The 70685-nt window shown below is 46.7% G+C and overlaps 4 protein-coding genes across 4 annotated transcripts in view; 1 reads left to right on the forward strand and 3 right to left on the reverse strand.

Moving 5' to 3' along the window:
• Positions 1 to 13073: 13073 nt before the first annotated feature.
• On the forward strand, positions 13074 to 25786 carry LOC134491931 (vomeronasal type-2 receptor 26-like). The gene is made up of 5 exons (XM_063296015.1): positions 13074 to 13759; positions 15309 to 16121; positions 22980 to 23204; positions 23967 to 24093; positions 24849 to 25786. The coding sequence occupies exons 1-5, from the start codon at positions 13598 to 13600 to the stop codon at positions 25772 to 25774; spliced, it is 2253 nt and encodes a 750-aa protein (XP_063152085.1). The 5' UTR covers positions 13074 to 13597; the 3' UTR covers positions 25775 to 25786.
• A 3946-nt stretch (positions 25787 to 29732) lies between these two features.
• Positions 29733 to 36215, reverse strand: LOC134488820 (vomeronasal type-2 receptor 26-like). Its single transcript, XM_063291157.1, has 7 exons — positions 35983 to 36215; positions 35380 to 35671; positions 34330 to 34707; positions 33901 to 34143; positions 33432 to 33662; positions 32020 to 32146; positions 29733 to 30748 (listed from the first exon to the last, which is right to left on the reverse strand). The coding sequence occupies exons 1-7, from the start codon at positions 36213 to 36215 to the stop codon at positions 29733 to 29735; spliced, it is 2520 nt and encodes an 839-aa protein (XP_063147227.1).
• A 13593-nt stretch (positions 36216 to 49808) lies between these two features.
• On the reverse strand, positions 49809 to 55966 carry LOC134488821 (vomeronasal type-2 receptor 26-like). Its single transcript, XM_063291158.1, has 7 exons — positions 55734 to 55966; positions 55134 to 55425; positions 53976 to 54450; positions 53644 to 53843; positions 53216 to 53446; positions 52063 to 52189; positions 49809 to 50791 (listed from the first exon to the last, which is right to left on the reverse strand). Exons 1-7 carry the CDS (start codon positions 55964 to 55966, stop codon positions 49809 to 49811), a joined length of 2541 nt encoding a protein of 846 aa, XP_063147228.1.
• A 12306-nt stretch (positions 55967 to 68272) lies between these two features.
• LOC134488822 (vomeronasal type-2 receptor 26-like) overlaps positions 68273 to 70685 on the reverse strand; it is a 10937-nt gene continuing 8524 nt past the window's right edge. The window contains exons 6-7 of the mRNA XM_063291159.1: positions 70354 to 70480; positions 68273 to 69288 (exon numbers count right to left, since the gene is read on the reverse strand). Coding sequence (XP_063147229.1) covers positions 68273 to 69288; positions 70354 to 70480 — 1143 coding nt within the window. The remainder of the gene's footprint in view (positions 69289 to 70353; positions 70481 to 70685) is intronic.

Here is a 70685-nt window from a genome sequence, read left to right on the forward strand (position 1 = left end):
CTCTTATGGGCAGAATATCTGGGATTAAGATGAATGTTTTGCCTAGGATGTTGTTTCTCTTTCAGACTATTCCGATTTTGACAACAGATTTACCGTTTAAACAGTGGGAGAAGATATCTCTAAGTTCATTTGGCAGAGCAGGAAACCAAGAATTAAATATAAATTGTTACAAGATGCCAAGGAATGAGGAGGTTTGGGGTTGCCTGATTTTAAATTGTATTGTGATGCCTATTGCTTGCTTTGGTTGAAGTAATGGAGAACTTTGGAGAACAAGGAAGACAGGAATCGAGATTTGGGTGGCATTCCTAGTTGTGGTATGATAAGGTTAAAATTAATAAGGATTTAAAAAACCATTTTGTTAGGAATGCCAGTTGAGGGTTTGGAATAAATATAAGGTAAGATTGTTTTCTAACATTCCAGTACAGTTGTCTCCCCATGAAGCATTTAGTAGAAGGGAAAATATGGAAGGAAAACGTTGGCTACAGTATAAAGATTCATTAAATTTTGAAGAGGGTGATCTGAAGCTTGAAACAAGGGAAATGATAGAGTTGGACGGTTTCACATGTCACGGGTTTACTGATATGCAACTGTCCGAATGTTTTAAACGGGATAAAAAGAGTTTTAAATTTGCTAATGAAACCACTCAGTTTGAAATGGAACTTTGTGTTAATGATGCTCATATTATTACTAAGATGTATAAATTGTTGTTGCAGATGAATCTAGAAGATGGCTAGAAGTTTGGATATCATATCATGTTGGAACAATGGGAAAACATGTGCAAAAAAGGCTGGAAGTTCACTCTGAATTATAATTTAAAAGAGAATTTGTATAAAATGATGTCTCATTGGTTTGTAACTCCTGGTAAACTGTCAAAAATGTTCCCTGGACTAATGAGTATTTGTTGGAAATGTTTACAGGGTGAAGGAACTTTCTATCATTTCTTGTGGACATGTGAGAAAGCAAAAAAAAAAAAAAATGGGATCAAATATGTATTCAAAAGATTCCTAAAGTGGATTTACAGAAAAAACCAGAATTGTTTCTTCTAGGCTTGATGGAGAAGGATCTTGAGAAGCGATATGGGACTTTGCGTTCGTATATGATGACAGCAACGAGACTCTTACATGTCCAATGACGGAAGGATCCACCAATCCCTACAGTGGAAGATTGGATTGTTAAATTAATGGATTTGGCCAAATGGCTAAGTTAATGGCATTAATAAGAGAAAATACTTTATCTGGATTTATTTTCACTTGGCAACCGCTTTTAGACTACTTGCTTGTGTTAGAAAAAGATGAAGGATTGATTTTAGGTTTATATTGATAGAAATAATGTTATTAAGGTTTAATTAATGGAAAGAGATTATATATGAAATTTATATATATATATCTGTACTGGAGATAGTTGGAAGCTACTTTCTGTTTCGGTTTTCTAACTATATGCACCTTTATACTTTTTCCTTTTTTCTGTAGTTCTGTATTCTAACTTTTCTATATTCTCTGTTTTGTATTTTATCTATACTTTGAAAATCAATAAAGCTGAATAATGAAAAAACATGGTATCCTTCTGGACTTGCTTCGGGAGTTGGGACTGGGGAGCACTGAGTTAACTCAACCTAGCAAGACAGAGTGGCTTTGGCGTTTGGCTCCGCTGGATCCAGAGTGGTGTCATGGTGGACCCTTGACAGGTAGCACAGTCACTCATGGCTTGGTCCCTTCCCAGTTGGATTCCTGCCATGCGCCTTACATGGGGCTGCCCGTAAAGACCATCTGGAAGTAGAACTGGTTCAGAATACCACAGTGAATTAATATATGTGGTGCTTGTATTACCCCACTGCTGCACAAGCTGCACTGGCTTCTAATATTTTTTCTGTGCAAATCAAGGGGCCAGTTATCACTTTTAAGCCCCAGAATGGCACGGGGCCAGGTTATTCATGAAACCACTTCTCTTTGAGGGTATCTGCCCATTCCACCAGGTCATATAGTCCTCTGGGGGGATCTAGGAAGCACGCCTTCTCCCCAGCAGCCCCTGCCCTGTGGAAGGTCCTTCCCCTTGAGACCCAGCAGGCCCCTCCCTGCCTAACCTTCTGGAAATTCTGGAAGAGCTGGCTTTTCCCAAAAGCGGTGGGGAGGGGAGAGACAGGGGCCCAGAAGATGAATGGGGGAGACTTGTTTTGGGGAACCATGAGCTGTAGATTTTGTTGTTAGCATCGTTTGTTTTTCTATTTTATTTTATTGTCATGCTGTGAAATGCCCAGGGCTATTGTATCTAAGATGGGAGGCCATATAAGCCTTTAATTATAATTACATACCTAATTATATAATAATTATTTATAATTTATATTTATAATATTAATATGATTAATAATTAATTATAATTATATAATTAATTATAAATATAAATTATCTATAACCAGCTTATGGATTCGGACATGGAAGATTCACACAGTTTCATTAAGCATGTTTAATGCCAAGGAATAAATAGGTAGGACAAACAATCTTGGAGACTGAATGAGCAAATCTCCTGCCCTTTATGAGTAAATTCATTAAGGCAGAACCTTAAAGAGTTGTTTGAACCTCTTTTCCAAAGAAAGTGAAACTGAAGGGCCAATGGCCTGTTCCCCAAATAAGCCTGCATTGAAACATCCATCTGCTCTTCATAAGTGATGTTTTGAAGCAAGCACCATTCTTTTCCAGCCTTGGTGATTTCTCCTGCTCTTTTGTTTTCAGCTCTAGCCAGATTGCCTGCAAAATCAGCTCTGTCTTGGCTGTGGAGGATCTTCTCCAAATAGGACAGGCTTTGCTGAGTTTGGGCAGAGCTACCACAAAGCTGGAAGGGTAACTTTGCTATGGTCACCCTGCACCCTCAGCGGGGAACAAAGGGGAGCAGCTAAAATGGCTTGCAGACAGTGAAGCAGAAATCAAATCGATTTTTCCAATCCCACCAGTACACAAATGCTTATCTAGCAGAAATTAAACTGATCAAGCAGAAAGCCCTCTATGATTATTTTGCATTCACTTTCAAGGCATCTTTTGTTTTGGCTGTTATCTGCTCCTTTGTATTCAGATCTGGCCTGAGAAGAATGATGTAGCTCTTGGGGAATAAACCACACTGGGTTTAATATCTTCTTATTAGATGCTTTTCTGCATTCACACACAGCCCTCAATGCCATGCCTGCAAACCCAATGTTCTCTTGGCTGCATTGTCTGCATGTGCACCCAGGACATTCTCCAAAGGGGGAAAATGCTTGGTGAGTTTGGGCTGAGCTACTTCTGTGAGACTTCCGCCTGCAAAGCTGGGAAGGAAAGTGAAAGCAGCCTCCTGGGAAGGGGGAAAGGGGTGAGTCTGAGAAAAGCAGGGGGCTCCTTTGCATGCCTGTGCAAAAGGAGTGGATCTTGCAATGCAGGGGTGCCATGCTGCTTCTGTCATTTGGATGAAACAGCAGGAGCCTGGGGATGTCTATGCAAGGGTCACCCTGCATTTTACTCAAATGGCAGCAGCACAAAGAGCTTTGTGTTGATTAAAGCAGGACGCAGTAGCTTCCCTTTAGCTGTCATGAGTGCCGTTGAGCTAAAGTCATCAGCACAATGGCACACATGACAATGGCAAGGAAATAGGTGAAGGGGTACAAGATAAGTAGCCATCAACCCACAACGACTAACGGCCAACAAACAATAACTAAACAGATCACGGAGCACACCCAAGCCATCAGCGCCAATACAACGGGGATCGCCCAGCTGAAAGCAATCAGCAGAGGAATGGAAAACCTGATATGGGCGATCCCGGAAACCCTCACCCACCGGCAGGGCAACGTATTGGACAAAGGGGGGTGACGTGACCGCGAGCGAGGGGGCGCTGACCGGCGCGGGGTATTTAAACCCCGCACCGGCGCGCTCCTGTCACTCTCAGCTTTTTTCTACCAACGCTGTACCTGCCCTGCAAATAAATCAGAGCCTGATCCACGAACCAGTGTCTGAGTGTTATTCAGAGGCAGGCAGCGCATGACATAAAGCTGAGAGTCATAAACTCAGCCTCGCCGAGCCCCACCGGACGACAACGAGCCGCGGGAGGAGTAGACGGCGAGAAGACCAGCAAGATGAGGCCGGAGCGGCGCGGGCAAGGAGGGCGAGCTGCGCGGCAAGAGACAGAGGAGGACCGACCAAGGCCAGAGGCACTGCGGACTCCCGGAGCCATGGACGCCCACCCCACCCGACCCGAGCCTCAGCTCCAACCCCAAGGGGAGATGGCGACGGAGGCAACCCGACCGCGGGAGGGAGCAGCACGACTTCCGAAACCAGCGGAGGACCCCGCGCCCCACATCGCACCCCAGCAACGGGCGTGGAGTGACACCCATCAGACGGCGGAGGAAGCGGACCCGCGGCAGAGGGACGATGAACCCCGCCGGCAACCCACCCCCGAGGACGCGCCAACGGAACCGGCCCCAGCGGCGGCGCGGGCTGTGGACGAGGAGGCACGAGCTGAACTCGCGGCCATGCGGGCTCAACTGACGGAACTCCGGACCATGCTCCAGTCGCTTATGCCCCCCGCGCCACCCAACGACGTCCCCGCATAGGCCCACACACCGAGCGAAGCACCGAACCCACACGGGCCAGCGGAGGGCCAGCAGACGGCACAGGCGGCCGACACCACACCCCGGGAAGCGAGAGGCAGGGCCGCACAAAACGCCCGGGCCCCAAAGGACTTCCCCATCTTCTTCGATGGGATCCCCACAAAACTCTCGTTTTTCGTGACGAACGCTAGGGAGTTCATGGGGAGGCACGGACACTCCTATGACTCCGAGGCCGACAAGATCGCCGCCGTGGCGATCAAACTCCAAGACAGGGCGGCGGACTGGTACGTCCAACTGTACGAGTCCAGCTCCCCCGCCCTCGCCACCTTCCCTGCTTTCATCAATGAGATGAAAAACTACTTCGAAGACCCCCTAGCCAAAGTAAGGGCGAAAAGCGCACTCCAAAGACTTAAACAGGGCACACGCACGGTCCCTGACTACGCCCTGGAGTTCAAAGCCCTCGCGGGGAAGGTCAGCGACTGGTCCGAGACCACCCTGCTGGAAATGTTCAAAAGGGGGCTCAACCGCGACGTTCTCCAATGGGCCCTCTACCGCGACGACCCAGAAACGCTACACGGGTGGATCCACCTCGCGGGGAAAGCCGAACACGCGCACCGCACCTTCCTCATGACAACCACGGAAGACACAAACTATGCCGGGAAAAAGGTACCCGCACCACACGGGGGGATGGCCGGCCCCATATACCCAAAAAAGAAGTTCAACCGGGAGCCCTGCGGGAGGTGTGGCAAATTAGGGCACAAGACGGTGGATTGCTTCGCCAACCGACCGCCGACCAGCGCGCCCAAACCCACCCCGAAAATTAGCCCCAAACCACCCAACCTGGGGCCGCCCCCTCACCGCCGAATGACCGTGGCCACAGCGACACCAGAGGAGGGCTGGGACGCTTACTGGGGGGAAGAGGACAACGCAGACCCCGACCAGCCGGCGGGAAATGCTCCCCGCTTGCCCTGAAATGCGTGGCGAGGCAGGCGGTGGGACAGCAGCGCGGACCACCTCAACGAAACGACGAAAGCCCCGTAATAATGGCAGCAATTAAACTCTCTGCCGGCAGCGGAGCCACCACGGCCGCGGCACTAGTGGACTCTGGGTGCTCAAAAAACCTCATCCACCCCGACCTGGTCGCCAAACTCGACCTCCGCTGCTTCCCCCTCCCCACGCCGCTGGCATTCCACCAGCTGGACGGCTCTACAGCGGGAGGGAAACCAGCCACGCTGCAAACCGAGCCGGTCACCCTGCAAATGGGCACTCACACCGAGCGCACATCGTTCGTAGTCACGCACATCGGACGGCCCATTGCAGTCCTGGGGATGCCATGGCTCGCGACAAACAACCCGCGGATCAACTGGGAGACCCGCACCTTCACATTCGGCGACGGCGAGTATCGAGCACCAGTTCCAGCGGGCAGAACCAACCCCACGGTAGGACGAGCGGAGGCGACCACACAAGACAACGCCGCTACCACAGCAGACCTACCAGAACAATACGCCGACTTCTCCGAGGTCTTCGGAGAGGCAGAAGCTGACCAACTACCCCCCCACTGCAAGACGGATTGCCGGATCGACCTACTGCCCGACGTCCCCTTACCTAGACCAAAGATCTATTCGATGACCCCGAAGGAGATGGCAACCCTCCGGGAGTTCATCGATAAAAACCTAGACAGGGGATTCATAGAGCCAGCATGCTCACTGGTCGGAGCCCCCGTCTTATTCCGGGAGAAGAAAGACGGGACCCTACGGCTCTGCACCGACTACCGGGGCCTAAACGCGGCTTCCCTGTCCAACAAATACCCCTTACCCCTGGTGAAGGACATGCTCGCCCACCTGTCCACGGGCAAAGTCTTTTCCAAACTGGACCTTCGCGAGGCGTACTATCGCATCCGAATCAGGGAGGGGGACGAATGGAAGACGGCGTTCAACTGCCCCCTAGGCGCCTTCCAGTACAAAGTACTGCCCTTCGGACTCGCGGGGGCCCCTGGGGTGTTCATGCAGCTCATCAATGAGGTACTGCATGAACATCTGTTCAAAGGGGTCCTGGTCTACATCGACGACGTCCTTATTTACACAAAAACGCACGAGGAACATGTGACCCTCGTCAGGCAAGTCCTCGACAAGCTCAGAAGGGCGCAGCTCTATGCCAAGCCTACAAAGTGCGAGTTTCACAAAGAGCGCCTAGACTATCTGGGGTACCGAATCTCCGGGGACGGCATCGAAATGGACCCCGCAAAAGTCGAAGCGGTGCTAAACTGGGAGCGGCCCCGCAACAGACGCCAACTACAGAGCTTCCTCGGATTCGCGAATTTTTACAGGTCATTCGCCCGGGGGTTCGCTGAGATAGCCCTCCCCTTAACGGACCTCCTCAAAACCAAAGGGGTGGGGGACACCCGACGCGCCAAGAACCCAGGCACAGTGCTGAATTGGACTCCTACGTGCCAGACCGCATTCAACAAGCTGAAAGCGCTGTTCACTACGGAGCCAATCCTCGCGCACCCGGACCCAGAACGGCCGTTCGTGGTCCAAGCCGACGCCTCAGACTTCTCCCTGGGAGCCATCCTGCTACAGAAAGACCCCACGGGACTCCTGAAACCATGCGCCTACCTGTCAAGGAAGTTCTCCGAGACAGAGAGGCGATGGCACGTCTGGGAGAAAGAAGCCTTCGCGGTGAAATCGGCACTAGAGACATGGCGACACCTACTCGAGGGAGCCACCCAACCATTCGAGGTCTGGACTGACCACCGGAACCTCGAGGCCCTACGAACGCCTAGACGCCTTAGCCCAAAACAGGTCCGATGGGCCCAATTCTTCAGCCGCTTTAATTTCCAGCTGAAGTTCATGCCGGGCAAAAAGAACTTCCTGGCCGACGCCCTCTCCCGACTGCCCCAAGACGAAGAGCCCGCCCCAGACACCATTGGGACGGTCCTATCCGCCTCGCAACTGGGGATGGCCGTGACCACCCGAAGCAGCGCACGGAGGCAGCTCGACTCTACGGCGCAGCCGACGGCGGGACAACCGGCGACTGGAAGAAGCCAACCGCAACTACCAGGGGGAATGCGCACGGACCTCGCCGCCGCCCTCAAAACCGACCCCTGGTTCCTGGCAAACCCCGACAAGGTAACGATGGCACAAGACCTGGCATGGGGGGAAGGCAGAATCTACGTCCCGGACTCGCAACGCCAGGCGATCTTGCATAGGTCACACGACGCCAAGCAAGCGGGACACTTTGGGTTCCTCAAGACCCTACACCTAACACGGCGTCAATTCTGGTGGCCCGCGCTCAGGCGCGACGTAAAAACCTACGTGGCGTCCTGCCCAACGTGCGCTAGGGCCAAACGGGCACCAGGCAAACCCGCGGGGCTATTGCAACGGGTGGCAGAACCCTCCCGCCCATGGGAGGAAATCTCTATGGATTTTATAGTGGACCTCCCACCCAGCCAGAAGAAAACGGCCATTTGGGTGGTGAAGGACTACTTCTCAAAGCAGGCCCACTTCATCCCCTGCACGTCGGTCCCATCCTCACAACAGCTAGCCAAACTCTTCCTCATCCACGTGTACAGGCTACACGGATGTCCCGCACGTGTGGTGACCGACAGGGGCACACAGTTCACCTCCAAATTCTGGCGGGCCTTCTTGAAGCTGACGGGGACCCAACAGGCCCTATCTACGGCTTGGCACCCTCAGACGGACGGAGCCACAGAGGTTCTTAATGCCACCTTAGAGCAATTCATACGATCATATACTAACTACCACCAAGACGACTGGGCTGAACTGCTCCCGTTCGCCGAAGTCGCATACAATAACGCCGTCCACACGAGCACGGGGAAAACTCCGTTCGAAGTAGTCTCGGGGCGCGACTTCGTCCCCATACCGGAGCTACCTCAACCCCCGGAACCCCAGGTGGACGCTAGCGACTGGGGACGGAAGATCGCGGAAGCATGGCCAGTAATCACGGCGGCGCTGAAGGACGCACAGGCAGCCTACAAAGAGCAGGCCGACAAGCACCGGCGCCAACAACCGACGTTCCAGGCGGGGGATATGGCCTATCTATCCACCAAGTTCCTAAAGTCAACCCAACCCTCGAAAAAACTGGGGCCTAAGTACATCGGGCCGTTCCGAGTCACGCAAATAGTGAACCCGGTAGCAATACGCTTGGACCTGCCACACAACCTCCGGAGACTCCACCCGGTATTCCACACCAGCCTCCTGAAACCGGCAACCACCTCCCGATGGCACCCAAGCACGCCACAGCCCGCACCGGTGATGATCGACGGGCAACACCACTTCGAGATAAGGGACATTCTCGACTCCCGCAAGCAACGAGGAACTCTACACTATCTGGTCAGGTGGAAACACTTCCCCCACCCGGAATGGGTGGCGGCGCACAACGTTAACGCGCCTGACCTGACCAGAGCATTTCACCGGGCATACCCCGACAAACCACAACCAAGGTCAGCAAACCAAACCCCCCCCCCCCGCAGGCCCCCCCCGCCTCCCGTGCCCCAAGGGAAAGGGCCCCCCCAAGCCCGCGACTTGGGTGGACCTCCCCCCCCCGGGACTCACTCCCCCCGCCCCGGGCCCACGGGGTGGTGACAAACGGTCGCCAGCACCCTCCCCCCGCCCCCCCGGCCGCGGGGGAGTGGCAAGCAAGTCAACAGGGCAACCTGGGGGCAACGCCCAGGAGACACAACAAAGGCAACGCACTTTAAATAAGAAAAAAGAAGGGCCCTACCTGGAGCTGAGAAGCACCCGACCAGCCACGCCTCTCTCCTCGCCGAACTGAGCCAAACAAACAGGGTGTGGCTGGAGCATGCGCACGCCAGGTCAGGACCCGAGCATGCGCACCATGGACACACCCTGGGAAGGCACGTGGTAGAGGGAGGAGCAAAGGGAGGGGCGACAGCTACTCCGGCGGGAACTTTGGAAAAAAAAAAAAATGTGGCGTTTTGACAGCTCCACGGAAAAAACCCAGAAAACCGGGGGGGAACACTATTCGGAAAGGGGGCAGTATGTCATGAGTGCCGTTGAGCTAAAGTCATCAGCACAATGGCACACATGACAATGGCAAGGAAATAGGTGAAGGGGTACAAGATAAGTAGCCATCAACCCACAACGACTAACGGCCAACAAACAATAACTAAACAGATCACGGAGCACACCCAAGCCATCAGCGCCAATACAACGGGGATCGCCCAGCTGAAAGCAATCAGCAGAGGAATGGAAAACCTGATATGGGCGATCCCGGAAACCCTCACCCACCGGCAGGGCAACGTATTGGACAAAGGGGGGTGACGTGACCGCGAGCGAGGGGGCGCTGACCGGCGCGGGGTATTTAAACCCCGCACCGGCGCGCTCCTGTCACTCTCAGCTTTTTTCTACCAACGCTGTACCTGCCCTGCAAATAAATCAGAGCCCGATCCACGAACCAGTGTCTGAGTGTTATTCAGAGGCAGGCAGCGCATGACATTAGCTCATATTCAGGCCTCCACCCCTAAAAAAGGGTGATGCCTATCTTGTGGAAGTCATGTTCTGGTTAATCCACGCATGTCAAACACTAACATTATTTAGCCCTCACTTTCAAGCCATCATTAGATTTGGCTGTTAGCTGCTCCTTTCTATTTAGATCTGGTCTCAGAATGATAATGTAGCACTTGGGGATGAAGATGCAGCCCAGCAGGCCAGCACTGGAGGCCAAGATGGAGAAGACCTGCACGGCCACCATATACTTACCCTTGGTGCTCAGGTAGGTGGGCACAAAGGAGACCCAGACACTGCAGAAGATACTCCTTTCCCAATCTTAAACCAGTCCATTGTTCCGTGGTCTGTCCTTACTGTTGCTACTTGGTCATTACACAGATTCCTCAGGAGGCAGACAAGATGACTTGGTATCCCCATACCACTAAGAACTTGCCACAATTTGTTATGGTCCACACAGTCAAAGGCTTTAGAATAGTCAATAAAACAGAAATAGATGTTTTTCTGAAACTCCCTGGCTTTTTCCATTATCCAGCGGATATTGGCAATTTGGTCCCTAGTTCCTCTGCCTTTTCTAAACCCAGCTTGTACATCTGGCAATTCTCGCCCCATGAATTGCTGAAGTCTCCCTTGCAGGATCTTGAGCATTACCTTACTGGCATGTGAAATGAGTGCCACTGTTCGATAGTTTGAACATTCTTTAGTGTTCCCCTTTTTTGGTATGGGGATATAAGTTGATTTTTTCCAGTCTGATGGCCATTCTTGTGTTTTCCAAATTTCCTGGCATACACCATGCATTATCTGGCCTTAAAGCTGTAATAAATGTGTTGTTGTTGTTGTTGTTGGACGTTCACAGGTATATTACAAGCAATTGTATAAGTCTGGGGATGGCCCCAAAGTCATGAGCATGTTGACTATCTTGCTGGAAGAACCCGGATGGAGAGAAAGACCACATTTCCCTCATCTATTCAGCCTTCCCTTGACCCACAGAATACATTTGTTCTCCTTCAGATATAAGAGACCACACCATGTTGCTCCACAGGAATGGGCCAAAGGCCTTGGAGTGAGGGAGGCTAAGTTCAGGACTGGGAAAAACTTCACAACACCATCCCTGGGAATCCACAGGATTTGTCTTCCTAGAACAGTGATGGAAAGAATGTGGAAAACATTCCTGTGAAATGGAAAGTCCTGCTTGACTCCAGAGGGTAGGACTAGTAGAGCTCTGCGTGCCCTGTCATGCTCTGTAATGCTAGGTGGGAATGACCTTGGGAGACAGGAGGAAGAGCTGCAGCCTAGACAATGGTCTGAGAAATGAAATCCGAATCTGAAGGGTGGGTGAAGGTGGAGAAAGTGTCTGAAAAAGTACCCTCCCTAGTTTTGGGGAGAGTAAAAGTAAGGGAGTGGAGAGGTACTTTCAGACTTGCAAGATTCTGTTACTGTAAGCTTACAATCAAGGTTGTGTTAGTATTCATGGTTGGTGCTTCTTGTCTGGACTGCCTCAAAAGGCTGACAAGTTCTGAATTCCTGGTCATCTTGTTTCTGAGCAACAGAAAGATAGACCAACTTGCCCAGCTTAGTTCAGTAATGGATGCCTGAAGGAGAGTCTCCCAACTGTAGGTGGCAATGGAAGACCTCTAGGGTGCCATGAAGACCCTGGCATTTGGCCACAGCAGCTAGTTAACATCCCCAGCCCTGGATTTTGTCAGCCATCCAGAGTCTACTGGAATGGGCAGACATAACGTATTTAAATCTCCCCCCACCCTCCTCCTGGAGCAAGAAGGCAATGTTTAGCTGAGCAAAGTTTAGAGGTTATCAAGCTATATCATCTGATGAAGAAAAAGCACCAAAAATTAATGTTTTGCCCTTGGATATCATTAAAGATCATAGCAAACCTACACACACAAATGCACACACACACACTCACACAGACATCCTGTCTGACTTGACATTTCAGAAATATGTTTTTTCCAGTCGTGCACCTGCTTGGAGCCATGAGAAAACCAGTGCTTCTCTCCCGTATAATTATCCAGAACATGGTCTGCTCTCTCCTCCAAACCTCAAGGGCATTTGCTCCAAATCACGCCTGAGCATGGAAAGCCACCTGCGGCAACACAGTGCTGAATCTTGCTCGGGAAGGCAGATGCCCAAATAAATGCTTCCTTTCAGGCCACTGAGAGTCCAGACAGAGATCCAGAGCAGGCAGAGAGACACCCTCTGGCCCCAGATGGGGTGTCCCCTCCCCGCTTTGCCTGTGAAGCTCTGGGTGGATGGTGATCTCTGCTTCCTGGAATGCCACCGACTGCTACCACAAGGAAAGAGCTGCTGCTGCTGCTGCTGCTTCTGCTGCCTGGGGCAGTCCGGGGGAAGAAATGCCCCCTGAATTTCATCAGGGATAGGAATGGGTTGTACAATTATTACCGGCCGGGAGATCTTCACGTGGGTGGGATTGTGCCTGCCAGCCCTACTGTGTTCAAGCCGGCAGTCTTCCATGAGCCCCCCATCACCAGGCTTCTTGTGTGAGTCCTCCCCTTTGGTTCCCTTGCAGAGATGCTGAACCTCCCGGTTCTTCAAGGATGGTCCCATGTCCTGGTGTTCAGCTAGGGAAATTGCTGCCACCATAATCCTCCTGCCAGACCAATTTACGGTCTGGGACCATAAATGAACAATTAAATTCAATAGATCCCCCTGTTGTGCCTTTGGGGAAGAATCTGAACTTTGGCATTCAGTATTGGTCTGTTGTATAACCTGCCATATTAGATCCTGGATGGTTTGTTAGTTTGTTTGTTTGTTTAAGTTATTTCTCAAATTTATACTACCGCCCATCTTCCCCTGCAGAGGGACTCTGAGCAGTTTGTTTTTAGGATCTGTGGATTTGTTCCACAGTGCAGCAAAAGACTCAACGCTCTAAGATTTCTATGAGTTATTTTTTCACATGATTACTGGAAGTCTCTTTCAAATCTTGGTGACTTCATGGACACGGCCATGTTGTTTTCTTTATAACAGTAGAGAAAACATTTGCCATTCCTTTTCCCCAGGTATTTTGACTTTTGGGTTTAGCTTACAGTCTTTGAATTCTCCTTTTAATTCTTCATCCCAGTAGGAACATGCCTGACCCTGCTTATCATCCACAGCCAGAAAACTACAGCCAGGTTCTGACACCTCTCTTTTGCCACGGGCCTTTCTCTCCCCAGCCCTTTCCCAACAGTAACATCCCTGAAGCTCTGCTTCTCTTGCAGACACGCTCAGCCATACAGATTCAGGATCTGTCACTCAAGTTGCAGGATCTGAGATCCAAGATGAATTTCCCTAAGGCTGAAATGCCCAGAAAGCCTCCTGAAGCTGAATCACCAGAATGGTATGTATACATTTGCAGTGAAGGGAGAATGACCAGATGACACATTTGTTTTAATTCAGGAGATGGCAATTCCTCTACTGGCACGTTCTATCTTTCCTGTTTGCCACTGAGGAGGTCAACCGAAATCCCAAACTTCTCTCCAATCTCACTCTTGGGTACGACGTATATGATACAAATCATGATATAAGGATGACCTATGAGGCCACAACAGACCTTCTCTCAATTGGGCAAGCAAATATTCCCAACTACAGCTGTGGGGGAAGGAGAAATCTGTTGGCAGTGATTGAAGGGGTGGATTCTGATACTTCTAAGCAAATCTCAATCCTGTCAAGCATCTACAAGATCCCACAGGTATGACTCAAGGAAGGCTGAGATGGGGAAGATTCTTAGATCGGTCCAAGTCAAAGGGGGCATGGAAAAGATGAGCGTTCCTTTCTGCTTAAGGAGGGATGGATGTGGAACCAGTCAAAGATAGGAGTGGAATGGGAAGTACATGTGTCCCTTGTCTTTCTGGATCTTCCCCAAGTCCAAGGTCCTCGTATGCTCATTGCTACCAGTGGTTCTTGAGGTACTACCAAAGAATGCCCTTCTTGTTCACTTCTCATGCCCTGTTCTCAGGAAGTCATCATCTTCTGCCATGAGGCAGTCTCCCATCTTCATGGACTCCTAGAATTGTTGGGGCCATTGAGCCCATGGAGTGCATCTCTTGCTCAGGGGGGGAATCCAAACTTCCCCAAAGAATGCTCTCTTGTTTCTGCTTGAACTCATTCAGACAGGGAAAGCCCACCACCTGGTCAGTCAACTAGTCAATTCTTCAAACGCTTTTCACATTCAATGTTTTGGGGACATAGTCTACCTGTAACTGGTCCCTCATTCCATGACCTGAACTCAGGGCCATTATTCCCTTGGCCAATCTTGTTTTCATGTTACTTCTTTCATAGCTACAGAATGGTTCATTAACAGCATTAAGCCATAATATGGATGGTTTGCTAAGTTTGGGTTTTGGACCAGCCCTTCAGTTGCTCTTCCATTTTTTTCTCTGAGATTTTCTAGGGGAAAAAAGGAAGCCAAAGAAAACAGGAAGCCCTGCCGTGCCCTTAAGTGCTTCATTTGAATTGATTAGACCCAAAAAGAGGCAGAGGGGGAGGAAAACAGAAAGGAGTGAGATCCATTCTTCAAAGGGGTGAGCAAGAAGCTGGTCCCTCCTTCCCGTTCAAACCAGGTGCATCATCCCCTCCCAGAGACCTTTCTGGAACCCCCATTGGTGACTCGGGTTCCAGCGATGGAAAATTGGGGACACAAAGCCCACCCTGCCCTTTCCTCTTTCTCAGGGCCATGATCCAGAGGGGAGGAGCCATCCATCCAGCAGGCTGGGGGCAAAGGGAGCAAGGAATAGTTTTAGCTTTCTTGTCAAGGTAAACTCACAGGTTTGAACCAACCCGTGAATCAAACTCAGTTGACCTTCGATAGCATGACTTTTTTATTTTTGTGAACGAACAAACACATGGAAAGAGACCCACGGATGCATGTAGGTGGCAATGTGCATAAAAATGCATGGAAATAAAAATAGAAAAGAAGGGCAAATAAGAGGAACTCTTGGCAGTAGTCTAGTAAAAAGTATATTGGAGCAGCAGCACTCTTTCAGCGGAAAGCTCCTTTTTAAATAATCACAGACAAGAATGGGGATGAGATGCCCTGATCGTGTGTAAGGGAAAGGAAGAGCTTTCTTTTCCCTTCCTGTGCTCCTCCTGCTTCCCCTCTTCCCATACCTGAAGGGGAGGGGACTTAACCTGCAGAGCCTCCAAGCTGCCAAAAGACATATCTCATCGGGATGCATCTTCCCGTCTCTCCTACCTTCCTGCTCATCTCTCTGGGAATCCCCTCCTCCTTGCTTCCTTAGGTCAGTTACGGGTTTGTTTCTGGGGTTCTGAACGATAAAACCCGGTTCCCATTCGTCTACCGGATGGTCCCCAGGGAAGAACATCTGTACCAGGTGATCGCCAAATTGCTCCTGCATTTTGGATGGACCTGGGTTGGCCTCATTGCTCCAGATACCGACAACGGGGGAAGCTTCATGAGGACGTTGACTCCAATCCTGAACAGGAACGCAGTTTGCGCCGCCTTCTCGCTGATGATCTCAGGGCTGACGATGGAGGCTGACATATTGCCCCTTGACGTATTTAATATGTGGAACAATGTCAGTGTCTTAATTTATTATGGGGAGGTACGTTTCTTCTACAGTACGCTTAAAAGGTTACAGGATAGAGTGGTAAAATGTAGCGTCCCCACCGGGGGAAAGATCTGGATCACAACAGCTTTGTGGGACCTCAGACTGTACTTGCCTTATGAGGTTCTGTCTTCCGCGCAAATCCATGGCTTTTTTTCTTTCGTCCTTGATCAGCAGAAAATGGCAAGAAATGTTAATTTTCGAGCAGTCTTCCATCGTATGAAACAGTTCTATCTAAAGGCCTTTAAATGTTCGCATTCAAAGCACAGATTGTCTGTCAAAGGGAGGATAAGATGCAAGGAGAGCATTCTGGAGACTCCACCGGAAGAGTTTGTTGAAACCACTCTGTCCCTGGACAGTGGCAGTATTTACAGTCTTGTCCAGGCTGTAGCACGTGCTGTCGATGCTGGAAGTTCCAGCAGATCCCCAAGGATGAGAACTGGCAGTGAGAAGAGACTGAGCCCATCAAGGATTCAACCATGGCAGGTATGGCTTTTCCATGAGAGAACACTCGGCTAACCATGGCAGCCAATTCTTGAGGTCTAATCAAAATGTTGCAGTAAGTCTTGATATCTGGGTGTGGTTAAGCTTTCAAACTTTCAAATGATCTCCATTTTGGAATCTTCCTAGAGGAAGATCAAGTGTGGGTGCTTCTTGAGCTGGATCTATAGAACATTGTTGTTGTTTATTCATTTAGTCACTTCCGACTCTTCGTGACTTCATGGACCAGCCCACGCCAGAGCCTTCTGTCGGTCGTCAACACCCCCAGCTCCCCCAGGGATGAGTCCGTCACCTCTAGAATATCATCCATCCACCTTGCCCTTGGTCGGCCCCTCTTCCTTTTGCCCTCCACTCTCCCTAGCATCAGCATCTTCTCCAGGGTGTCCTGTCTTCTCATGATGTGGCCAAAGTATTTCAGTTTTGCCTTTAATATCATTCCCTCAAGTGAGCAGTCTGGCTCTATTTCCTGGAGGATGGACTGGTTTGATCTTCTGGCAGTCCAAGGCACTCTCAGAATTTTCCTCCAACACCACAGTTCAAAAGCATCGATCTTCCTTCTCTCAGCCTTCCTTATGGTCCAGCTCTCGCAGCCATATGTTACTACGGGGAACACCATTGCTTTAACTATGCGGGACTTTGTTGTCAGTGTGATGTCTCTGCTCTTAAGTATTTTATCGAGATTTGTCATTGCTCTTCTCCCAAGGATTAAGCGTCTTCTGATTTCCTGACTGCAGTCAGCATCTGCAGTAATCTTTGCACCTAGAAATACAAAGTCTGTCACTGCTTCTACATTTTCTCCCTCTATTTGCCAGTTATCAATCAAGCTGGTTGCCATAATCTTGGTTTTTTTGAGGTTTAGCTGCAAGCCAGCTTTTGCACTTTCTTCTTTCACCTTCATCATAAGGCTCCTCAGTTCCTCTTTGCTTTCAGCCATCAGAGTGGTATCATCTGCATATCTGAGATTGTTAATGTTTCTTCCAGCGATTTTAACTCCCGCCTTGGATTCCTCAAGCCCAGCACGTCGCATGATGTGTTCTGCGTACAAGTTGAATAGGTAGGGTGAGAGTATACAGCCCTGCCGTACTCCTTTCCCAATCTTAAATGAGTCCGTTGTTCCATGGTCTGTTCTTACTGTTGCTACTTGGTCATTATACAGATTCTTCAGGAGGCAGACAAGATGACTTGGTATCCCCATATCGCTAAGAACTTGCCACAATTTGTTATGGTCCACACAGTCAAAGGCTTTAGAATAGTCAATAAAACAGAAATAGGTGTTTTTCTGAAACTCCCTGGCTCTTTCCATTATCCAGCGGATATTGACAATTTGGTCCCTAGTTCCTCTGCCTTTTCTAAACCCAGCTTGTACATCTGGCAATTCTCGCTCCATGAATGGCTGAAGTCTACCTTGCAGGATCTTGAGCATTACCTTACTGGCATGTGAAATGAGTGCCACTGTTCGATAGTTTGAACATTCTTTAGTGTTTCCCTTTTTTGGTATGGGGATATAAGTTGATTTTTTCCAGTCTGATGGCCATTCCTGTGTTTTCCAAATTTGCTGGCATATAGCATGCATTACCTTGACAGCATCATCTTGCAAGATTTTGAACAGTTCAGCTGGGATGCCGTCATGTCCTGCTGCCTTGTTATTAGCAATGCTTCTTAAGGCCCATTCAACCTCACTCTTCAGGATGTCTGGCTCTAGCTCACTGACCACACCATCAAAGCTATCTCCGATATTGTTATCCTTCCTATACAGGTCTTCCGAATATTCTTGCCACCTTTTCTTGACCTCTTCTTCTTCTGTTAGGTCCTTGCCATCTTTGTTTTTGATCATACCCATTTTGGCCTGGAATTTACCTCCAATGTTTCTAATTTTCTGGAAGAGGTCTCTTGTCCTTCCTATTCTATTGTCTTCTTCCACTTCCGTGCATTGCTTGTTTAAAAATAATTCCTTACCTCTTCTGGCTAACCTCTGGAATTTTGCATTTAATTGGGCATATCTCCCCCTATCACTGTTGCCTTTTGCTTTCCTTCTTTCTTGGGCTACTTCTAGTGTCTCAGCAGACAGCCATTTTGCCTTCTTGGTTTTCTCTTTCTTTGGGATGTATTTTGTTGCCACCTCCTGAACAATGCTGCCAACTTCTGTCCATAATTCTTCTGGGACCCTATCTACTAAGTCCAGTCCCTTAAATCGATTCCTCACCTCCACTGCATATTCCTTAGGAATATTAGTGAGCTCATATCTAGCTGATCTGTGGGTCTTCCCTAATCTCTTTAGTCTGATCCTAAATTGTGCAAGAAGAAGTTCGTGATCTGAACTACAGTCATCTCCAGGCCTTGTTTTTACCGACTGTACAGATGTCCGCCACCTTTGGCTGCAAAGGATGTAATCAATCTGATTTCGGTGTTGTCCATCTGGTGAAGTCCATGTATAAAGCCGTCTCTTAGGTTGTTGGAAGAGAGTGTTTGTTATGCAGAGTGAGTTGTCTTGGCAAAATTCTATCAGCCTATGCCCTGCTTCGTTTTGTTCTCCCAGGCCATGCTTACCTGTAATTCGAGGTGTCATTTGACTGCCCACCTTAGCATTCCAGTCTCCTGTGATGAAAATAACATCTCTTTTAGGCGTGTTGTCCAGTAGGTGCTACAGATCCTCATAGAACTGCTCTACCTCAGCTTCTTCAGCATTTGTGGTTGGGGCGTATATTTGGATCACTGTGATGTTAGATGGCTTGCCCTGAATTCGAATTGAGATCATTCTGTCGTTTTTTGGGTTGTATCCAAGCACTGCTTTAGCCACTTGACTATTAATTATGAGGGCTACTCCATTTCTTCTGTGGTCCTCTTGTCCACAGTAGTAGATCTGGTGGTCATTTGATGTGAAGTGGCCCATTCCAGTCCATTTCAGTTCACTGACGCCCAGAATGTCTATCTTTAATCTTGACATCTCACCAATAACCACATCCAATTTGCCCTGGCTCATAGATCTTACATTCCAGGTTCCGATGGTGTGTTGATCCTTAGAACATCGGATTCGCCGTTCACCACCAGCACCGTCGGCCGCTAGCCGTCCTTTCGGCTTTGAGCTAGCTGCGTCATCACGTCTGGGGCTAGTTGAGCTCATCCTCTGTTCCTCCCCAGTAGCATTTTGACCATCTTCTGACCTGGGGGTCTCATCTTCCGATGGTATACCGACATATCTCTGGTTGTACTGATCCATTGAGTTTTCACGGCAAGAATACTGGGGTGGGTTGCCATTACCTTCCCCAGGGATCGCATTTGGTCTGACCTCTCTGTCATGACCTTCCCGTCTTGGGTGGCCCTTCACGGTTTAGCTCATGGCATCATTGAGGTGCTCAAGCTCCAGCACCACGACAAGGTAACGATCCTTTGCTGAAGTATAGAACATTAAGACAAATGATTCATAATGTGATGGTTCTGATCGTTTTTGCTGTTAATTCAGAGACTCCCAGTACAAGCCATCAAAGGATATCATAGGGTCCTTTATTAATACAAGTGATCATCACCAATGCAAAGACTAGACTGGGGGAAAGCCTGCGCAAAATGGCAGTTGTATCTTCCACTTCCACACCAGGCCCTCCCTATGCTCTCTCAGCTTCTTTTCCTCTGTTAGAAATCCTTCAGTCCCAAGCTGATAGAGCCATTTGAGCTGGCCTTGGTGTCAAGCTGTTCAACTAAATGATCCTAATCAACAGGCCTGACCGCTACTTCAAAGCATTCCTAACCTAACAACCCCGCAGGCATCCTAAACCAATTACTACATTTCCCATTACACACTGGCAGGATATCCCCTCCTGACACATAACTGCAATGCACAACTGTCCGATACCAGGCCAAGAACTGATGAGCCGATGTCTCCAACTCTAGTTCTTTATTGTTCTCACCCTATAGACAGAGTCTTGCCAGACTAAAGCTACTCAACTAGCCTAAGGGGAAATAACCTAGGAAGGCTCTAGGGTGGAGCTTCCTTAAACCTCTTAACTTCCCAGCAACAGTGTCCAGGCTGTGAAGCCTCTTACCTGTCTGGAATGAGTTCCTTCCCTGGGAACAGCGGCATCACCGGAATCCACAACAACAACACATGCTCAAACTCATTCTCCTGAGGCTTCTTCCCCCTCTGATGCTCCTTCCCAGAGAGTGTTTACATTCCTACCTTCAGGTATCTGGGACTGTTGCCAAGTATGATAAATGTCAAAGTTATACAGATCTCTTTTTCACTTCCTAGATGCTGGACATCTTATAGGCATTGTGATACTGTCTTAAAAGGACCGAAAAATATCCAAACAGAATAACATTGGATGGTTGATAAGACTGCCTTGTGACATGAACTAGAGCAGCTGTTTGCAACCTTTTTTGGTATGTGAACCATTACATCATCACTTAAACGGAGACCCACCACAGATGCCAGAGCTTTAATGCCTCTGATGTCTCCTCTTAGATGGAGACAGAGGGATCCCAAAGTCAACTAAGTTATATAAATAAATTAAATGGCGGAAGTCTTGGGATTTCAGCAGGAATGTCAAAATCACATAAGATTCTCAGTGAAATCATTTTATGCACTTTGAATTTTAGATTTTAGACTTTGGACTGGATGGTCTTACAACCAGCCCTGACGTGGCATCTAAGTCTGTACAACGAGACTGAAAACCATGCGGTTCCTTGTAACTTTTCTCTTCTATTGGAACATGAATGTAGTGTCAGATGGCTCCAACGTAACCTAGGATGTACCAATATTCACTTTGAAGATGAAATTCATAATTGATCCAATGTTTGAACCAGACTTCCAAATTGAATTCAATGGCTCTGGATTGATGTGGTCAGTTGATGATTCTGGGCACATATAGAATTTTTTTTCTCTCTGAATTTGATCCATTAGATTGGGCAATTTGACTTGGATGGCAAAGTCCAATCTGGTCGATATTCCAAATTAAGTCAGCAATGTGAATCCAACTGAAATGAAACTCATATTGAATTACTGTTTCAAGTTAGATTTATTTATTTATTTATTTATAAATTTATTCACCGCCCATCTTCCCCTCATGGGGGACTCTGGGTGGTTTACAATAAAATGCAGTTAAAACTTAAAACCATTTCAGTATAACGATACAATAAAATAAGAATATAGTAAAATATCAGTGGCAAGAGATTTTAATCAGTCCACGAGTGTAGGATGCCCCTCAAAATCACTTAGGGCGCTAGCCATCCCCAGGTATAACTACGCCCCCTCCCATTCCAAGCCTGCTGACAGAACCAGGTCTTTAGTCTTTTTCAGAAGTCCAGGAGCGAGGAGGCCTGTCTCGTCTCTGGGGGGAGGATGTTCCAAAGGGTGGGCGCTACAGCAGAGAAGACCCCACTGGATGAAATTCGTTTATAGATGGGGCTTGTAACATGCCCTCTCTGCATGACCAGATGGGGCAGGTCGATGTTGTGGGGATGAGACAGTCCCTCAGTTATCCTGGCCCCATGCCATGTAGGGCTTTAAAAGTGATGACCAACACCTTGAATTGGACCCGGAAGCAAACTGGGACCCAGTGCAGCTCACACAACAAAGGTGTTACGTGTGCAAATCTTGGAACACCCAAGATTGTCCACGCGGCTGCATTCTGAATCAACTGAAGCTTCCGGATACTCTTCAAGGGTAGCCCCATGTAGAGCGCATTACAGTAGTCTATCTGGGAGATGACCAGGGTCTGAGTGACTGTTTGAAGGGCCTCTTGGTCCAGGAAGGGGCGTAACTGGCACACAACATGAAGTTGAGCAAAGGACCTCCTGGCCACAACTGCCACCTGCTCTTTGAGCAGGAGTCGTGAGTCCAAGAGGATCCCCAAGTTACACACTGGGTCTGTCTGGGGTAGTGCAACCCCATCCAACACTAAAGATGACAAAGTCCTGGCACGTGAGGTGCCATTAATCCACAGCCACTCCGTCTTACTAGGGTTCAGTCGAAGCCTGTTGTTCCCCATCCAGGCCCCCACCGCACCCAGACACTCGGAAAGGGTGGCCATAGCATCACTTACTTCACCAGGGATGGAAGTGTACAATTGAGTATCATCAGCAGACCTCATCCCATGGTGACAAATGATCTCGCCCAGCGGTTTCATGTAGATGTTAAAAAGGAGAGGGGAGAGTACTGATCCCTGCGGCACCCCACAAAGAAGGGGCCGTGGGGCCGACCTCTCCTCCCCTATTACCACCAACTGGGACTGGCCCTGGAGGAAGGAGGTGAACCAGCGCAGAACTACGCCGCCCACCCCCAGCTCCCTGAGCCAACCCAAAAGGATACTGATAGGGATTATCTGATTTGCACTGCTCCAAACAATATTCATAAATATATTCCCTTTATTCCCCTCCCAAAAAAGAGATGCCCCGATACTGATGTAAGGCTGATAACTATTACTATTATTGAATTATTGTTTTTTTCCCAAAATTTCCCTGAAACCTCCCATGTAATTGTTTTTAATAGTACAATTCCATGATCCTCATAAAATTGCTCTTTCTGTGCCAAATTAAGATAGACATTTCATGGCTCTCATCTTCCCTCAGATTCTGAAAGGGAAAGAGTGGATACAGCCACTAAGCCATTGAGTGATCTGCTTAACCCCAGGAGAGGGGACCAAGCATATCACTGCCAGCATCTTGGCACTGCCACCATTCGGAAGACCTCTGGCCCATGTTCCCTCTCGTCACCTGGAAGTTGGTCTGCTCTTGATCTGATACAATCGGCTAATTGGTGCTCGACAAGATGTTCTCTATTGTAACTTGGATAAAAGATCTCCATGTTGCTTTCCTGTTTTCTGGAAATGGTTGTTTTCTCTGTTGTTTTAGCTCCACTCGTTCCTGGGAAACACCCACTTCTACAATACTTCAATGGATGGAATATCTTTGGATGAGAAAGGGGAGCTGAAAGGCAAATTTGATCTTGTGAAGTGGATAGCATTTCCCAATGAGTCCATACATGGCACGACATTTGGAAAAGTAAACCAATATTGGGGGTCCTCAGAGATGGATTTCACCCTCAACCAGGATGCATGGTCCAGGCAGTTTAAGCAGGTGGGTGCTATCGGTCCTTCTCACTTGACTTCAAGCTGAATCAATTCTAATCCCTTCCTGCTTCAGAAGATGTCAATATGGGAGGGATGTCTCCTACATTTCTGAAAATCAAATTGTGGCCCTTCTGAACCTGAAGTCTCTGTTTGTAGCCTTGCAGTTTAAACAGGGATCAGAAAAGGACACTAGAAATGGAACAGCCTTCCCAACACCCACTGCCAGTCCTTCCACCATGTTCTTTGATTCAGAGCGTAAGACTTCTCTCTGGCTTCACACATGGCACTAAGCCATGATGTCTTTCTTTACTTTTGGCTTTGTGCTCCTGGGGCATTGTGCTTCAGTTACAGGACTTGGCCTTCCATAGGACTCAACTCCATCCTCCTTTCTAAATTTGTCCCATCTCTCAGAAAACCATCTAAGCTGGTAACTCCTGCAATGATCAAGTAAATAAAGAAGAAGAGGTGCCATTCTGTATAGTTCTGAATGGATCCATTTCTAATCTTGAGAATCAGAGACAGAGAAGGGATGGGAAACAAAGCCAAGATGGAAAGAGTGCAAAAAGTATCATTGCTTATACCAAGGGGAGGAGGGAACAAATTATTCCCAGGATCCTGGAGTTCAAAGGGGCCTTTGGAGATGCTGATACTTCTTACTTCTGGTTTTTATGCCCAGCCACCAGGTTTGCTTCTCTGTTTCACACTCTTCCTGATGGAAAGTTGCCTCGAATATGTAAGACACTTTGCTTCATTTTCTTCTTTTTGCTAGGCCCTCCCTCAGTCCAGGTGTACCGGAAGGTGCCAGCCTGGACAGGCCAAGGTGGTTCTGGAAGGAAAGCCCCTTTGCTGCTACAGCTGTTCCTGGTGTGCAGAAGGGACCATCTCCACTCAGGAAGGTAGGTCTCTCCAGAAGAAGGAACAGGACGTTGTGAACTGCACTGAGATTCACTAAGGATATTCTGACATTTTGCACATCCTGGCCACAGGGGCTTAACTGAAGTAGCTGATTTCAAGTATGAACTGAATGTGATCTCCATCCAGCACATCTCTAGTCCTTCCCTCACTGAACAATTTTCCAGATCTCCTTATCTACCAAGATCCTTCTTACAGAGATCCAAGCAAGGTTCCGTTTCTTCCATAACTTCTCTTCCTACAAATTCCCATCTGCAATGCCCCTGAAATAGGAATGCCAAGGATTGAGTTTAACATCTTCTCCAGGTCTTCCATGATTCATTATTATGAAATGCAGGGTGTGCAAAGACTACCTAGAGAAGAAAAAGGCCCATACAAGAGATCCCATTAAAATCCAGTTGGCAAGTCAATAATGAACACAGCCAAGCAACGGGACTAAAATCATCCAGAATCAATAATCTCCTATCTCCTAAAAGATTATGGAGAATCAAGACATTTGGGCTGGGTCTCTTCAGAAGGACTGGAGAAGTGAGATGTGATCCTCTGCTCAACTGGAAATAGCCTTCTTATCTCTGTTCCTTCCAAAGCTGGCCCTAAACTGTATCAATCTCCTAAGGTCTCCTAAGCTACTGTCCAAATGCACGTTCTGAGGACCAGTCAATGCAATCAGTGTGTAAAACAATGCTTACTACAGAAAGATGGTAAAAATATCCTAAACTCTCATCTGCTTTCTTTTCAGATTCAGACTACTGCAACAAATGTCCTGATGATCAGCATCCAAATAAGGCACAAGATCAATGTCTCCCCAAGATTATAACCTTCCTGTCCTACAAGGAATATCTGGGGATCATTCTGGCTTCCCTTGCCATCTTCTTCTGCTTAATCACAGCCTTTGTGTTAGTCATCTTCATTAAATTCCTGGAAACTCCTTTAGTCAAAGCCAACAATCAAGATCTCTCCTTTGTCCTCCTCATCTCCCTCCTGTTTTCTTTCTTGTCCTCCTTCTTGTTCATTGGTCAGCCAAGGACTACCACTTGCCTTCTCCGACAAACTGTCTTTAGCATCATCTTCTCAGTTGCCGTCTCTTCTGTCCTGGCCAAAACAGTCACGGTGGTGCTGGCCTTCTTGGCAACAAAGCCAGGGAGCAAGGTGAGGAGATGGCTGGGGAAGAGATTGGCCAACTCCATTATTATTTCTTCTTCTGGTATGGAAGTTGTCATCTGCACATTCTGGCTGGGAACCTCTCCTCCATTTCCTGAATCTGACATGCAGTCCCAGCCTGGAGAGATCATCCTGCAATGCAACGAAGGCTCAGTTGCCATGTTTTATGCTGCCCTTGGCTACATGGGCTTCCTAGCTGCCATCTGCTTCGTGGTGGCTTTCCTGGCCAGGAACCTGCCCGGGGCCTTCAATGAAGCCAAGCTGATCACCTTCAGCATGCTGGTCTTCTGCAGTGTCTGGGTTTCCTTTGTGCCCACCTACCTGAGCACCAAGGGGAAGTACATGGTGGCTGTGCAGGTCTTCTCCATCTTGGCCTCCAGTGCTGGCCTGCTGGGCTGCATCTTCATCCCCAAGTGCTACATTATCATTCTGAGGCCAGATCTAAATACAAAGGAGCAGCTAACAGCCAAATCTAATGATGGCTTGAAAGTGAGGGCTAAATAATGTTCGTGTTTGACATGCGTGGTTAACCAGAACATGACTTCCACAAGATAGGCATCACCCTTTTTTAGGGGTGGAGGCCTGAATATGAGCTAAAGGGAAGCTACTGCGTCCTGCTTTAATCAACACAAAGCTCTTTGTGCTGCTGCCATTTGAGTAAAATGCAGGGCGACCCTTGCATAGGCATCCCCAGGCTCCTGCTGTTTCATCCAAATGACAGAAGCAGCATGGCACCCCTGCATTGCAAGATCCACTCCTTTTGCACAGGCATGCAAAGGAGCCCCCTGCTTTTCTCAGACTCACCCCTTTCCCCCTTCCCAGGAGGCTGCTTACACTTTCCTTCCCAGCTTTGCAGGCGGAAGTCTCACAGAAGTAGCTCAGCCCAAACTCACCAAGCATTTTCCCCCTTTGGAGAATGTCCTGGGTGCACATGCAGACAATGCAGCCAAGCGAACATTGGGTTTGCAGGCATGGCATTGAGGGCTGTGTGTGAATGCAGAAAAGCATCTAATAAGAAGATATTAAACCCAGTGTGGTTTATTCCCCAAGAGCTACATCATTCTTCTCAGGCCAGATCTGAATACAAAGGAGCAGATAACAGCCAAAACAAAAGATGCCTTGAAAGTGAATGCAAAATAATCGTAGAGGGCTTTCTGCTTGATCAGTTTAATTTCTGCTAGATAAGCATTTGTGTACTGGTGGGATTGGAAAACTCGATTTGATTTCTGCTTCACTGTCTGCAAGCCATTTTAGCTGCCCCCCTTTGTTCCCTGCTGAGGGTGCAGGGTGACCATAGCAAAGTTACCCTTCCAGCTTTGTGGTAGCTCTGCCCAAACTCAGCAAAGCCTGTCCTATTTGGAGAAGATCCTCCACAGCCAAGACAGAGCTGATTTTGCAGGCAATCTGGCTAGAGCTGAAAACAAAAGAGCAGGAGAAATCACCAAGGCTGGAAAAGAATGGTGCTTGCTTCAAAACATCACTTATGAAGAGCAGATGGATGTTTCAATGCAGGCTTATTTGGGGAACAGGCCATTGGCCCTTCAGTTTCACTTTCTTTGGAAAAGAGGTTCAAACAACTCTTTAAGGTTCTGCCTTAATGAATTTACTCATAAAGGGCAGGAGATTTGCTCATTCAGTCTCCAAGATTGTTTGTCCTACCTATTTATTCCTTGGCATTAAACATGCTTAATGAAACTGTGTGAATCTTCCATGTCCGAATCCATAAGCTGGTTATAGATAATTTATATTTATAATTAATTATATAATTATAATTAATTATTAATCATATTAATATTATAAATATAAATTATAAATAATTATTATATAATTAGGTATGTAATTATAATTAAAGGCTTATATGGCCTCCCATCTTAGATACAATAGCCCTGGGCATTTCACAGCATGACAATAAAATAAAATAGAAAAACAAACGATGCTAACAACAAAATCTACAGCTCATGGTTCCCCAAAACAAGTCTCCCCCATTCACTTTCTGGGCCCCTGTCTCTCCCCTCCCCACCGCTTTTGGGAAAAGCCAGCTCTTCCAGAATTTCCAGAAGGTTAGGCAGGGAGGGGCCTGCTGGGTCTCAAGGGGAAGGACCTTCCACAGGGCAGGGGCTGCTGGGGAGAAGGCGTGCTTCCTAGATCCCCCCAGAGGACTATATGACCTGGTGGAATGGGCAGATACCCTCAAAGAGAAGTGGTTTCATGAATAACCTGGCCCCGTGCCATTCTGGGGCTTAAAAGTGATAACTGGCCCCTTGATTTGCACAGAAAAAATATTAGAAGCCAGTGCAGCTTGTGCAGCAGTGGGGTAATACAAGCACCACATATATTAATTCACTGTGGTATTCTGAACCAGTTCTACTTCCAGATGGTCTTTACGGGCAGCCCCATGTAAGGCGCATGGCAGGAATCCAACTGGGAAGGGACCAAGCCATGAGTGACTGTGCTACCTGTCAAGGGTCCACCATGACACCACTCTGGACCCAGGGGAGCCAAACGCCAAAGCCACTCTGTCTTGCTAGGTTGAGTTAACTCAGTGCTCCCCAGTCCCAACTCCCGAAGCAAGTCCAGAAGGATACCATGTTTTTTCATTATTCAGCTTTATTGATTTTCAAAGTATAGAAAAAATACCAAACAGAGAATGTAGAAAAGTTAGAATACAGAACTACAGAAAAAAGGAAAAAGTATAATGGTGCATATAGTTAGAAAAGTGAAACAGAAAGTAGCTTCCAACTATCTCCAGTACAGATATATATATATATATATTTCATATATAATCTCTTTCCATTAATTAAACCTTAATAACATTATTTCTATCAATATAAACCTAAAATCAATCCTTCATCTTTTTCTAACACAAGCAAGTAGTCTAAAAGCGGTTGCCAAGTGAAAATAAATCCAGATAAAGTATTTTCTCTTATTAATGCCGTTAACTTAGCCATTTGGCCAAATCCATTAATTTAACAATCCAATCTCCCACTGTAGGGATTGGTGGATCCTTCCGTCATTGGACATGTAAGAGTCTCGTTGCTGTCATCATATACGAACGCAAAGTCTCATATCGCTTCTCAAGATCCTTCTCCATCAAGCCTAGAAGAAACAATTCTGATTTTTTCTGTAAATCCACTTTAGGAATCTTTTGAATACATATTTGATCCCATTTTTTTTTTTTTTTTGCTTTCTCACATGTCCACAAGAAATGATAGAAAGTTCCTTCACCCTGTAAACATTTCCAACAAATACTCATTAGTCCAGGGAACATTTTTGACAGTTTACCAGGAGTTACAAACCAATGAGACATCATTTTATACAAATTCTCTTTTAAATTATAATTCAGAGTGAACTTCCAGCCTTTATCGCACATGTTTTCCCATTGTTCCAACATGATATGATATCCAAACTTCTAGCCATCTTCTAGATTCATCTGCAACAACAATTTATACATCTTAGTAATAATATGAGCATCATTAACACAAAGTTCCATTTCAAACTGAGTGGTTTCATTAGCAAATTTAAAACTCTTTTTATCCCGTTTAAAACATTCGGACAGTTGCATATCAGTAAACCCGTGACATGTGAAACCGTCCAACTCTATCATTTCCCTTGTTTCAAGCTTCAGATCACCCTCTTCAAAATTTAATGAATCTTTATACTGTAGCCAACGTTTTCCTTCCATATTTTCCCTTCTACTAAATGCTTCATGGGGAGACAACTGTACTGGAATGTTAGAAAACAATCTTACCTTATATTTATTCCAAACCCTCAACTGGCATTCCTAACAAAATGGTTTTTAAAATCCTTATTAATTTTAACCTTATCATACCACAACTAGGAATGCCACCCAAATCTCGATTCCTGTCTTCCTTGTTCTCCAAAGTTCTCCATTACTTCAACCAAAGCAAGCAATAGGCATCACAATACAATTTAAAATCAGGCAACCCCAAACCTCCTCATTCCTTGGCATCTTGTAACAATTTATATTTAATTCTTGGTTTCCTGCCCTGCCAAATGAACTTAGAGATATCTTCTCCCACTGTTTAAACGGTAAATCTGTTGTCAGAATCGGAATAGTCTGAAAGAGAAACAACATCCTAGGCAAAACATTCATCTTAATCCCAGATATTCTGCCCATAAGAGACAAAGGCAGTTTCTCCCATCTTATCCAATCGTTTTTGATTTCAGCCCAGATATTAACATAATGATTCTGCACCAGCATATTATTTTTGTTTCACAAGATCACCCCCAAGTCTTGTTGTTTATTCGTTCAGTCGCTTCCGACTCTTTGTGACTTCATGGACCATAATCAGATCATTCCTCAGTGGTGGGTCAGGAAACACAGCTCCGGCAACTGTAACTTTTCCCCAAAGAGGGCAAAACTGGGCAGAGCTGCCTTTGCAGAGTTCTAGATACGTTTGGTCATATGCACTTTCCTCAGTGGTGGATGGCATGGAGCACTTCAGACAGATCCACCAAAGTTAACTCTCCCAGAAGATCTAGAGGGAATCCGACTGTGACAACTTTTCAGAGGGTTATGAGAAGGATAGGAGTCTTTTGCATTCCTGTTCAAACTATCTCTAGTTTGTGTCGTTAAGTGCTCCTTTGTATTCAGATCAGGTCGTAACAATATTATGTAGCACTTGGGGATGAAGATGCAGCCCAGCAGGCCAGCACTGGAGGCCAAGATGGAGAAGACCTGCACGGCCACCATGTACTTCCCCTTGGTGCTCAGGTAGGTGGGCACAAAGGAGACCCAGACGCTGCAGAAGACCAGCATGCTGAAGGTGATCAGCTTGGCTTCGTTGAAGGCCCCGGGCAGGTTCCTGGCCAGGAAAGCCACCATGAAGCAGATGGCAGCTAGGAAGCCCATGTAGCCAAGGACACCATAAAACATGGCCACAGAGCCTTCATTGCACTGCCAGACAATCTTCTCTGGCTGGGAGTGCAGGTCAGATTCAGGGAATGGGGGGGAAACTCCCAGCCAGATGATACAGATGACAACTTGGAGACCGGAGCAAGAAAGGACAATGGAGTTGGCCAGAGTTTTTCCCAGCCATCTCCTCATGGTGTTCCCAGGATTCGTGGCCAGGAAAGCCAGCACCACTGTGATTGTTTTGGCCAAGACAGAAGAGACGGCAATGGAGAAGATGATGCCGAAGGCCGTTTGTCGGAGCAGGCAGGTGGCCGGTCTTGGACAGCCAATAAAGAGAAGGGAGCTCAAGAAGGAAAGCAGCAGAGAGACCAGGAGGATGTAGGAGAGGTCCCGGTTGTTGGCCTTGACTATGGGAGTTTCTAAGAATCTGATGAAGATTGCTAAGACCAAGGCTGTGACCAAAGACATGATGAGGGCAAAGGAAGCCAGGATCATCCCCAAGTCTTCTTGGTATGACAGGAAGGTGACCTCCTTGGGGAGGCATTTGTCTTGCTCCTTATTTGGACGGTGATCTGCTGGACACCTTCTGCACTGCTCGGCATCTGGGGAGGAGACAGTGAGTTACTTCGTGACCACTGGTATTAATTGTACATAATTATAATACCGTGCTCAGTTTGAATATGCAAATAGTTGGTTTGAGCTTGGGATATTGTGCCTCAAAATCCAGGTATGTCAAGCAAGAAGGATGAGTTGTAAACTCTCTAGAAGGAATGAGGAAGGAGAACAGTCTGGATCAACAAAAAGAATGGGTTTTTGCAGCCAAGAATAGAAGCAGGCTGGCTGGAGTTGAGAGGAAGTTCCCAAGCTGGGGAAGAACCACCAAGGAACTACTGTATGTCACGCAACAGGTTAATCCCAAGACATTATATCACCCCAGATCCTAGTCAGTGAGAACAGCATTGCTTCAATCTATACTGTCCTTCTTTCTCAGATGAGATTTGGTCAACAACGTTGCAAGGCTATGTTCTGGAGGTGCTGCAGATGGTGCCACAGACATCTGGCAAAAGGGGGCATCCAAAGAGTCAGGAGGACCGCTGTGACCATACAGAGCCCTACCTCTTTTTTACATGCGTTGTGGATTGCCTATAAAAAAGAATCACTTTGGGGGGAGCTGGATGGTGATGAAATGTGATAAGTAACAAAGAGGTGGTTCTTCAGCTCTTGGCTTCCCTCCCCCCTCCCCAAAAGCCCTGATTCTGACCATTTTCAGTAGGATTTCAGCACAATTCAGCCTACTATCAGTGACCTGCAAAGTCCTGTTGAGGCCACGCAGGTTTCATGGGGGGAGGACCGGGTGACAGGCCTCCTCAGTGGTAGCTTCATTTTTATGGAGTGCTTCCTCTCCATTGGCATGAATGGCCCCTCCTCCACACGTCTTTGGAAAGCAAGGCAAAGCTGCAGTTTTCTGGAGGGTGCTAAGCTCTTCAGTTAAGTGAACGGTGCCTTTGATGTCTTTGCGTTGCTGATGACTATTATTTAAAAGGCTATTTAGTATATTCTTTTCAATATATTAAACCCTATTTCAAAGGTTACCAGATTTCGGCGGAATAAATATCGACAACCACTCAATATTAGAAAGAGCTACAAACACTAACCCCTGCTTCCATCTCATGTCCCTCTAGAGGTCTGCAACCAAGATCGCTTGGCTTTCCTGCATTTACCTAATAACTGGCTTTCTGTCCATCCTCCATGAGACCTTTGTCCAACGCTTGCAAGCCTGTTTCTGAACAACCCTGAATGGAAATGCTTCAGGGACTCTTCTCCCCATCCTTCCAGTCCTCCCCATCCATCCAGTCCCCCTGGCATCTCCTACCTTCCTGAGTGGAGATGGAGCCTTCTGCACACAAGACACACCCGTAGCAGCAGAGAGGCCTTCCTTCTAGGACCACCTTGGCTTGGCCGGGGCGACAGCTTTCAGTACACCTGGAGCGAGGGAGGGACTGAGGCCAAAGAGAAGGAACGTCAATTGTAGATGATTAGGTGTTGCCAAAGTCATCAGACATTAATCTACTGCATGGGTCTGCTTATCCCTGGGCTGTTTCTCTTTCTGTCAGGGAAGAGTACTTGTCAGGGGTAGTGGGTTTTTTTTTAAGATTATACCCAGCTAAGTGGAAAAGGTTCGTACGTTGTCCAGATGTAACATGAAGTGGCACGTTCCCTTTTGCTTCAAGGAGAGCCTGCGTAGTCCCCTGTCAACGAAGATTCGAAGAGTCCTGCCCTGAGGAGGGCTTTGGAACAGATGACTTCTCAAGTCCACATCCAGCTCTTGGGTTCAATGATTAAGGAAGAGGCAGGGCTGGGTGGGGCAGGACAAAGGTGTGAAAGCAATGCCTGATATGGGGAAGGATGGTCAGCCATCCTAGGAGAACCAGTGGGGCTTCCTGAGAGGAGGCAGGAAGAAGATCCAGGAAAAAACATACTCTGGCCTCTTCAGCTGGACCATCGTAAATTGCTGGAAGTTTCTCTCACAAGATGTGCCGCTGGGCAAGCGTTAGGTGGTTTTCATTGGGAATAGACATTAATGAGAGAGTTTTCAGTAGCTATGGCTATGCTTAGATTCGCTCATTATATGAAACCAGGGAGTGTTTGATCATGGTGGTTGAATTAACCACCACTGGCAAGGTTTGTCCCTGTGGTTAATCCGTTTGCTAGGCCAAGTGACAGAGAGGTTCAAGTCTACCCCAATGGGAGGAACTTCTGGAATAAAGGTGGACTAAAAACCAAATGATGAGTACATTAGTTTATAAACCACAGTAACGGGTTTACCAATAAGCTAATCCAAATCAAATCAACCATTTTAAGGCTGTGAAGTGTGGATTCAGCATATCTCTCTTCTGGAATTAATTGTCAGTAGAATTCTCCACTCTAATTCCTGAACTTTGGACTCACCTAACCTGGTTTTACTGTTTGGACTGCAAGTCTACCAAAAAGGGAAGTTTTCTTCATAAGCTGTAGACAGCAATCATCCAATCGCAGCTTGCTTTATAAAGTAAGAGCAGAAATAAGGAAAAAGAACCAACTAGTACCTGAACCTGGCTAATCCACAGTAGACCTCTTGACCATGAGTCCCATTCAGTGATCCAAGGAGCCCAGTAATGTTGTTAGAAAAGATGGTGATCCCAAGCAATCCTTCATCCCACCTCCACCCACTGTCCCTCCATTTCACAACTGGTTGGAAGAACAGAAGAGAGATCGGAGGGCATTAGATGAACAGTCTCAGCTCACCTGGTTAAACTGCTGGGACCAATTTGTGGCCTCCTGGTCAAGGATGAATTCCAGATCTTGCGACCCCCATGGTCTATCTATCCTCCCAAACTTCACTGCCCCAAAAGACTGATTGGGAAAGGGCACCCAATTCACACTATCAACTTTGGCAGCGAGATCCCCTTTCTCATCTAGATACACTCCATCCATGCCAGTATTGTAGAAGTGGGCATCTCCCAGGAAAGAATGAAGCTACAATGGCAGAGAAATGAACAACATGAGAAAAGAGGAAACCAAAGGATGTTCGACAAGTACACTTGACACCATGCCCTTTAAACTCTTGTCCAGGAGTCACCAAATAGGATGTGGAGTGGGGGATTCCCTGCCCTAGAAGCCTCACAAAGTGGAAGAGCAATGTTGAAAGCCTAACCTCACCACTCCATCTAAAACATCTTCCCAACCTTCAGGATTTCTGATGGACACCAAATACCTGCCACGCCTGAAGGACCAGCCTGTGATCCCTTTCCTTCTTGGCTTTCCACTTGGACCTGGATAAGTAGGCAGCGTGTGAAGCCCGAGCAACTGCCCAGGCAAGGTTGTAAATACCGTAGCCGTCCAGAGAGAGGGTTTTTTCCAGCACCTCTTCTGGCAGGGTCTCCAGATCCTCTTTCTCCCGGCACCTCATCCGCCCTTTCACAGAGGAAAAGAGTTTAGAATACAAGCAATCAAAGGCCTTCAAGCCAAAAAGTTGCATAGGAACAAAAAATGTTTCATAAACATACTGTGGTCTTTTTTCAGCATGGATTAAGAAAGAGAAAAAACCCTGGAGATGCTGGGGAGACAGGAGTTTGTAGGATAAGTTCAGGGTGAGGTCCCACATTGCTGTGCTGACCCAAATTTTCCCCACAAGGGACCTCACATGAGCTTCAGTATAACGTTGCACTGTCCTTATTGAACTGTAGAAGTAGCGAGATTCCCCATAGTAAATGAAAACACTGACGTGATTCCACATGGTAGATGGTTCCTTGGACAGCAGTCCCATTTTCCAGGGCAACGTTGGGATGCTCACGGAGAAGGCCACGCAAATTGTGCTCCTGGTTAATATGGGGTTCAAAATCCATAGGAATCTTTCTCCATTTTCAGTGTCTGGTGCAAGGAGACCGACCCAGTTCCACCCAAAATGGTGGAGCAATTTGGCAATGCCCCAATACAAGTAATCTTCTTTGGGGACCAACCGGTAGATGAAGGGGAACCGAGTCTTATCATTCAGAGTCTCAGACACAAAACCGTAACTGACCTAGTAAGAAAGAGAACGGAAATATTTTGAGGCCGCAGTCTGGAGGGTTTGATCTTTGATGGAAGATCATTAATACACAGACACAGACACAGATCCGTAGAGATGTTTAACCAGAGCCTCAGTGGGCCATCTCTCCCAGATGCTGGAGTAATTGATTTCTGCACTAGGAAGGGCGATGGAGCAGATGATGTCAAGGTCCAATTCACCTCTGGCAATGCATGAACCGGAAGAGCTCCCTCATGGGAAAAGGAGGTCCACAGTGGAAGAGACTGCCTCGTGGGTTGGTGGACCTTCCTTTGCTGGAGCTATTTCTGCAGCAGCTAGATGGTAATCTTTTGGGGATGCTGTTAGAGTGGATTCCTGTATTGGGCAGAGCTTGGACTACGTGATCTGCCAGACCCCTCCCAAACCTTCCATTCTGTGCTTCTGAGATTCTAAGGGATTGTCGGGATAACTTCCCTAGATGTGCCCAAGGAATGAAGATTAGGAGATGATCATCCTTCACTTTTCAAGGGCAATCAAAAGGCAGGGGAGACATTGAGCTCCAGTGCCCTCTCTGACATGAGTGCCCTAATGTTTTAATGGCCGGGACAACTCCCTGGTGAGGACACATGCATGGTCGTGGCATCTTCCTGGGCCAGGCTTGGCTTGTGTCCCCATCCCAATTCATACCTGTGGCATTTTGTAGAGGCTGGACAAGGTGGAAATCTGCTCAGAAATGTCAGACTCAGCCCCTTCAATCACAGCCAGCAACCTCTTTTCTCTCCCACACCTGTAGTTTGGAACATTTGCCTCTCCGGTGGAGAGCAAGTCTGCCAGGGCATCAGAGGTCATTCGTGCGTCATAATAGTTCTCATAGATGTCATAACCCAGGGTGACATTGGGCAAAACCCAGGGATTCTGGTTGATCTCACGAATGGCAAAAAGAAAGGACAGAAGATACCAGTATGCATTGTCGCCTTTCCTGCATAAAACAACAAAAGGACAACATACCTTTAATATTCATTCCGTGTTTCAGCAGATCTTGCACTTCAGCAGGATATTCGACTAGATAACTTTGGAGACCCATTTGAACTGTATCCTTACTGCTAATATTAATACTAATACTAATACTAGTAATAATATGGTCTCTGTTTTTTTCTCCCAGAAGCAAAAGAGACAAAATAGATGAAGAAATTTCCCTGAGGATTGTTCAGTGTGCAGAGGAACATTGGGTGCCCTTGAATGCCGGTTCCATGCAAAATAGTACAAAAGGCACCCCAGGGATCTACTTACCAAGCCGGTTGGTTAAAGAGAGGCTCCCGGAAGGTCGCTGGCCGAATCTGACCTGGTCGTGGAGGGACAATCCCACCAAGGAAGAGATCGCCTGGGTGGTAATAATTGTACACCCCATCCCGATCCTTGGTGAAATCGAGGGGACATTTTCTCCCATTGGCTATGCTGGGCAGCAGCAGCAGCAGCAACAGCAGGAGAAGCAGCTTTGTTCTCATGGCAAAACTTGGCAGCATGTCAGGAAACGGAGCTCCCTCCAGAAAAGGTGGAGTGCTTTACAGGCAAGCCATGATCTGACAACTCTGTGTCCCCTCCAAGTCTCCGTCTGAACACTTTGGCTCCAGAGGAAGCATTTATCCAGGCATCTGCCTTGCCAGGCAAGATTCAAGAAGCAGTTGCAGCTGGCAGCTCTCCACGTTCAGGGATTCAGGGATGACGATTGGGTCAAATCCCTTGAGGTGTGGAGGAGAGCAAGGACCATGATTTTCATAATTATGAGGCAGAGAAGTAGCCGTGGCTCCAGGAGCAGGTGCAGGGGTGGAGGAAACCTGGTCTGAACTGCCCACCAATGCAACAAAGATTGGGAAGCTCTGAAACTTTTTGGAGATGATTTTCAATGCTTTCCTTTTCCCCTACATTCATTGTCTTTCCTCTCGTGTCATGAAAACACCCCACGAACCACCTGTAGAGGTCATGTCCCCATCTCCTTGGCTCCATCTCATCACATGGATGTTCGTTACCACATGATTAGAGATGCACAGGAGAGAGGACTAATAAATTTGGAGTATTGTCCCGCAGAGAACATGATCACTGACATCCTGACAAAGCCACTTGCACGGGGTGTCTATCAAGGCCTACGAAGTGAGTTAAGTCTTGTGTAGGCATGATTCATGCAGGATTTGAGAAGGGGTGTTGGAAGTCCTGGCAAATCCAGCATGCCTCATTAACATGTAAATTGAGTTGTCCCACAATGCCACTCTGAGGAAGCTGTTTGTTGTCACTCCCACTTCCTTTTTCCCCTCTTCCTCTTCTCCAGCAGAAGCAAGCACATGGATGTTTGCTGCTTTCCTCCCTTTTGGGCACCATGTGGTGGGCCTGGAATCCCCCTTTCTTGCATGCAGCTCTTGGCAGCTGTAGGGCTGAGAGTTTAGGGCAAAACTAAGTGATTAGAAAGGAAAGAAGAACAAAGGAACTTCATCTTTTCCACCAAGATGGATGTAACAAAAGCAACAATAAAGTCAGTAAGAAATTCTTTTTCTTCTTAACCTAATATGTCTGAGCATGTGATTCTTTATGCTTGGGAGGGCTGAATGTGCAAGAGCAATAATCTGTGTTTCTCTGGCATGCTCACTGAAGCTATTTAAGATAATTCTTTTTCTGTGCCAGCTTCTAAACTGTGTTAAGCTCTGCTCCATTTTGGTGGTTCTAGCAGGCCACTGAATTGGCTTCCCTTCCCTTCTTATACTCCCGTGATTTAGGGAGACATGCGTCTGACCTGTTTCCAAATGTTATCTTGTTGCTCTGGACTTAAAAAATGCTTCAGCCCCTTTTGCCTTGGCAACAGTTTGTTTGCTTATTTATTTATTTATTAAATTCATATGGCTGCCCATCTCATTTGCATGGGACTCTGGGTTGAGTGCATACAGTAGCTAAAACATAACTAACAAACACAGCCTACCATTCTTAAAACCAGTTAACCACCAGTTAAACCTACAGTTAAACAATACCATCACCAAAAGACAAGGAGGAGTGCAGTCCAAACCTATGCACAGTGCAAGCACTAGCAGGCTCCTCCCTTCCTGGGGAGCCCAAGGGGCACATGGCACATCTGTTTGGAGGGCCATCCAGAAGGCCAGCAGGGTTGGGTCCAATCTCACCTCGAGGGAATGGTTTTCCAGAGGGCGGGTGCCATGGCAGTAAAGATAGATGCTTTGGAGCTGTGGTGGAGGAAAATTCTGAGAGTGCCTTGGACTGCAGGAAGATCAAACCAGTCCATCCTCCAGGAAATAAAGGTAGACTGCTCACTTGAGGGAACGATATTAAAGGCCAAACTGAAATACTTTGGCCATATAATGAGAAGACAGGACACCCTGGAGAAGATGCTGATGCTGGGGAGAGTGGAGGGCAAAAGGAAGAGAGGCCGACCAAGGGCAAGGTGGATGGATGACATTCTAGAGGTGACAGACTCGTCCCTGGGGGAGCTGGGGGTGTTGACGACCGACAGGAAGCCCTGGCGTGGGCTGGTCCATGAAGTCACGAAGAGTCGGAAGCGACTAAACGAATAAACAACACAGCAATAATCTTACATAGACAGTTTGTGTGTGTGTATATGTGTGTGTGTGTATAACAAAAAAACCAATTAGTATAATACAATCTAAAATTAATTAAGAATGAAAATACTAAAATAAATTGAAATAAAATACTATGTTAAGGAATTCTAAAACTAAGTGATGGTGCGGCGTATTGTGCAGAGGGTAGCACAGAACTGGGCAACCTGGGAGGATATTTTAGGGTCCTTGTCCAGAAGAAGTAGCATTAAGAAGACATTCTTTCAGGACATTACATCATCATCACAGAAGAAGGATTTCTAACCATTCTGCACTTAAAGCCCTGCCTTATGAACCTTTGCTAATCTGTTTAGGCAGATTAGTAAGGTAATGCTCAAGATCCTGCAAGGTAGACTTCAGCAATTCATGGAGCGAGAATTGCCAGATGTACAAGCTGGGTTTAGAAAAGGCAGAGGAACTAGGGACCAAATTGCCAATATCCGATGGATAATGGAAAAGCCAGGGAGTTTCAGAAAAACATCTATTTCTGTTTTATTGACTATTCTAAAGCCTTTGACTGTGTGGACCATAACAAATTGTGGCAAGTTCTTAGTGGTATGGGGATACCAAGTCATCTTGTCTGCCTCCTGAGGAATCTGTGTAATGACCAAGTAGCAACAGTAAGAACAGACCACGGAACAACGGACTGGTTTAAGATTGGGAAAGGAGTATCTTCTGCAGTGTCTCGGTCTCCTTTGTGCCCACCTACCTGAGCACCAAGGGTAAGTATATGGTGGCCGTGCAAGTCTTCTCCATCTTGGCCTCTAGTGCTGGCCTGCTGGGCTGCATCTTCATCCCCAAGTGCTACATTATCATTCTGAGACCAGATCTAAATAGAAAGGAGCAGCTAACAGCCAAATCTAATGGTGGCTTGAAAGTGAGGGCTAAATAATGTTCGTGTTTGACATGCGTGGATTAACCAGAATATGACTTCCACAAGATAGGCATCACCCTTTTTTAGGGGTGGAGGCCTGAATATGAGCTAAAGGGAAGCTACTGCATCCTGCTTTAATCAACACAAAGCTCTTTGTGCTGCTGCCATTTGAGTAAAATGCAGGGCGACCCTTGCATAGGCATCCCCAGGCTCCTGCTGTTTCATCCAAATGACAGAAGCAGCATGGCACCCCTGCATTGCAAAATCCACTCCTTTTGCACAGGCATGCAAAGGAGCCCCCTGCTTTTCTCAGACTCACCCCTTTCCCCCTTCCCAGGAGGCTGCTTACACTTTCCTTCCCAGCTTTGCAGGCGGAAGTCTCACAGAAGTAGCTCAGCCCAAACTCACCAAGCATTTTCCCCCTTTGGAGAATGTCCTGGGTGCACATGCAGACAATGCAGCCAAGCGAGCGTTGGGTTTGCAGGCATGGCATTGAGGGCTGTGTGTGAATGCAGAAAAGCATCTAATAAGAAGATATTAAACCCAGTGTGGTTTATTCCCCAAGAGCTACATCATTCTTCTCAGGCCAGATCTGAATACAAAGGAGCAGATAACAGCCAAAACAAAAGATGCCTTGAAAGTGAATGCAAAATAATCATAGAGGGCTTTCTGCTTGATCAGTTTAATTTCTGCTAGATAAGCATTTGTGTACTGGTGGGATTGGAAAAATCGATTTGATTTCTGCTTCACTCTCTGCAAGCCATTTTAGCTGCTCCCCTTTGTTCCCTGCTGAGGGTGCAGGGTGACCATAGCAAAGTTACCCTTCCAGCTTTGTGGTAGCTCTGCCCAAACTCAGCAAAGCCTGCCCTATTTGGAGAAGATCCTCCACAGCCAAGACAGAGCTGATTTTGCAGGCAATCTGGCTAGAGCTGAAAACAAAAGAGCAGGAGAAATCACCAAGGCTGGAAAAGAATGGTGCTTGCTTCAAAACATCACTTATGAAGAGCAGATGGATGTTTCAATGCAGGCTTATTTGGGGAACAGGCCATTGGCCCTTCAGTTTCACTTTCCTTGGAAAAGAGGTTCAAACAACTCTTTAAGGTTCTGCCTTAATGAATTTACTCATAAAGGGCAGGAGATTTGCTCATTCAGTCTCCAAGATTGTTTGTCCTACCTATTTATTCCTTGGCATTAAACATGCTTAATGAAACTGTGTGAATCTTGCTTCTCTGGTCATGTGCTGTTGTTAGAGACTTGTGATATAAACATGAAATACAACACTTGTTCACATATTATAAATACAAATTATAAATAATTATTATATAATTCTTCAGCAAAGGATCATTACCTTGTCGTGGTGCTGGAGCTTGAGCACCTCAATGATGCCATGAGCTAAACCGTGAAGGGCCACCCAAGACGGGAAGGTCATGACAGAGAGGTCAGACTAAATGCGATCCCTGGGGAAGGTAATGGCAACCCACCCCAGTATTCTTGCCGTGAAAACTAAATGGATCAGTACAACCAGAGATATGTCGGTATACCATCGGAAGATGAGACCCCCAGGTCGGAAGATGGTCAAAATGCTACTGGGGAGGAACAGAGGATGAGCTCAACTAGCCCCAGACGTGATGACGCAGCTAGCTCAAAGCCGAAAGGACGGCTAGCGGCCGACGGTGCTGGTGGTGAACGGCGAATCCGATGTTCTAAGGATCAACACACCATCGGAACCTGGAATGTAAGATCTATGAGCCAGGGCAAATTGGATGTGGTTATTGGTGAGATGTCAAGATTAAAGATAGACATTCTGGGCGTCAGTGAACTGAAATGGACTGGAATGGGCCACTTCACATCAAATGACCACCAGATCTACTACTGCGGACAAGAGGACCACAGAAGAAATGGAGTAGCCTTCATAATTAATATTAAAGTGGCTAAAGCAGTGCTTGGATACAACCCAAAAAATGACAGGATGATCTCAATTCGAATTCAGGGCAAGCCATCTAACATCACAGTGATCCAAATATACGCCCCAACCACAAATGCTGAAGAAGCTGAAGTAGAGCAGTTCTATGAGGATCTGCAGCACCTACTGGACAACAGGCCTAAAAGAGATGTTATTTTCATCACAGGAGACTGGAATGCTAAGGTGGGCAGTCAAATGACACCTGGAATTACAGGTAAGTATGGCCTGGGAGAACAAAATGAAGCAGGACACAGGCTGATAGAATTTTGCCAAGACAATTCACTCTGCATAACAAACACTCTCTTCCAACAACCTAAGAGACGGCTTTATACATGGACTTCACCAGATGGACAACACCGAAATCAGATTGATTACATCCTTTGCAGCCAAAGGTGGCGGACATCTGTACAGTCGGTAAAAACAAGACCTGGAGCTGACTGTAGTTCAGATCACGAACTTCTTCTTGCACAATTTAGGATCAGACTAAAGAGATTAGGGAAGACCCACAGATCAGCTAGATATGAGCTCACTAATATTCCTAAGGAATATGCAGTGGAGGTGAAGAATAGATTTAAGGGACTGGACTTAGTAGATAGGGTCCCAGAAGAACTCTGGACAGAAGTTGGCAGCATTGTTCAGGAGGCAGCAACAAAATACATCCCAAAGAAAGAGAAAACCAAGAAGGCAAAATGGCTGTCTGCTGAGACACTAGAAGTAGCCCAAGAAAGAAGGAAAGCAAAAGGCAACAGTGATAGGGGGAGATATGCTCAATTAAATGCAAAATTCCAGAGGTTAGCCAGAAGAGATAAGGAATTATTTTTAAACCAGCAATGTGCGGAAGTGGAAGAAGACAATAGAATAGGAAGGACAAGAGACCTCTTCCAGAAAATTAGAAACATCGGAGGTAAATTCCAGGCAAAAATGGGTATGATCAAAAACAAAGATGGCAAGGACCTAACAGAAGAAGAAGAGATCAAGAAAAGGTGGCAAGAATATACAGAAGACCTGTATAGGAAGGATAACAATATCGGGGATAGCTTTGATGGTGTGGTCAGTGAGCTAGAGCCAGACATCCTGAAGAGTGAGGTTGAATGGGCCTTAAGAAGCATTGCTAATAACAAGGCAACAGGAGACGACGGCATCCCAGCTGAACTGTTCAAAATCTTGCAAGATGATGCTGTCAAGGTAATACATGCTATATGCCAGCAAATTTGGAAAACACAAGAATGGCCATCAGACTGGAAAAAATCAACTTATATCCCCATACCAAAAAAGGGAAACACTAAAGAATGTTCAAACTATCGAACAGTGGCACTCATTTCACATGCCAGTAAGGTAATGCTCAAGATCCTGCAAGGTAGACTTCAGCACTTCATGGAGCGAGAATTGCCAGATGTACAAGCTGGGTTTAGAAAAGGCAGAGGAACTAGAGACCAAATTGCCAATATCCGCTGGATAATGGAAAAAGCCACGGAGTTTCAGAAAAACATCTATTTCTGTTTTATTGACTATTCTAAAGCCTTTGACTCTGTGGACCATAACAAATTGTGGCAAGGTCTTAGTGGTATGGGGATACCAAGTCATCTTGTCTGCCTCCTGAAGAATCTGTATAACGACCAAGTAGCAACAGTAAGAACAGACCACGGAACAACAGACTGGTTTAAGATTGGGAAAGGAGTACGGCAGGGCTGTATCCTCTCACCCTACCTATTCAACTTGTACGCAGAACACATCATGCGACAAGCTGGCCTTGAGGAATCCAAGGCTGGAGTTAAAATCTCTGGAAGAAACATTAACAATCTCAGATATGCAGATGATACCACTTTGATGGCTGAAAGTGAAGAGGAACTGAGGAGCCTTATGATGAAGGTGAAAGAAGAAAGTGCAAAAGCTGGTTTGCAGCTAAACCTGAAAAAAACCAAGATTATGGCAACCAGCTTGATTGATAACTGGCAAATAGAGGGAGAAAATGTAGAAGCAGTGAAAGACTTGTATTTCTAGGTGCAAAGATTACTGCAGATGCTGACTGCAGTCAGGAAATCAGAAGACGCTTAATCCTTGGAAGAAGAGCAATGACAAATCTCGATAAAATACTTAAGAGCAGAGACATCACACTGACAACAAAGGTCCGCATAGTTAAAGCAATGGTGTTCCCCGTAGTAACATATGGCTGCGAGAGCTGGACCATAAGGAAGGCTGAGCGAAGGAAGATCGATGCTTTTGAACTGTGGTGTTGGAGGAAAATTCTGAGAGTGCCTTGGACTGCAAGAAGATCAAACCAGTCCATCCTCCAGGAAATAAAGCCAGACTGCTCACTTGAGGGAATGATATTAAAGGCAAAACTGAAATACTTTGGCCACATAATGAGAAGACAGGACACCCTGGAGAAGATGCTGATGCTAGGGAGAGTGGAAGGCAAAAGGAAGAGGGGCCGACCAAGGGCAAGGTGGATGGATGATATTCTAGAGGTGACGGAATCGTCCCTGAGGGAGCTGGGGGTGTTGACGACCGACAGGAAGCTCTGGCGTGGGCTGGTCCATGAAGTCACGAAGAGTCGGAAGCGACTAAACGAATAAACAACAACAATTATATAATTAGTTATGTAATTATAATTAAAGGCTTATATGGCCTCCCATCTTAGATACAATAGCCCTGGGCATTTCACAGCATGACAATAAAATAAAATAGAAAAACAAACGATGCTAACAACAAAATCTACAGCTCATGGTTCCCCAAAACAGGTCTCCCCCATTCACTTTCTGGGCCCCTGTCTCTCCCCTCCCCACCGCTTTTGGGAAAAACCAGCTCTTCCAGAATTTCCAGAAGGTTAGGCAGGGAGGGGCCTGCTGGGTCTCAAGGGGAAGGACCTTCCACAGGGCAGGGGCTGCTGGGGAGAAGGCGTGCTTCCTAGATCCCACCAGAGGACTATATGACCTGGTGGAATGGGCAGATACCCTCAAAGAGAAGTGGTTTCATGAATAACCTGGTCCTGTGCCATTCTGGGCCTTAAAAGTGATAACTGGCCCCTTGATTTGCACAGAAAAAATATTAGAAGCCAGTGCAGCTTGTGCAGCAGTGGGGTAATACAAGCACCACATATATTAATTCACTGTGGTATTCTGAACCAGTTCTACTTTCCAGATGGTCTTTATGGGCAGCCCCATGTAAGGTGCATGGCAGGAATCCAACTGGGAAGGGACCAAGCCATGAGTGACTGTGCTACCTGTCAAGGGTCAAATATTTGGTGCAATAGAGACCAGCCGCCTCGTGATGCACCACGGGCAACGTGGCTTGTCACGGCTAAATAGTCTACACATCTGGCTGCTGGACCTCACAAGGATTTCCCAAGAAAAAAAGCAGCATGAACACCGAACTGCCATGCCATACGATTAAAAAAAAATATGACACTGCTCTGGAGCCAGGGGAGCCAAAAGCCAAAGCCACTCTGTCTTGCTAGGTTTGACTACAAACAGAGCCCCCCACTCCCAACTCCCAAAGCAAGTCCAGAAGGATACCATGGTTGATCCTATCAAAAGCCAACAAGTGCAGGCTGTCAGAGTCAAGCCTGCCTCTGACTCAGAAAGCGAAACCCCTTCTGAGTCAGAGGAGGAAATAGAAACTAACTGGGCTGAAACCAGGAAAACAAAACTCAAAGAGGAGCCAGCAGCACGGGAAGAATCCAAAGCACTGACTGGCCAGGATTTGGGGGAGGATTCGAATTCTCCAAATAGCACATGCCAAAGATGGGCAGAAAAGAAGGCAGCCTGATTGGCTACAGAAGGGTCCAGGCATGTGAAGGATCAGGATAAAAGGCAGACGCGTGAAGAGCGAGCTGCCGGAGAAAACCGATCCTCCAAGCCTGCAGCTTCAGCGGAAGAGTCCTTACCTGCGTCGGAGACCGTGTCTGTTGCCAAAGAGGAACCAGTGCCTTTGCTCCGCTCTCAGAGGACTTGGATCCTGCGTCTGCTGCCACCGAGGATTCTGCATTAGCCATGCCCAGCCATCTCAGCCTTGCATCCAGCCTTGAAACGTTCTCCTGTGCAGCTTCCTGGTGCCTTTGAGTCTCAGTCTGTCATGCGCCGCCTACTACTGAGTAAAACACAGACACTAATTTAGGGAAGATCAGGTTCTGGTTTATTTCAGCATAGTGCATAGCTAGAAAAAGCTGAGAGTGAAGGGAGCGCACCGGTGCGGGGTTTAAATAGCCCGCGCCGGTCAGTGCCCCCCCCCACCTTGGGTTGTGTCATCCCCCCAAGTCCTGCATGCTTCCTTGCCGGTAGGTGAGGGGTCGCGGGGCCCCTGCTGGTGCCCCGGGCTTCGCTCATGATCGTTTTCTTTCTCCGGCCGGTGATTGCTGTCAGCTGGGCGATATCCGTTGCGTTCTGCTGACAGCTTCAGGTGTGCCTCCTGATCCACCCTGTCTTTGTCGTTCTTCCTTCCCCCTTTGTGTTCTAATGGCTGGTTCATCCGGCCGGGGTCGTTCCCTTCTCCTCGGGGTCTGTGTCTGTTGTTGTGCGTGCTTTGCTTATCTTTAAATCCCTTCCTCTGCTTCCTAGGTATTGTCATGTGTGCCGTTGTGCTGATGCCTTCAGCTCAACGGTGCTCATGACACAGTCCCACAATGTGCCTTTGGTGAAGTTCTACCATACTTCGGGTGCTCAGCATTGTTCAGGAGCTTCACACCTATCTGGTTGTGAACTCGTATCCCTGTCTAGCCTTGCTCTGAGTTTCCTGCCTTGCTCCAAGTCTCCAGTCCAGAGAATCCAGCCTAGTCAAGGCCTTCCAGCTGAGTCTAGCCTTGCTCCTGTTGAAAGTCCTGGCAAATCCAGCATGCCTCCTTAGCATGTGAATTACCATGTAAATTGAGTTGTCCCACAATGCAACTCTGAGGAATCTGTTTGTTGCCACTCCCACTTCCTCTCCCTCTCTTCCTCCTCCTTCCACCGATCAAGCAGGCAACATGGGTGCTGCTCTTCTTATGAGGGCCATGTGCTCCGGCCTTGATGAAGAATTCTGCCCCTTTCTTCCATGCAGCTCTTGGCAGCTGTAGGGCTGAGAGTTTAGGGCAAACTATGTATTTAGAAAGAAAAGAAGAACAAAGGAACTTCATCTTTTCCACCAAGATGGATGTTACAGAAGTCAATAAGAAATGCTTTTGCTTATCTTAACCTAATCTGTCTAAGTGTGTGATTCTTTATGCTTGGGAGATCTGAATGTGTAAGATCAATAACCTGTGTTTCTCTGACATGCTCATTGAAGCTATCTAAGATAATTTTCTTTTTCTGTGCCAGCTTCTCAGCTGTGTTATAAGCTCTGCTCCATTTCAGTGGTTCTAGCAGGCCGCTGAATTGGCTTCAACTCCGAGTTCCCGTCCTGTTCCTAGTCTCCAACCTAGTCCAGAGTTCCTAGTCAAGTCCAGCCTCGTTTCCTCATTTCTTGTTTTTGCTTCGAGACTCAAGTTATCGGCTTCCAGTTCAAGACCTGCGTCTTCAGCTGTAGCAGCACCTTGCTCTCCAGTCTCTTCCAGCCTCCCAGTTCCATTAGTCCTGTTCCGTTGCCTCGTTGTGGCCCAGTTGGGCTTGTTGAGCCCAGCTCTTCATAGACCAAGGACTTATTTATTGTAAATAGTTATTTAATAAAGAGTATTTTTGATATTACTCTGCCTGGTTGCATAGTCTGAACAGGACAGAGGTTGAGTTCACAGCTCGCCTCAGCCAGGAGAGGTACAGCAACTAGTAGCCCCACCAACATTTCTGTGATCCCACTGGAGTATGCCAGAGATGTTTGGAGGAGCCCAAGAACAATTCCTGCCTTTCACACCTCAGGGTGAATTATTTATGGCAGGTCGCTGGCATCCATGTTCCTCTCTTCAGGTACTGGGAAAGTTGCCAAGTATGATGAACTGCAAAGTTGCACAGGTGTCTCTCTGAATGCAGGACCTCCTAACAGGCCTTCGGATACTGTCCAGACAGGACCAAAAGTCACCCAAAGGGAACAGTGTTGGTTTGCCTGATAAGACTGGCTTGAGACCTGAACTAGAGCAGCCGTTTCCCAATTCTCCCAGATGTGACTCTTCATGCTCCCTTAAACCTTTTGAGACCCACCACAGAAACCAGGGCTGAATACCCCTAAGTCTCTCCTCTCGCATGGGGGCAGTGGAATCCCAATGTTTTAAAAAAAATTGAAGAAAGAAAGAAAGGTCCCCAACTCATTTTCTGACTCTTTGGGGAACACCACTTTCATGACATTTTCTTGGCAGACTATAGAGCAAGGCGGTTTGCCATTGCCTTCCCCAGTCGTAACTACCTTTCCCACAGCAAGCTGGGTCCTCATTTTACTGACCTTGGAAGGACGGAAGGCTGAGTCGACCTGAGCCGGCTCCCTGAGAAACCAACTTCTGCTGGGATCGAACTCAGGTCATGGGGAGAGCTTCGGTTGCAATACTGCTGCCTACCACTCTGTGCCACACAAAGCTCTTACAAAATTGATTAATTAAAAATAAATTAAGTGGCTGAAATCTTGAGATTTTAAGTAAGACTCTCAAAATCTCATGAGATTCTGAATGGTAACATTTTGAACATTTTAGTTTTTGTATTTCAGATCTTACAACCAACCTTGAGGTGGGGTTAAGTCAGTACAACTAGACTGAATCCCATTTACTTTGTTCTAACTTGCTGTTCTGTTAGAACGTAAATGCAGAGTAAGGTGCCTCTGACTTCATCTTCGATATATAAAGACCAGGTCTGTGCAAATATGCAGTTCAAATATTTAATTCTTATTTGACTGAATGTTTGAATCAGATTTCCAAATTGAATTAGATGGTTCTGAATTGATGCGGTCAATTCCGATGATTCTGTGCACATGCAGGCATGTTCTTCTATAAATCTGATCAATTAAGATCAATCATGGCAAGGCCCAATTAAGATCAATCATGGCAAGGCCCAATTGACTCAATATTCCACATTAAATCAGAAATGTGACTCAATCTGGAATGAAATCCAAATGGAGTTATCACGTGATGGTAGATTGAACTGATCTGTGTACCCCTAAGGAATACGCATAATTCCCTTTACGCCTCCCCCCCCCATATCTGAAATGGTCTAACACTGGGGCCACCCCTGGGAAGACTGTCTTCTGGCCCATGCTCCCTCACGTCTTGTGGGAACAGGACAGTAAGCCGGTCTCCTTTTGATGAGCTGACAGGATTGGCTAATATATTCTGGACAAGATGGCCCTTCATGTAAACTGGATAAATGTATAAGTTGCTTTCCTATTTTCTAGAAACTCCTGTATTCATTACTCTTTTAGCTTCATTCTTTTCTAGCAAATGCCCACTTCAAGAATACTTCCCTGGATGGAATATATTTGGATGAGAAAGAGGAGCTGAAGGCCCAATTTAATATTTTGAGGGGAATGGCATTTCCCAATGAGCCCAACTGGGCTGGGATGTTTGGGAAAGTAGGCCAGAAATGGAATTCATTGACCAGGATGGATGGCTCAGGCAGATGAATCAGGTGGGCACAATCCACTCCCCTAACCTGGCTTCAAGTCAAATTCTAATGCATTCCTGTTTCAAAAACTCCAGATGCGGGAGATATGTCCTGTATGTTCCCGAATATCCAGTGGTGTGTCCCCAGAATCTTAATATGAAACATCCCAGACCTTGGCCCCTTTATTAGAAGTGTTCCTGTGTGAATTGGGTATAGTTTGTAGAAATGCTAACCTGTTTACTTATATTGTACTGTGTATTTTTATTGTTGCTTAGTAACTAAGTTACTATGACAACAAATCACTCTGGGAGAGTCAGAAGGTCAAACTTAAGTAAACACAGGCTGGGGTGTGAAAAGATGACCATATAAGATAAAGCTGCTGATTTGCCTGTGAAAGGAACTTGCCTGGACTTGTTTAGTTTCCTTTTCCACAGCCTTCCTTCCAGTCCGACTCAGAGCGTGTGTGCGTGTATGAGCTTGTAAAGCTTGTGTGCCTATCCAGGATATCTGGATATGAACCTGCTTATGTTTTGTGCCTTCAGTGAATACATTTATTTTTATAGAAATGCCTGGTGTGTGTTTTTTTCTGATCTCTCGGGCCAAACACTTTCCAGAACTCTAAAACTATGAAACATGGTTTCTTTCGCTACCTCAGAGCCTCTGCTCTCCTCTGGGTCCCTTTTCCAAGCCTCTCAGCTTGGCCTTCTCAGTGGTTTATCAGGAAGGAAAGAGAGCAGTTTTCCTGGGAAATTATATCTGGGAGGAGGCTCTGAGCTTGAACCCAACATTCTCCTTCACTTTCTAGAAACATACTGTGCCATTTCCTCATTTTCATAGTCATTTTAAAAGCTTTTCCAAAATTATTAATATATGCATCTCTTGAATCCCTGCCTTAACAACAGGGAAATAAATGCCTCAACAAGACCAAATGGTGTGAATATTGAAAAATATTTTAATATTTCCGTGTTGCCTTCACGGGGGATAATCAGATCAGTCCTCAGTGGTGGGTCAGGAAACACAGCTCCGGCAACTGTAACTTTTCCCCAAAGAGGGCAAAACTGGGCACAGCTGCCTTTGCAGAGTTCTAGATACATTTGGTCATATGCACTTTCCTCAGTGGTGGATGGCATGGAGCACTTCAGACAGATCCACCAAAGTTAACTCTCCCAGAAGATCTAGAGGGAATCCGACTGTGACAAATGACTTTTCAGAGGGTTATGAGAATGGTAGGAGTCTTTTGCATTCCTGTTCAAACTATCTCTAGTTTGTGTCGTTAAGTGCTCCTTTGTATTCAGATCAGGTCGTAACAATATTATGTAGCACTTGGGGATGAAGATGCAGCCCAGCAGGCCAGCACTGGAGGCCAAGATGGAGAAGACCTGCACGGCCACCATGTACTTCCCCTTGGTGCTCAGGTAGGTGGGCACAAAGGAGACCCAGACGCTGCAGAAGACCAGCATGCTGAAGGTGATCAGCTTGGCTTCGTTGAAGGCCCCGGGCAGGTTCCTGGCCAGGAAAGCCACCATGAAGCAGATGGCAGCTAGGAAGCCCATGTAGCCAAGGACACCATAAAACATGGCCACAGAGCCTTCATTGCACTGCCAGACAATCTTCTCTGGCTGGGAGTGCAGGTCAGATTCAGGGAATGGGGGGGAAACTCCCAGCCAGATGATACACATGACAACTTGGAGACCGGAGCAAGAAAGGACAATGGAGTTGGCCAGAGTTTTTCCCAGCCATCTCCTCATGGTGTTCCCAGGATTCGTGGCCAGGAAAGCCAGCACCACTGTGATTGTTTTGGCCAAGACAGAAGAGACGGCAATGGAGAAGATGATGCTGAAGGCGGTTTGTCGGAGCAGGCAGGTGGCCGGTCTTGGACAGCCAATAAAGAGAAGGGAGGTCAAGAAGGAAAGCAGCAGAGAGACCAGGAGGATGTAGGAGAGGTCCCGGTTGTTGGCCTTGGCTATGGGAGTTTCTAAGAATCTGATGAAGATTGCTAAGACCAAGGCTGTGACCAAAGACATGATGAGGGCAAAGGAAGCCAGGATCATCCCCAAGTCTTCTTGGTATGACAGGAAGGTGACCTCCTTGGGGATGCATTTGTCTTGCTCCTTATTTGGATGGTGATCTGCTGGACACCTTCTGCACTGCTCGGCATCTGGGGAGGAGACAGTGAGGAACTTCGTGACCACTGGTATTAAATGTATATAATTATAATACCATGCTCAGTTTGAATATGCAAATAGTTGGTTTGAGCTTGGGATATTGTGCCTCAAAATCCAGGTATGTCAAGCAAGAAGGATGAGTTGTAAACTCTCTAGAAGGAATGAGGAAGGAGAACAGTCTGGATCAACAAAAAGAATGGGTTTTTGCAGCCAAGAATAGAAGCAGGCTGGCTGGAGCTGAGAGGAAGTTCCCAAGCTGGGGAAGAACCTCCAAGGAACTACTGTAGGTCACGCAACAGGTTAATCCCAAGACATTATATCACCCCAGATCCTAGTCAGTGAGAACAGCATTGTCTCAATCTATACTGTTCTTCTTTCTCAGATGAGATTTGGTCGACAACGTTGCAAGGCTATGTTCTGGAGGTGCTGCAGATGGTGCCAAAGACATCTGGCAAAAGGGGGCATCCAAAGAGTCAGGAGGGCGGCTGTGACCGTACAGAGCCCTACCTCTTTTTTACATGCGTTGTGGATTGCCTATAAAAAAGAATCACTTTGGGGGGAGCTGGGTGGTGATGAAATGTGATAAGTAAAAAAGAAGTGGTTCTTCAGCTCTTGGCTTCCCTCCCCCCTCCCCAGAAGCCCTGATTCTGACCATTTTCAGTAGGTTTTCAGCACAATTCAGCCTACTATCAGTGACCTGCAAAGTCCTATTGAGGCCATGCAGGTTTCATGGGGGGAGGACCGGGTGACAGGCCTCCTCAGTGGTAGCTTCATTTTTATGGAGGGCTTCCTCTCCATTGGCATGAATGGCCCCTCCTCCACACGTCTTTGGAAAGCAAGGCAAAGCTGCAGTTTTCTGGAGGGTGTTTAGCTCTTCAGTGAAGTGAACGGTGCCTTTGATGTCTTTGCGTTGCTGATGACTATTATTTAAAAGGCTATTAAATATATTCTTTTCAATATATTAAACCCTATTTCAAAGGTTACCAGATTTCGGTGGAATAAATATCGACAACCACTCAATATTAGAAAGAACTACAAACACTAACTCTTGCTTCCATCTCATGTTCCTCTAGTGGTCTGCAACCTAGATCTCTTGGCTTTCCTCCATTTACCTAATAACTGGCTTTCTGTCCATCCTCCATGAGACCTTTGTCCAACGCTTGCAAGCCTGTTTCTGAACAACCCTGAATGGAAATGCTTCAGGGACTCTTCTCCCCATCCTTCCAGTCCTCCCCATCCATCCAGTCCCCCTGGCATCTCCTACCTTCCTGAGTGGAGATGGAGCCTTCTGCACACAAGACACACCCATAGCAGCAAAGAGGCCTTCCTTCTAGGACCACCTTGGCTTGGCCGGGGCGACAGCTTTCGGTACACCTGGAGCGAGGAAGGGACTGAGGCCAAAGAGAAGGAACGTCAATCGTAGATGATTAGGTGTCGCCAAAGTCATCAGACAAAAATCTACTGCATGGGTCTGCTTATCCCTGGGCTGTTTCTCTTTCGGTCAGGGAAGAGTACTTGTCAGGGGTAGTGGGTTTTTTTTTAAGATTATACCCAGCTAAGTGGAAAAGGTTCGTACGTTATCCAGATGTAACATGAAGTGGCACGTTCCTGTTTGGTTCAAGGAGGGCCTGCGTAGTCCCCTGTCAACAAAGATTCGAAGAGACCTGCCCTGAGGAGGGCTTTGCAACAGATGACTTCTCAAGTCCACATCCAGCTCTTGGGTTCAATGATTAAGGAAGAGGCAGGGCTGGGTGGGGCAGGACAAAGGTGTGAAAGCAATGCCTGATACGGGGAAGGATGGTCAGCCATCCTAGGAGAACCAGTGGGGCTTCCTGAGAGGAGGCAGGAAGAAGATCCAGGAAAAAACATACTCCTGGCCTCTTCAGCTGGACCATCGTAAATTGCTGGAAGTTTCTCTCACAAGCTGTGCCGCTGGGCAAGCGTTAGGTGGTTTTCATTGGGAATAGACATTAATGAGAGATTTTTCAGTAGCTATGGCTATGCTTAGATTCGCTCATTATATGAAACCAGGGAGTTTTTGATCATGGTGGTTGAATTAACCACCATTGGCAAGGTTTGTCCCTGTGGTTTATCCATTTGCTAGGCCAGGTGACAGAGAGGTTCAAGTCTACCCCAATGGGAGAAACTTCTGGAATAAAGGTGGACTAAAAACGAAATGATGAGTACATTAGTTAATAAACCACAGTAACGGGTTTACCAATAAGGTAATCCAAATCAAATCAACCATAGACCTCTTGACCATGGAGTCCCATTCAGTGACCCAGTAATGTCATTAGGAAAGATGGTGATCCCAAGCAATCCTTCATCCCACCGCCACCCACTGTCCCTCCATTTCACAACTGGTTGGAAGAACAGAAGAGAGATTGGAGGGCATTAGATGAACAGTCTCAGCTCACCTGGTTAAACCGCTGGGACCAATTTGTGGCCTCCTGGTCAAGGATGAATTCCAGATCCTGCGACCCCCATGGTCTATCTATCCTCCCAAACTTCACTGCCCCAAAAGACTGATTGGGAAAGGGCACCCAATTCACGCTATCAAATTTGGCAGCGAGGTCCCCTTTCTCATCCAGATACACTCCATCCATGCAAGTATTGTAGAAGTGGGCATCTCCCAGGAAAGAATGAAGCTACAATGGCAGAGAAATGAACAACATGAGAAAAGAGGAAACCAAAGGATGTTTGACAAGTACACTTGACACCATGCCCTGTAAACTCTTGTCCAGGAGTCACCAAATAGGAGGTGGAGTGGGGGATTCCCTGCCCGTCTAAGACATCTGCCCAGCCTGAAGGCTCACCTTCAGGATTTCTGATGGACACCAAATACCTGCCACGTCTGAAGGACCAGCCTGTGATCCCTTTCCTTCTTGGCTTTCCACTTGGACCTGGATAAGTAGGCAGCGTGTGAAGCCCGAGCAACTGCCCAGGCAAGGTTGTAAATACCATAGCTGTCCAGAGAGAGGGTTTTTTCCAGCACCTCTTCTGGCAGGGTCTCCAGATCCTCTTTCTCCCGGCACCTCATCCGTCCTTTCACAGAGGAAAAGAGTTTAGAATACAAGCAATCAAAGGCCTTCCTGCCAAAATCTTGCATAGGAAGAAAAAATGTTTCATAAACATACTGTGGTCTTTTTTCAGCATGGATTAAGAAAGAGAAAAAACCCTGGAGATGCTGGGGAGACAGGATTTTGTAGGATAAGTTCAGGGTGAGGTCCCACATTGCTGTGCTCACCCAAATTTTCCCCACAAGGGACCTCACATGAGTTTCAGTATAATGTTGCAACACGATTATTGAACTGTAGAAGTAGCAAGATTCCCCATAGTAAATGAAAACACTGACGTGATTCCACATGGTAGATGGTTCCTTGGACGGCAGTCCCATTTTCCAGGGCAACGTTGGGATGCTCACGGAGAAGGCCACGCAAATTGTGCTCCTGGTTAATATGGGGTTCAAAGTCTGTAGGAATCTTTCTCCGTTTTCAGTGTCTGGTGCAAGGAGACCGACCCAGTTCCACCCAAAATGGTGGAGCAATTTGGCAATGCCCCAATACAAGTAATCTTCTTTGGGGACCAACCGGTAGATGAAGGGGAACCGAGTCTTATCATTCAGAGTCTCAGACACAAAACCGTAACTGACCTAGTAAGAAAAAGAATGGAAATATTTTGAGGCTGGAGTCTGGAGGGTTTGATCTTTTGATGGAAGATCATTAATACACAGACACAGATCCGTAGAGATGTTTAACCAGAGTCTCAGTGGGCCATCTCTCCCAGATGCTGGAGTAATTGATTTCTGCACTAGGAAGGGCGATGGAGCAGATGATGTCAAGGTCCAATTCACCTCTTGCAATGCATGAACCAGAAGAGTTCACTCATGGGAAAAGGAGGTCCACAGTGGAAGAGACTGCCTCGTGGGTTGGTGGACGTTCCTTTGCTGGAGCTATTTCTGCAGCGGCTAGATGGTAATCTTTTGGGGATGCTGTTAGAGTGGATTCCTGTATTGGGCAGAGCTTGGACTATGTGATCTGCCAGACCCCTCCCAAACCTTCCATTCTGTGCTTCTGAGATTCTAAGGGATTGTCGGGATAACTTCCCTAGATGTGCCCAAGGAATGAAGATCAGGAGATGAGCATCCTTCACTTTTCAAGGGCAATCAAAGGCAGGGGAGACATTGAGCTCCAGTGCCCTCTCTGACATGAGTGCCCTAATGTTTTAATGGCCGGGACACCTTAAATGCCTAGACAACTCCCTGGTGAGGACACATGGATGGTCATGGCATCTTCCTGGGCCAGGCTTGGCTTGTGTCCCCATCCCAATTCATACCTGTGGCATTTTGTAGAGGCTGGACAAGGTGGAAATCTGCTCAGAAATGTCAGACTCAGCCCCTTCAATCACAGCCAGCAACCTCTTTTCTCTCCCACACCTGTAGTTTGGAACATTTGCCTCTCCGGTGGAGAGCAAGTCTGCCAGGGCATCAGAGGTCATTCGTGCGTCATAATAGTTCTCATAGATGTCATAACCCAGGGTGACATTGGGCAAAACCCAGGGATTCCGGTTGATCTCTTGAATGGCAAAAAGAAAGGACAGAAGGAACCAGTATGAATTGTCGCCTTTCCTGCATAAAACAACAAAAGGACAACATACCTTTAATATTCATTCCGTGTTTCAGCAGATCTTGCACTTCAGCAGGATGTTCGACTAGATAAGTTTGGAGACCCATTTGAACTGTATCCTTACTGCTAATATTAATACTAATACTAGTAATAATAATATGGTCTCTGTTTTTTTCTCCCAGAAGCAAAAGAGACAAAATAGATGAAGAAATTTCCCTGAGGATTGTTCAGTGTGCAGAGGAGTATTGGGTGCCCTTGAATGCTGGTTCCATGCAAAATAGTACAAAAGGCACCCCAGGGATGTACTTACCAAGCCAGTTGGTTAAAGAGAGGCTCCTGGAAGGTGTCTGGCCAAATCAGACCTGCTCTTAGAGGGACAATCCCACCAAGGAAGAGATGGCCTGGGTGGTAATAATTGTACACCCCATCCCGATCCTTGGTGAAATCGAGGGGACATTTTCTCCCACTGGCTTTGCTGGGCAGCAGCAGCAGCAGCAACAGCAGGAGAAGCAGCTTTGTTCTCATGGCAAAACTTGGCAGCATGTCAGGAAACAGAGCTCCCTCCAGAAAAGGTGGAGTGCTTTACAGGCAAGCCATGATCTGACATGTCTCTGTTCCCTCCAAATCTCCGTCTGAACACTTTGGCTCGAGAGGAAGCATTTATCTGGGCATCTGCCTTGCCAGGCAAGATTCAAGTAGGAGTTGCAGCAGGTGGCTCTCCACGTTCAGGGATTCAGGGATGACGATTGGGTCAAATCCCTTGAGGTGTGGAGGAGAGCAAGGACCATGATTTTCACAATTATGAGGCAGCGAAGTAGCCGTGGCTCCAGGAGCAGGTGCAGGGGTGGAGGAAACCTGGTCTGAACTGCCCACCAACGCAACAAAGATTGGGAAGCTCTGAAACTTTAGAGATGGTTTTCAATGCTTTCCTTTCCCCCCACATTCATTGTCTTACCTCTCATGCCATTAAAACACCCCACGAAGCACCTGTAGAGGTCATGTCCCCATCTCCTTGCCTCCATCTCATCACCTGTCCATGGTTGAGGTGCTTAAATTTTGTCAAAAGTTATCAGCCCCACAAGATGGATCAAACCAGGCAATCAGCTCTCCAGGAAGGCTAACTACTTTGATTGAGATTGGCTCCAATCACAGAACCTTGCAGGCCTGATTTGCTCAATCTCCTTCTCCTTCTTATACTCCCGTGAATTAGGAGACTTGTGTCTGACCTGCTTCCAAATCTTGTCTCGTTGCTCTGGACTTAACAAATGCTTCAGCCCCTTTTGCCTGGGCAACTGTTTGTTATTTCTGGGTACTGTTTGATAATTCTTTTTCTGTGCCAGCTTCGAAGCTGTGTTACGCTCTGCTCCATTTTGGTGGTTCTAGCAGGCCGCTGAATTGGCCTCACTTCCCTTCTTATACTCCCATGAATTAGGGAGACATGCGTCTGACCTGTTTCCAAATGTTATCTCGTTGCTCTGCTTGCAGGTCTGCCAAAAGGAAAGGGAGACCGTTAATCCCCAAGCCCAAGAAGAAGAGGAAAGTGGAAATCAGGTGGCTCATGTGACATCCCACAAGCGCAATAGAGATGCATTTACTAGAAAGACCCCCTTATGCTTATGAGACGATGCTGAGTTGACCCCTGATAATTCCAACACCCCTTCTCAAGTTAGCATGTCCCAGAGTCCACAAGGTTCAACTTCTGCAGTTATTGGTAACTGATCCTCAGCAATGGTTTCGTGAGAATCTCTGCAGTCATGTTTCTTGTGGGACAATAGTCTAGTCTGACTATTCCTTGCTCTTGCAAGCCCTTTACTACATGATACTTAACATCAATGTGTTTAGTTCTCCCATTAACCTTTTCTGACTGTGAGAGTCGAATGCAACTTTGGTTCTCTTTGTCGACCTGAATAGCGGTAGCTTCCTCTATTCCCATGTCTTCAGGCAGTAGCTTGAGCCATGAAACGTCTTTGCATGTTTTGCTGCTGACACATACTCCGCCTCTGTGGATCAATGTGCAACTGTAGCTTGCTTACGGCTTCCCCAGCTTACTGCTCCACCCCCATAGAAAAATACATACCCACTAGTGGATTTACGGTCAGTAATGTCTTCTGCCCAATCTGCATCTGTAAACCCCACTAGTTTTGGATTATCAGTGGCTGGTAGCTTTAATTTCAGGTGCAGAGTCCCCTTTAGGTACCTCCCCACCCACTTAGCACCAGTCCAGTCTCTCTGGGTGGATGTGCTAGTTTTTCTGCATAGCTGTTTCCTGCAGCTGCTATGTCTGGCCTAGTAGTGGCTAGATACACACACTTACCTATGGCCCTTTTATAGCCATTGTTCTCAGGTAGACGTTCACCAGGTTCCTGTTGCTTGTGGAAACCGTTTCCATTGGTGTTGGCATCGGATTGGCATTTTGCAGTCCTAAGCTCTCCAACCGTTCTGGGATCTTCTGCTTCTGGCTCAGAAGAAAGCTTCCATCTTCTTCTTTTTCAATCTGTATCCCCAGGTAGTAGCTGGCATTGCCCGGATGCTTGACTTCTACTTCTTTGTTCAGGTTGGACACGATTTCATCAAACTCCCTTTTGCTATTATGGCAAATCATCAAATCATCCACATAACAAAGAATGCACACCTCTCTGTCCTTTCTACGTCTTGTGTAGAGACAGGGATCAGCTTTGCCCGGGACAAAACCCTGCTTAAGAAGTCCTTGGCTCAACTTCTCATTCCCTGCTCTTGCTGCTTGCTTCAGGCCATCAAGCCCCTTCTGGAGCTTGCAGACAAGTTGCTGTGTCTTGGGGTCGGTGAAGCCTGGAGGTTGCGGCATGGACAGTTCTTCCTCCATCTCTCCATGTAGAAATGCAGTCTTTACTTCGAGGTGTTCAACACTCACGTTCCTGGAAGCTGCTAGACTCAGGAGCATTCTGATTGTGGTATGTTTTACAACGGGAGCAAAACATGTTTTTGCAAATAGCCTTTTGCAACTAGCCTAGCTTTGTGTCTTTGTAGTTCTCCATTTTCATCTTGTTTCGCTTCGGAAACCCATTTGCATCCTGTGGCTTTCTTGTCTTTTGGTAGTTTTGTCAAAGTCCATGTTTTGTTCTTGCGTAGAGCCTCTAGCTCTTCTTCCACTTGCTTGCTTCATCTGGTGGCATTTGCTGGACTTCATTCCAAGATGCAGGTTCTTTCGGTAATGATGACCTTGCGAGGTAGGGGAGTCTCTCGGCTGGAACTCATGTGTTAGGTCATGATGAGGTCTTGGAGCAGGTTCAGGAGTGGCACTTGGTGGTTCAACCCCTTCTGCATCCTCGGCCTCATCATCTGACCCTGGTGGAGTTTCTGCCTGGGCTTCTATCTCCCTCTGGGTCAGTGTGGTGGTTGTGTCTTTGAGTGTTGGGCTAAACATCTCAAGCTGGTAATTTCTGTGCAGTCATCATCAGCATCACTGTGGTAGCCTCTCTCTCCTTCATCAAAGTACACCACTCTGCATGTGCTTACTTTTCCTGTCTTCGGGTTGAGGATTCTGTATCCCTTGCTTCCTGGAGCATACCCGATCATGATGCCTTCTTCAGCTCTGGGGTCTAGTTTGGATCTTTTCTCCTTTGGTATGTGCACATAAGCCAAAAGGAAATGGAGATCGTTAATCCCCAAGCTCAAGAAGAAGGAGAAAGTGGAAATCAGATGACCCATGTGACATGCCACAAGCACAACAGAGATGTGTTTACTAGAAAGACTCCCTTATGCTTATGAGATAATGCTGAGTTGATCCCTGATAATTCCAACAGAATCAAGGCATTTGGCCTGGGTGTCTTCAGAAGCACTGGAGAAGTGGGATGTGATCCTCTGCTCAACTGGAAATAGCCTTCTTAGCTCTGTTCCTTCCAAAGCTGGCCCCAAACTGTAGAAATCTCCTGAGGTCTTCTAAGCTACTCTCAAAATGCATCTTCTGAGGACCAGACAATGCAATCAGTGTGTAAAACAATGCTTAGTATAGAAAGATGGTAAATATATCGTAAACCCCCATCTGCTTTCTTTTCAGATTCAGACTACTGCAACAAATGTCCAGATGATCAGTACTCCAATGAAGGTCGAGATCAATGTCTCCCCAAGATTACAACCTTCTTGTCCTACAAAGAACTTTTAGGGATCATCCTGATGTTCCTTGCTCTATTCCTGACTTTGACCACAGAGTTTGTGCTAGCAATCTTCCTCAAATACCTAGCAACTCCAATAATCAAAGCCAATAACCGGGACCTCTTCGACATCCTCCTTGTTTCTCTCCTGCTCTCCTTCCCCTCTGCCTTCCTTTTCACTGGCCAGCCAAGCAAAGTCACCTGCCTCCTCCAGCAAACAACCTTCAGTGTTATCTTCTCAATCGCTGTCTCTTCTGTCTTGGCCGAAACAGTCACAGTGGTGCTGGCCTTCTTGGCCACAAAGCCAGGGAGCAAAGTGAGGAGATGGCTGGGGAAGACCTTGGCCAACTCCATTATTATTTCTTCTTCTGGTATGCAAGTGGTCATCTGCACATTCTGGCTGGGAACCTCTTCTCCATTTCCTGAGTCTGACATGCAGTCCCAGCCTGGAGAGATCATCCTGCAATGCAACAAAGGCTCAGTTGCCATGTTTTATGGTGCCCTGGGCTACATGGGCTTCCTAGCTGCTGTCTGCTTCATGGTGGCTTTCCTGGCCAGGAACCTGCCCAGGGCCTTCAACAAAGCCGAGCTGATCACCTTCAGCATGCTGGTCTTCTGCAGCGTCTGGGTCTCCTTTGTGCCCACCTACCTGAGCACCAAGGGTAAGTATATGGTGGCCGTGCAGGTCTTCTCCATCTTGGCCTCCAGTGCTGGCCTGCTGGGCTGCATCTTCATCCCCAAGTGCTACATTATCATTCTGAGACCAGATCTAAATAGAAAGGAGCAGCTAACAGCCAAATCTAATGATGGCTTGAAAGTGAGGGCGAAATAGTGTTAGTATCTGACATGCATGGATTAACCAGAATGTGACTTCCACAAGATAGTCATCACTCTTTTTTAGGGGTGGAGAATTGAATATGAACTGGGCACTTAGCATAGACATGCCCAGGCTCCTGCTGGTTTCATCCAAATGCCAGAGGCAGCATGGCACCGTTGCATTGCAAGATCCGCTCCTTTTGCACAGGCATGCAAAGGAGCCTTCTGCTTTTTTCAGACTCACCCCTTTCCCCTTCCCAATGGAGATTGTTAATCCCCAAGCCCAAGAAGGAGGAGGAAGTGGAAATCAGGTGACCCATGTGTCATCCCACAAGCACAATAGAGATGTGTTTACTAGATAGACCCCCTCATGCTTATGAGACAATGCTGAGTTGATCCCTGATAATTCCAGCACTGTTCACATAGTTTTCTTTTCATTCACTGCTCTGAGTATGTGCCTGATGGGGAGTGCAAACTTTCAAAATCCATTCATCCATTTATTAATTTATACATATACTAACCTCTGACAGAAAGTAATCCATGTCCAAATCCATAAGCTGGTTATAGATAATTTAGATTTTTGATTGATTAATCAAATTTATCACCACCCATCTCCCAAAAGGGACCCTGGGCAGTTTACAATAAACATAAATAAAAATATAAAAATATAATACACAATAAAATAAATATGATAAAATCTTCGATGGCTGGAAGTTCTTTGTGATTGGCAAGCAGAGCAGGGTCCTTCTAAGAAACTAACCATCCCCAGGAATGGCTAATCTCTCCTGCCCCAGGCATAATTACAGAACCAGGTCTTTAGCTGTTTCCTAAAGTCCAGGAGGGAGGGAGCCAATCTCACTTCCAGGGGAAGGGTATTCCAAAGGTCAGGGGCTGTTGCAGAGAAGGCCCACCTCCTGGACCCCGCCAGATGGAATTCTCTTGCAGACGGGGTCCGTAGCATGCCCTCTCTGCACAACCGGGTGGGATGGGTTGATGTGATGGGGAGAAGACGGTCCCTTAGGTAATCTGGACTCGTGCCATATAGGGCTTTAAAGGTGATAACCAACACCTTGAATTGGACCCAGAAGCATACTGGCAACCAATGCAGCTCACGGAGCAAAGGAGTGACGAGTGCTGATCTTGGGAAAGCCAAGATCGCCCGCACGGCTGCATTTTGCACCAGCTGTAGCTTCCGGATACACGTCAAGGGTAGCCCCATGTAGAGCGCATTACAGTACTCTATATGAGAGATAACCAGGGCATGAGTGACCGTTCAAAGGGCCTCTCGCTCCAGGAAGGGGCGTAAATGGCGCGCAACATGAAGTGGCTAGCCACGGCTGCCACCTGCTCTTCGAGCAGGAGCTGTGAATTCAGGAGGACCCCCAATTTATGCACCGGGTCTGTCGGTTTCATGAATAACCTGGCCCCGTGCCATTCTGGGCCTTAAAAGTGATAACTGGCCCCTTGATTTGCACAGAAAAAATATTAGAAGCCAGTGCAGCTTGTGCAGCAGTGGGGTAATACAAGCACCACATATGTTAATTCACTGTGGTATTCTGAACCAGTTCTACTTTCCAGATGGTCTTTACGGGCAGCCCCATATAAGGCGCATGGCAGGAATCCAACTGGGAAGGGACCAAGCCATGAGTGACTGTGCTACCTGTCAAGGGTCCACCATGACACCACTCTGGACCCAGGGGAGCCAAACGCCAAAGCCACTCTGTCTTGCTAGGTTGAGTTAACTCAGTGCTCCCCAGTCCCAACTTCCGAAGCAAGTCCAGAAGGATACCATGTTTTTTCATTATTCAGCTTTATTGATTTTCAAAGTATAGATAAAATACCAAACAGAGAGTATAGAAAGGTTAGAATACAGAACTACAGAAAAAAGGAAAAAGTATAAAGGTGCTTATAGTTAGAAAACTGAAACAGAAAGTAGCTTCCAACTATCTCCAGTACAGATATATATATATAAATTTCATATATAATCTCTTACCATTAATTAAACCTTAATAACATTATTTCCTTCAGCAAAGGATCGTTACCTTGTTGTGGTGCTGGAGCTTGAGCACCTCAATGATGCCATGAGCTAAACCGTAAAGGGCCACCCAAGACGGGAAGGTCATGACAGAGAGGTCAGACAAAATGCGATCCCTGGGGAAGGTCATGGCAACCCACCCCAGTATTCTTGCCTTGAAAACTAAATGGATCGGTACAACCAGAGATATGTTGGTATACCATCGGAAGATGAGACCCCCAGGTCGGAAGATGGTCAAAATGCTACTGGGGAGGAACAGAGGATGAGTTCAACCAGCCCCAGACGTGATGACGCAGCTATCTCAAAGCTGAAAGGATGGCTAGCGGCCGACGGTGCTCGTGGTGAACGGCGAATCCGATGTTCTAAGGATCAACACACCATTGGAACCTGGAATGTAAGATCAATGAGCCAGGGCAAATTGCATGTGGTTATTGGTGAGATGTCAAGATTAAAGATTGACATTTTGGGCATCAGTGAACTGAAATGGACTCAAATGGGCCACTTCACATCAAATGACCACCAGATCTACTACTGTGGACAAGAGGACCACAGAAGAAATGGAGTAGCCTTCATAATTAATAGTCAAGTGGCTAAAGCAGTGCTTGGATACAATCCCAAAAATGATAGAATGATCGCAATTCGAATTCAGGGCAAGCCATCTAACATCACAGTGATCCAAATATACACCCCAACCATAGACGCTGAAGAAGCTGAAGTAGAGCAGTTCTATGAGGATCTGCAGCACCTACTGGACAACACGCCTAAAAGAGATGTTATTTTCATCACGGGAGACTGGAATGCTAAGGTGTGCAGTCAAATGACACCTGGAATTACAGGTAAGCATGGCCTGGGAGAACAAAACGAAGCAGGACATAGCCTGATAGAATTTTGCCAAGACAACTCACTCTGCATAACAAACACTCTCTTCCAACCACCTAAGAGACGGCTTTATACATGGACTTCACCAGATGGACAACACCGAAATCAGATTGACTACATCCTTTGCAGCCAAAGGTGGCAGACATCTATTGTTGTTTATTCGTTCAGTCGCTTCCGACTCTTCGTGACTTCATGGACCAGCCCACGCCAGAGCTTCCTGTCGGTCGTCAACACCCCCAGCTCCCCCAGGGACGAGTCCGTCACCTCTAGAATATCATCCATCCACCTTGCCCTTGGTCGGCCCCTCTTCCTTTTGCCCTCCACTCTTCCTAGCATCAGCATCTTCTCCAGGGTGTCCTGTCTTCTCATGATGTGGCCAAAGTATTTCAGTTTTGCCTTGAATATCATTCCCTCAAGTGAGCAGTCTGGCTTTATTTCCTGGAGGATGGACTGGTTTGATCTTCCTGCAGTCCAAGGCACTCTCAGAATTTTCCTCCAACACCACAGTTCAAAAGCATCGATCTTCCTTCACTCAGCCTTCCTTATGGTCGAGCTCTCGCAGCCATATGTTACTACGGGGAACACCATTGCTTTAACTATGTGGACCTTTGGTGTCAGTGTGATGTCTCTGCTCTTAAGTATTTTATCGAGATTTGTCATTGCTCTTCTCCGAAGGATTAAGCGTCTTCTGATTTCCTGACTGCAGTCGGCATCTGCAGTAATCTTCGCACCTAGGAATACAAAGTCTGTCACTGCTTCTACATTTTCTCCCTCTATTTGCCAGTTATCAATCAAGCTGGTTGCCATAATCTTGGTTTTTTTGAGGTTTAGCTGCAAGCCAGCTTTTGCACTTTCTTCTTTCATCTTCATCATAAGGCTCCTCAGTTCCTCTTCACTTTCAACCATCAAAGTGGTATCATCTGCATATCTGAGATTGTTAATGTTTCTTCCAGTGATTTTAACTCCAGCCTTGGATTCCTCAAGGCCAGCTTGTCGCATGATGTGTTCTGCGTACAAGTTGAATAGGTAGGGTGAGGGTATACAGCCCTGCCGTACTCCTAAGAGACAGCTTTATACATGGACTTCACCAGATGGACAACACCGAAATCAGATTGACTACATCCTTTGCAGCCAAAGGTGGTGGACATCTATACAGTCGGTAAAAACAAGACCTGGAGCTGACTGTAGTTCAGATCACGAACTTCTTATTGCACAATTTAGGGTCAGTCTAAAGAGATTAGGGAAGACCCACAGATCAGCTAGATATAAGCTCACTAATATCCCTAAGGAATATGCAGTTGAGGTGAAGAATAGATTTAAGGGACTGGACTTAGTAGATAGGGTCCCAGAAGAACTCTGGACAGAAGTTCACAACATTGTTCAAGAGGCGGCAACAAAATACATCCCAAAGAAAGAGAAAACCAAGAAGGCAAAATGGCTGTGTGCTGAGACACTAGAAGTAGCTCAAGAAAGAAGGAAAGCAAAAGGCAACAGTGATAGGGGGAGATATGCTCAATTAAATGCAAAATTCCAGAGGTTAGCCAGAAGAGATAAGGAATTATTTTTAAACAAGCAATGCGCAGAAGTGGAAGAAGACAATAGAATAGGAAGGACAAGAGACCTCTTCCAGAAAATTAGAAACATCGGAAGTAAATTCCAGGCCAAAATGGGTATGATCAAAAACAAAGATGGCAAGGACCTAACAGAAGAAGAAGAGATCAAGAAAAGGTGGCAAGAATATACAGAAGACCTGTATAGGAAGGATAACAATATCAGGGATAGCTTTGACGGTGTGGTCAGTGAGCTAGAGCCAGACATCCTGAAGAGTGAGGTTGAATGGGCCTTAGGAAGCATTGCTAATAACAAGGCAGCAGGAGACGATGGCATCCCAGCTGAACTGTTCAAAATCTTGCAAGATGATGCTGTCAAGGTAATGCATGCTATATGCCAGCAAATTTCGAAAACACAAGAATGGCCATCAGAGTGGAAAAAATCAACTTATATTCCCATACCAAAAAAGGGGAACACTAAAGAATGTTCCAACTATCGAACAGTGGCACTCATTCCACATGCCAGTAAGGTAATGCTCAAGATCCTGTAAGGTAGACTTCAGCAATTCATGGAGCGAGAATTGCCAGATGTACAAGCTGGGTTTAGAAAAGGCAGAGGAACTAGGGACCAAATTGCCAATATCCGCTGGATAATGGAAAAAGCCAGGGAGTTTCAGAAAAACATCTATTTCTGTTTTATCGACTATTCTAAAGCCTTTGACTGTGTGGACCATAACAAATTGTGGCAAGTTCTTAGCGGTATCGGGATACCAAGTCATCTTGTCTGCCTCCTGAAGAAGCTGTATAACGACCAAGTAGCAACAGTAATAACAGACCACGGAACAACGGACTGGTTTAACATTGGGAAAGGAGTAAGGCAGGGCTGTATACTCTCACCCTACCTATTCAACTTGTACGCAGAACACATCATGCGACGTGCTGGGCTTGAGGAATCCAAGGCTGGAGTAAAAATCGCTGGAAGAAACATTAACAATCTCAGATATGCAGATGATACCACTTTGATGGCTGAAAGTGAAGAGGAACTGAGGAGCCTTATGATGAAGGTGAAAGAAGAAAGTGCAAAAGCTGGCTTGCAGCTGAACCTCAAAAAAACCAAGATTATGGCAACCAGCTTGATTCATAACTGGCAAATAGAGGGAGAAAATGTAGAAGCAGTGAAAGACTTTGTATTCCTATGTGCGAAGATTACTGCAGATGCTGACTGCAGTCAGGAAATCAGAAGACGCTTAATCCTTGGGAGAAGAGCAATGACAAATCTCGATAAAATAGTTAAGGGCAGAGACATCACACTGACAACAAAGGTCCGCATCGTTAAAGCAATGGTGTTCCCCGTAGTAACATATGGCTGCGAGAGCTGGACCATAAGGAAGGCTGAGAGAAGGAAGATTGATGCTTTTGAACTGGGGTGTTGGAGGAAAATTCTGAGAGTGCCTTGGACTGCAAGAAGATCCAACCAGTCCATCCTCCAGGAAATAAAGCCAGACTGCTCACTTGAGGGAACGATATTAAAGGCAAAACTGAAATACTTTGGCCACCTCATGAGAAGACAGGACACCCTGGAGAAGATGCTGATGCTAGGGAGAGTGGAGGGGAAAAGGAAGAGGGGCCGACCAAGGGCAAGGTGGATGGATGATATTCTAGAGGTGACGGACTCATCCCTGGGGTAGCTGGGGGTGTTGACGACCGACAGGAAGCTCTGGCGTGGGCTGGTCCATGAAGTCACAAAGAGTCGGAAGCAACTAAACGAATAAACAACAAACATTATTTCTATCAATATAATCCTAAAAACAATACTTCATCTTTTTCTAACACAAGCAAGTAGTCTAAAAGCGGTTGTAAGTGGAAATAAATCCAGATAAAGTATTTTCTCTTATTAATGCCGTTAACTTAGCCATTTGGCCAAATCCATTAATTTAACAATCCAATCTCCCACTGTAGGGATTGGTGGATCCTTCCGTCATTGGACATGTAAGAGTCTCGTTGCTGTCATCATATATGAACGCAAAGTCCCATATCGCTTCTCAAGATCCTTCTCCATCAAACCTAGAAGAAACAATTCTGGTTTTTTCTGTAAATCCACTTTAGGAATCTTTTGAATAGTAATACATATTTGATCCCAATTATTATTATTTTTTTTTGCTTTCTCAGATGTCCACAAGAGATGATAGAAAGTTCCTTCACCCTGTAAACATTTCCAACAAATACTCATTAGTCCAGGGAACATTTTTGACAGTTTACCAGGAGTTACAAACCAATGAGACATCATTTTATACAAATTCTCTTTTAAATTATAATTCAGAGTGAACTTCCAGCCTTTTTTGCACATGTTTTCCCATTGTTCCAACATGATATGATATCCAAACTTCTAGCCATCTTCTAGATTCATCTGCAACAACAATTTATACATCTTAGTAATAATATGAGCATCATTAACACAAAGTTCCATTTCAAACTGAGTGGTTTCATTAGCAAATTTAAAACTCTTTTTATCCCGTTTAAAACATTCGGACAGTTGCATATCAGTAAACCCGTGACATGTGAAACCGTCCAACTCTATCATTTCCCTTGTTTCAAGCTTCAGATCACCCTCTTCAAAATTTAATGAATCTTTATACTGTAGCCAACATTTTCCTTCCATATTTTCCCTTCTACTAAATGCTTCATGGGGAGACAACTGTACTGGAATGTTAGAAAACAATCTTACCTTATATTTATTCCAAACCCTCAACTGGCATTCCTAACAAAATGGTTTTTAAAATCCTTATTAATTTTAACCTTATCATACCACAACTAGGAATGCCACCCAAATCTCGATTCCTGTCTTCCTTGTTCTCCAAAGTTCTCCATTACTTCAACCAAAGCAAGCAATAGGCATCACAATACAATTTAAAATCAGGCAACCCCAAACCTCCTCATTCCTTGGCATCTTGTAACAATTTATATTTAATTCTTGGTTTCCTGCCCTGCCAAATGAACTTAGAGATACCTTCTCCCACTGTTTAAACGGTAAATCTGTTGTCAGAATCGGAATAGTCTGAAAGAGAAACAACATCCTAGGCAAAACATTCATCTTAATCCCAGATATTCTGCCCATAAGAGACAAAGGCAGTTTCTCCCATCTTATCCAATCGTTTTTGATTTCAGCCCAGATATTAACATAATGATTCTGCACCAGCATATTATTTTTGTTTCACAAGATCACCCCCAGGTCTTGTTGTTTATTTGTTCAGTCGCTTCCGACTCTTTGTGACTTCATGGACCATAATCAGATCATTCCTCAGTGGTGGGTCAGGAAACACAGCTCCGGCAACTGTAACTTTTCCCCAAAGAGGGCAAAACTGGGCAGAGCTGCCTTTGCAGAGTTCTAGATACGTTTGGTCATATGCACTTTCCTCAGTGGTGGATGGCATGGAGCACTTCAGACAGATCCACCAAAGTTAACTCTCCCAGAAGATCTAGAGGGAATCCGACTGTGACAACCTTTCAGAGGGTTATGAGAAGGATAGGAGTCTTTTGCATTCCTGTTCAAACTATCTCTAGTTTGTGTCGTTAAGTGCTCCTTTGTATTCAGATCAGGTCGTAACAATATTATGTAGCACTTGGGGATGAAGATGCAGCCCAGCAGGCCAGCACTGGAGGCCAAGATGGAGAAGACCTGCACGGCCACCATGTACTTCCCCTTGGTGCTCAGGTAGGTGGGCACAAAGGAGACCCAGACGCTGCAGAAGACCAGCATGCTGAAGGTGATCAGCTTGGCTTCGTTGAAGGCCCCGGGCAGGTTCCTGGCCAGGAAAGCCACCATGAAGCAGATGGCAGCTAGGAAGCCCATGTAGCCAAGGACACCATAAAACATGGCCACAGAGCCTTCATTGCACTGCCAGACAATCTTCTCTGGCTGGGAGTGCAGGTCAGATTCAGGGAATGGGGGGGAAACTCCCAGCCAGATGATACAGATGACAACTTGGAGACTGGAGCAAGAAAGGACAATGGAGTTGGCCAGAGTTTTTCCCAGCCATCTCCTCATGGTGTTCCCAGGATTCGTGGCCAGGAAAGCCAGCACCACTGTGATTGTTTTGGCCAAGACAGAAGAGACGGCAATGGAGAAGATGATGCCGAAGGCGGTTTGTCGGAGCAGGCAGGTGGCCGGTCTTGGACAGCCAATAAAGAGAAGGGAGGTCAAGAAGGAAAGCAGCAGAGAGACCAGGAGGATGTAGGAGAGGTCCCGGTTGTTGGCCTTGACTATGGGAGTTTCTAAGAATCTGATGAAGATTGCTAAAACCAAGGCTGTGACCAAAGACATGATGAGGGCAAAGGAAGCCAGGATCATCCCCAAGTCTTCTTGGTATGACAGGAAGGTGACCTCCTTGGGGAGGCATTTGTCTTGCTCCTTATTTGGACGGTGATCTGCTGGACACCTTCTGCACTGCTCGGCATCTGGGGAGGAGACAGTGAGTTACTTCGTGACCACTGGTATTAATTGTACATAATTATAATACCGTGCTCAGTTTGAATATGCAAATAGTTGGTTTGAGCTTGGGATATTGTGCCTCAAAATCCAGGTATGTCAAGCAAGAAGGATGAGTTGTAAACTCTCTAGAAGGAATGAGGAAGGAGAACAGTCTGGATCAACAAAAAGAATGGGTTTTTGCAGCCAAGAATAGAAGCAGGCTGGCTGGAGTTGAGAGGAAGTTCCCAAGCTGGGGAAGAACCACCAAGGAAGTACTGTATGTCACGCAACAAGTTAATCCCAGGACATTATATCACCCCAGATCCTAGTCAGTGAGAACAGCATTGCTTCAATCTATACTGTCCTTCTTTCTCAGATGAGATTTGGTCAACAACGTTGCAAGGCTATGTTCTGGAGGTGCTGCAGATGGTGCCACAGACATCTGGCAAAAGGGGGCATCCAAAGAGTCAGGAGGACCGCTGTGACCATACAGAGCCCTACCTCTTTTTTACATGCGTTGTGGATTGCCTATAAAAAAGAATCACTTTGGGGGGAGCTGGATGGTGATGAAATGTGATAAGTAACAAAGAGGTGGTTCTTCAGCTCTTGGCTTCCCTCCCCCCTCCCCAAAAGCCCTGATTCTGACCATTTTCAGTAGGATTTCAGCACAATTCAGCCTACTATCAGTGACCTGCAAAGTCCTGTTGAGGCCACGCAGGTTTCATGGGGGGAGGACCGGGTGACAGGCCTCCTCAGTGGTAGCTTCATTTTTATGGAGTGCTTCCTCTCCATTGGCATGAATGGCCCCTCCTCCACACGTCTTTGGAAAGCAAGGCAAAGCTGCAGTTTTCTGGTGGGTGTTTAGCTCTTCAGTTAAGTGAATGGTGCCTTTGATGTCTTTGCGTTGCTGGCTTTCTGTCCATCCTCCATGAGACCTTTGTCCAATGCTTGCAAGCCTGTTTCTGAACAACCCTGAATGGAAATGCTTCAGGGACTCTTCTCCCCATCCTTCCAGTCCTCCCCATCCATCCAGTCCCCCTGGCATCTCCTACCTTCCTGAGTGGAGATGGAGCCTTCTGCACACGAGACACACCCGTAGCAGCAGAGAGGCCTTCCTTCTAGGACCACCTTGGCTTGGCCGGGGTGACAGCTTTCGGTACACCTGGAGCGAGGGAGGGACTGAGGCCAAAGAGAAGGAACGTCAATCGTAGATGATTAGGTGTTGCCAAAGTCATCAGACATTAATCTACTGCATGGGTCTGCTTATCCCTGGGCTGTTTCTCTTTCTGTCAGGGAAGAGTACTTGTCAGGGGTAGTGGGGTTTTTTTTAAGATTATACCCAGCTAAGTGGAAAAGGTTCGTACGTTGTCCAGATGTAACATGA

The sequence above is a fragment of the Candoia aspera genome, chromosome 2 (genome assembly GCF_035149785.1).
Source record: "Candoia aspera isolate rCanAsp1 chromosome 2, rCanAsp1.hap2, whole genome shotgun sequence".
In the NCBI taxonomy this organism is placed as follows: domain Eukaryota; kingdom Metazoa; phylum Chordata; class Lepidosauria; order Squamata; family Boidae; genus Candoia; species Candoia aspera.

Excerpts from the sequence above, each read along its gene's own strand:
- LOC134491931 (XM_063296015.1), top strand. The coding sequence starts at position 13,598 with ATGACCTATGAGGCCACAACAGACCTTCTCTCAATTGGGCAAGCAAAT. Across the intron at positions 23,205-23,966 it reads GGTCCAGGCAGTTTAAGCAG|GCCCTCCCTCAGTCCAGGTG; the intron begins GTGGGTGCTATC and ends TCTTTTTGCTAG. Across the intron at positions 24,094-24,848 it reads GACCATCTCCACTCAGGAAG|ATTCAGACTACTGCAACAAA; the intron begins GTAGGTCTCTCC and ends CTTTCTTTTCAG.
- LOC134488820 (XM_063291157.1), bottom strand. The coding sequence starts at position 36,215 with ATGCTGCCAAGTTTTGCCATGAGAACAAAGCTGCTTCTCCTGCTGTTG. Across the intron at positions 35,672-35,982 it reads CTCTTTAACCAACCGGCTTG|GAAAGGCGACAATGCATACT; the intron begins GTAAGTAGATCC and ends TGTTTTATGCAG. Across the intron at positions 34,708-35,379 it reads GCCTCTACAAAATGCCACAG|GTCAGTTACGGTTTTGTGTC; the intron begins GTATGAATTGGG and ends CTTTCTTACTAG.
- LOC134488821 (XM_063291158.1), bottom strand. The coding sequence starts at position 55,966 with ATGCTGCCAAGTTTTGCCATGAGAACAAAGCTGCTTCTCCTGCTGTTG. Across the intron at positions 55,426-55,733 it reads CTCTTTAACCAACTGGCTTG|GAAAGGCGACAATTCATACT; the intron begins GTAAGTACATCC and ends TGTTTTATGCAG. Across the intron at positions 50,792-52,062 it reads CTCCATCTCCACTCAGGAAG|ATGCCGAGCAGTGCAGAAGG; the intron begins GTAGGAGATGCC and ends TCTCCTCCCCAG.